This window comes from Heloderma suspectum, chromosome 13, assembly GCF_057233095.1.
Source record: "Heloderma suspectum isolate Gila_16-S chromosome 13, 16-S_ref, whole genome shotgun sequence".
NCBI classification, from domain to species: domain Eukaryota; kingdom Metazoa; phylum Chordata; class Lepidosauria; order Squamata; family Helodermatidae; genus Heloderma; species Heloderma suspectum.
Window position 1 is genome coordinate 8,612,358 of NC_139470.1, and position 71,756 is coordinate 8,684,113.

The 71,756-nt window shown below is 46.6% G+C and overlaps 1 protein-coding gene and 1 long non-coding RNA gene across 4 annotated transcripts; one reads left to right on the top strand and one right to left on the bottom strand.

Annotated features, from left to right (window-relative positions):
• Positions 1-1,953: 1,953 nt before the first annotated feature.
• On the bottom strand, positions 1,954-44,784 carry LOC146336042 (uncharacterized). 3 transcript variants are annotated; one of them, XM_084820352.1, is made up of 5 exons: positions 44,662-44,784; positions 32,843-32,951; positions 19,157-19,369; positions 8,516-8,611; positions 1,954-2,499 (listed from the first exon to the last, which is right to left on the bottom strand). In XM_084820352.1, the coding sequence occupies exons 2-5, from the start codon at positions 32,849-32,851 to the stop codon at positions 2,470-2,472; spliced, it is 348 nt and encodes a 115-aa protein (XP_084676478.1). In that variant the 5' UTR covers positions 32,852-32,951; positions 44,662-44,784; the 3' UTR covers positions 1,954-2,469. The 3 variants fall into 3 exon arrangements, 1 of the variants encoding a protein (XP_084676478.1); XR_014785798.1 differs by lacking the exons at positions 32,843-32,951; positions 44,662-44,784 and adding an exon at positions 20,429-20,568; XR_014785799.1 differs by lacking the exons at positions 19,157-19,369; positions 32,843-32,951; positions 44,662-44,784 and adding an exon at positions 9,609-10,001.
• Positions 20,695-46,362, top strand: LOC146336043 (uncharacterized). The gene is made up of 5 exons (XR_014785800.1): positions 20,695-20,829; positions 25,899-25,968; positions 27,482-27,611; positions 32,836-32,962; positions 44,946-46,362. It is a non-coding gene; the product is annotated as an uncharacterized LOC146336043 (long non-coding RNA).
• The last annotated feature ends 25,394 nt before the right edge of the window (positions 46,363-71,756 follow it).

The window sequence follows — 71,756 nt, forward strand, 5'->3', positions numbered from 1 at the left end:
ACCCCTACTTTTCAGTGCTAGCCAAACCACTTTTTATTCTCTCAGGCATTTTAACTTACACTGTTTGTGTGTTTGAATTTCTGTTTTAAGCTTTCTAATTGTCATCACAAACATCACACTGAGTTTCCTCCTCCTCCTCTGCATTTTATCAATACTTACATGTGCATCAGTAGTGTATGTGTGTGCGCGTGTGTAAAGGGGCACTCCTCATAGAATCATAGAAGAGTAGGGTTGGAAGGGGCATATAAGACCATCGAGTCCAACCCCCTGCTCAATGCAGGAATCCAACTCAAAGCATCCCTGACAAATGGCTGTCCAGCTTCATCTTGAATGCCTCCACTGTAGGAGGGCCCACCACCTCCCTAGGGAATGGGTTCCATTGTTGTATTGCTTTAACAGTCACAACATTTTTTCCTGATGTTCAGCTGAAATCTGGCTTCCTGTAAGTTGGGCCCATTATTCCATGTCCTGAACTCTGGGATGATCAAGAAGAGATCCTGGCCTTCCTCTCTGTGACAACCTTTCAAGTACTTGAAGAGCGCTCTCCTATCTTCTCTCAGTCTTCTCTTCTCAAGGCTAAACATGCCCTGTTCTTTCAGTCTCTCCTCATAGGACTTTGTTTCCAGTCCCCTGATCATCTTTGTTGCCCTCCTCTGAACCCTCTCCAGTTTGTCTGCATCCTTCTTAAAGTGTGGTGCCCAGAACTGGACACAGCACTCAAAACGAGGCCTAACCAGTGCTGAGTAGAGAGGAACTAGTACTTGATGTGATTTGGAAGCTAAACTTCTATTAATGCAGCCCCAAATAACATTTGCCTTTTTTGCAGCCACATCACATTGTTGGCTCATATTCAGCTTGTCATCTACCACAATTCCAAGATCCTTCTCGCTTGTAGAGGTCCTTCTCACCTGTTCTACTTGTGGGCTTCTGAGAAGCATTTGGTTAGACATTGTGTGAAAAGAATGCTGGACTAGATAGAGAGGTCTTTGGTCTGAGTCGGCAGGGTTCTTATGTTCTTAGGGAAACAATGAGACTGAAGGGTTCTGAAATCTATATCAGTGTGCATATATAGCACTGCCCTGTACATTTGGAAATAAAAACAGAATAGGGATGGCGGAGAATTTCTCCACAAAACTCGGGGAGGCCAAATGCCAACGCATTTGGCCCCCCGAAATTGTTGGTGAAATTCTCCGCCCCCCCGCCCCCCTGGATGGGGCTTACCTCCCTCGAATGTCCCTCTTGGCAGTGGGTCCCGGCGGGAGTTCGGCGGCGTTTCGTCGGGGGCGGGGGCGGCGGCCGGTCTTCTGACCGGCTGCCGCCGCTGCCGCCATTACAAAATAAAGTAAAAAAACCCACACACCTGTGATTTCCAGATTTCCAAAGTCAGCCGTGATAGGCTACATAAATCGTTACGTAGCCTATCATGGGTGACTTTGAAAAAAAAAAATTTACGTAGACTACGGTGAAAATAAGGGCGACGCAAATAGCATTGCCCTTATTTTCGCCGTAGTCTACGTAAATTTTTACTTAGACTACCGGGACCAAATAAGGAACGCAAATGGCGGCGCCCATGGGCGCCGCCATTTGCGTATGTGCTTTTTTCTTTTTCCCAAAGTCACCCGTGATAGGCTACGTAACGATTAACGTAGCCTATCATGGCTGACTTTGGAAATCTAGCCATGATAGGCTACGTTAATCGTTATGTAGCCTATCATGGGTGTGTGGTTTTTTTTTTTACTTTTGTATTTCGTGGCCGGGGAGACGGGGCGCTTCTCCCCGGCCTGAATTTCGGCTGGGCGAGGCGGGGCGCCTCTGCCCCCTGGCCTGAACTTCGGAGGGAGAACCGAAGCACCTGCCCCCCACCGCGAAGCAAGCTGCGGGACCAGGTACGTCCCTTTCATACATCCCTAAAACAGAATAACAGAATGTAATTTGTTATTGTTATTTATTTTTAAATGTTCTTATCTCATCTGTTAGGACAAGGCAGGCTACAACATAAGCATAACAAGAATACAATGGAGAATAAAACCAGACAGTTTTTGTAGGGATGTCCATCACTGGGGAATCCGGCCCTTTTTGGGCTTACCGGATTTCTGTAGTGCCTCTGAGTTGGCTTGCATTTGCAACCCAAGCTGCAGGTATTTCCTGAAATCAGGGAACTTTTTTTTTTAAATTGTGCAAATAGAAAGTTCTGCAAATTGCAAGTGCATACTTTGCACAAATTGTATCCAAAATGTGTGCAGCTTGCGCACATTGCAACTGCAATTTGTGCAACTTCCTATTTACACAGTTGTTTTTTTTAAAATCAGAAAATCCGTGAAGTGGCCCAACCCAAAGCAGATCAAATCGGGCCAGCAGGCAGGAAATGAGCTGAAGTCCTGGGGAGGGGGTGAGACCGGATGCAGACTTGGTGAGCTCCTCCCCCTGGATGGGTTCCTCCGACATCCCAAAGGTTTTGTGCTGCTCTGCTCATGAGAAGATAGGTGACTCATCCTGCTTCTTAAAAATAAAACACTAAGGTTACAAGCCTGTACACAATAACCTAGGAGTGCTGTGACATGTCTACTCAGAAGTAAACCCAGCTGAATTCAATAGGACTTACTCCCAGGTTTAGGATTGCAGCCCATGATGTTTAGTCTTCTTGAGTAAATTTACTTGCAGGTTGATGTGCCTGCCTGCTGCTTAATATGTCAGATTGGGGTGATCAGTGTTGAGGAGATGTGCTTGCTTGATAAACGTTATTCTCAATGGGTGGATCCAGTCTTAATCATGAATGGACTAGGTCCATTAAAAGCATTGGGACTTAAGTCAGCTAGGATCAACTTAAGTTCAATTGATTTCAGTGAGTCTGTTCTAAATATAACGAAGTCTGGATCCAGCTAGAATAGATTTTATAATTGTATCTTAGGATCACAGGTCAAAAATATGGCTTCCTTTATCTACAGTTCTGTCTTCTGGAGTGTTTCTTTGATTTATTATCCCAACATGTTATTAGAATAATGAATTGTGCATCGGTACATTACATTTTACACTGTATACACAGAGGCGAGTTGCATCTGCTAGCTATTAATCAAATACTCAGGAACAAAAGGTTGATTGACAGTGTTTTGCATATTTACAGCAAGGATGGAAAGTGTAATAAAGTGTCACAAAAGTTATAGGGAGATAAAATGTTGAGATGCATGTACAGACAAGTGCTGATGGGAGTGTGGGATAGACAGAACGGTAAGTAATGTTGGCTCATTGAGCAATATTTGCATATTGATAAAGACGAGACATTTATACATGGCTCTTGGCTATGAATCTGCATTTCTAACAAACTGCTTCCATATCTTCCTGTTAGAAGGAGCATAATGAAGGTCAGCCAAAATAACTCACTGTTTCTCTTGAATGTTTATAGCGGTGCTGAGAAGTATCTTCCCTTTCCAGTGAGTTTTTGGCCCTTAATGCAAAAATGCACACTCATTCATTTAAATGGCCTTCACTTGCCCTGAATTGCCCTCACTGAAGCCATCATGTAGCTAAATCTGATGGGATGTGCTTAACCAATATGTTGTCATTTATTGATGTTATTATATCAGAGGTATGAGACTGATATCATCATCTTGATATTATAATGCCATCATATCCTGATGATATGAGACAATATAATGCACCAGTATGCTGCACCCTTATAAAGCCAGCAGAGGTGGGGCTTCAGAAAGTTGATGCCCACTCCTTACCAGCTCAGTCTTTGTTTTCTCAGTCAGTACCCACTAGGGCTGTATGGACCCCCAACATCCAGTCTGGGGGGGGCACAGAGGGGAAATCTGGGCCACTTGGGGTCCCCTGGATCTCTCTGGAGCCTTGCCACATCAGTCAGATTTCATGGGGTGGCTCTCCTCCAATCTGAATGGCGTGATTGGCTAATAGTGGCCGCCATTAGCCAATCGCAGGAAAGATACAGCCAGGAATTGTGTAGTTCATGACATTTGTGGCCATAAAGCACTCCCTTCTCTGTAAATTGTGGCTGCCACTAGCCGGTTGTGCCATTTAGGATGGAGGAGAGCCACCCTACAGGAAATCTGACAGAGCCGGAGGTGAGCGGGGTCAGTCCTCCACTGACTTCACAGGTTGGATTCTCGAGAATCCAGCCTTATTTGAGTCCACAGTGGATTTCTCCACCATCCCTAGTAGCCACTTATGTACCCTGGGATGGGACACAAGCACAGGCTGTTTGCTTAGTGGACTAAGTAGGACTCTTTCAAATAACACCCAAATTGGCTCAAGTAGACCTGTGCGGGGTGGGGTCCCCACCTACTCTGTACCATTTATCACAAGCAAATTGCCATATAGTTGTTGTTGCTGTTGCTGAGTACCCAGAGGCATGAAGATTGTGAGAAGGGATTTCCAAGAATAGCCTCTCAGGCCTCTGGGACTTGTGGGCAAAGAAAAGAACCCATGTGGGTCTTGACTGGGCCATGTACCCAGAACTGTGGGGCTTGGGGGTTGTGACTCCAGGGCCTCCCCACTCAATACTGAAAAGATGTGGCCAGAGAGTATGAGGTGGTGCCCTGGGTTCAGATTCACCGAGTTGGAGACCCTGCCCATCCCCTGCACTGGCCAGTGCTTGGAGGGGAGACCACTTGGGAACCACATGTAGCCACCTTGAGTTCCACCATGGAAGAAAGGTGGGATATACAGTAAATGTAATAATAAACAAACAAACAAACATTCTTTTCCACCTGAGTAGAGTTGGATATTAAAATGAAACCAGCTCTACTGGTTATCTAACGACACCTTTGTAAAATGTTCTGTGGGTAATTACATCCTTATCAATCTTTCCAATATGGAACAGAGAGAGAGAGAAAGAGAGAGGAGAGGCAAAGATAAATTTTCAGGTTTAATCTGCAGTGAGTGGCTTGGTTTGCCCAAGAAAGCAATTTATAAATAAGAGTTTGCAATTAGGCTGACCTTCCGAAGTTCTGCAAACCTGGCTAAAGCATGCCTCTGCTCAAACATTTACACCAATGAACTGATGCTTTTCACCGGTGGAACACTTTGTGATACCAGCATGGAGAGTCCTAATTAGCTAAAGCAAGAAGGAAAAAAGAAAGAAAGAAAAAGAAATAGGTGGAACTCAAGACTGCCTGGAAGATGCTTCTTACAGAGGATATCAACAAACTGGAATATGTCCAGAAGAGTTTAACAAAGATGGTGAGGGAGATGGAGACCAAGTCTTCTGAAGGAAGGCTGAAGGAGTTGGGTATGTTTAGCCTGGAGAAGAGGCAATGAAGAGGTGATAGGATAGCTGTCCTCAAATATGTGAAGGTTGTCACATAGATGATGGAGAAATTTTGTTCTTTGGTGCTCCAGAGTAGTGCTGTGCCAAAAATTTCTCCCACATTGTTTACGACCCTTCTCATTCAATTTGATAGAAGAGAAATTGCTTCTGAACAGAAATTCAGTACTGAAGAAATTTCAGAGAAATTCTTAAGGGTTAGGTTTGGGTTTCTTGGTCTGATCTTACTTAGGAGGTGGCCGAGGAGTGAGCACAAGTGTCCTGTTTTTCATTGTACAATCACCTCTCTGTAGCCTCCTCAGCTGCCCACACTTCAACTGAAGCCCAGTCGAAGGCATCATGAGCTAACCTGCCCCCCTTCCTAGGACTTTTTCAGATCAGGAAGTGCAGGCAGCCTGGGAGGCTGGCTGGGATTAGGTGAGCTCAAAAACACCACCAAAATATATTCCACATAAATTATTGACTGTCCTGAGAATGAGGCAGAACAATGGAAGCCCTTTTCATGGGGGAAGAAAACTTTCTGGAAATTGGAGGACAGATTTTGGCAAAGTACATCTCCACCTCATCCCTGGAGCTAGACACAACACTGTCCCCCATGCCTGCATTGTGGTGGATGGAAAATAGGGGCCAGTCTGTCAATGCAGTTGATGCTGTGGCAGCACGAAAAACCACAAAAACCTTACCAAAAACTCAAGAAGCTGTGCTATAAGCCCTGACAATGGGGAGCCCTCCCTGGGAGAAACTGTTAAGAATTCCTCCTCCCCCTGGAGAAATTTGGTGAAATTGCCTCCCAAATTTCTCTGCCCACAAATAAAGTGGAGAATTTTGCGAGGCCTTCTGCGCACAGCTCTGCTCCAGAGGGCAGGACCCAAACTTGTGGGTTTACATAACAAGAAAGGAGGTTTTGACTGAGCATTAAGAAGACCTTCTTCATGATATTAGGAAAAATGCTTTCAAAAAGGTGTATATTAATATTAGGCAGCATTGTGTAGAAAGATGCATGTATTACATACACATTTTCATCGGAAGGTTTTTTTAAAAAACAAACAAACAAACAAAAATTCTCCAAGTTCAATATGAACTGAACTTAAGATTGGGAAAATGAGAAATTGACCAGTTTATCCATCACACACACACGGCCGAGCACACACACACACACACACACACACACTTTCTGAAATTTTCCAATAGGCAGGAAGGTTACTTGTAAGTAAGTGGAGAGAAAGTAGGGTTAATGGACTGAGAAAACTTCTTGCATTAGCAACCACTTTGCTTCTCTGAAGTTTTAGATTTGCTACAGCTTGCCCCTTCATTATTATTATTATTATTATTATTATTTAAAGCAAAGTGAGGTAGTCACTTTTATGGCTAAGCATATCAGCGGGGGTGGGGTGTAATATAATTTGAAAATTATAATTTAAAAAATAAGGCATTGACAGAAGTGGTGTCATTTCCATAGCAATCACATTTGAATTGGCTCAATTTCCCTTCATCCCCCCAATGTTCTCAAAGACTCATTTCAATTAGTGTGTATGTCCTTGTATGCACTGCATCACCAGATCTGTAGTTTTCAGGCAGCATGTGCAGCTCATCCTCGTTGTGTGTTTCTGTTTCACTGATGTGAACAGAAATGCCACCTTTAGTACCTTCTCACATGCCCTTCCTGCAATGGTCCTGCCATCAGCCTTGGACTCAGAACTTCAACAGTACTTCCAACTTGCCAACCTGACAAAAATCAATTGATATAAACTGAGGCTAAGGTTTTTTTTAGCACCCCTTCCCTCAGTCAGGTCCTTCAGGGAGGCAAGGCCAACTGTAACACAGGCCTTGTCAGCCTACATATGGTTTCAGTTGGCTTCAGTCCTCTGCTGAGACAACATCCCTCTATAGCTGCAGTAGGGAGGGAAGTTCCAGCCAGCAAGGCCCACTAGGAGCTGTCCATGGTCCTGACTTCCCTGCCTGCTGTTTAAGACAATTTGGAAAGGAAAGGTTCCTCCTGTGGAAGCACTGGGTCATTACTGACCCCTGGAGGCATTTTCTTGCCTCCAGGGGTCAGTAATGCTTGCGCTGGCATTTTCATGGCAGACTATAGCAGGGTGTTTTGCCATTGCCTTCCTGACTTGATCTGACAGATGTGGACTGACTTGACCTGACATGGGTGGACTTGACCTGATCTGACTGTACCTGACTTCTGTTTGACTTGGACTGCTCAGAAGAGTCATCCTTATTATGTCCACTTCTCCTGCAAACCTCAAGCCCCAATGGAACAGGATACTGTTGGTATGAGCTGTTCAACCATGGAATAGACTGTCTCAGAAGGTGGTGGACTCTTCATGTAAGAGGTTTTAAAGCAGAAGCTGGATGCTTCCTGCAACAGCAAGGTGTTAACCTACATGGCATTTGAAATCCCTTGCAAGTCTATGATTTTATGATTTACGGCAACTAAGCATTCTCCAGCATAATGGCAAGCAGGTATTTGGGAGTTTGCTTTGAGATATGAAGTAGGGATGGCGTAGCTGCCTGAATGGGTCCAGGAACCTGACAAATCCCACCTCACCTGCACCCCAGAACCCAGCTCAGCAAACCCCCCACCCCACCCCCTACCCAATATGCGAGGCTGGGACTCACCACAGCCACCTGGCATCCATGTGAGTGTCCATTTTTGCACAAGATGGGGCTCTGCATTTTCATGCATTTTCTACACAACGATGGCCATAAAGGTTCAGTTCAGCCATAGAAATGAACCTTCATGGCCACCGTTGTGTAGATCTACTGTGTAAACGGTAGATCTACAAAATACAGAGCTCCTTCTTGTGCAAAAATGGAGGCTCATTGAAAAAATGAGAGCTGCCCAGAGCCCCCCGGACAGCTCAGTGGCTCACCCCACACTGCTCATCGCGTCGGGTAAGTAGCAGGGGTTGAGCGAGCAGTGTGTGGGGTGAGCAGGGGAGGTTTCGTCCATCCCTAATATGAAGTCTGAGATGATACACTATTGCCCTTAAACTTCTATAGTAAAAGATTGGACTTACCAATATCTCAAATATTATTTTAAAGTGAATACGTGCATAGATGTTGGTTCCTTCCGGCTAATTCATGTACAAAATTGAATGCATCATACATGAAAATTACAGCAGTCTGGGGAGCTTTTAGAGGTGTCTCTGTCTTTATGTTGTTAAAGTAACTCACTCTGCATTCTCATCAGTGAATTACTAGCAGTAATCAGATCTTCCCTACCGTTACATTTGTTATCTTCCTTTCTGGATTATGCTCCTTAGAATATGCAGTGCAGCAAAGGTCTCGAAAATGTCTTGGAACAAACTGTAGCAGGTCCTGCCAGTAAACAAAATAAATTAGGGATGTTAGAGAATTCCGCCATGGATCCCAGGGAGGCCGAATTCTAGCAACCCGCCCCTAGGGATGGGGGAGAATTTCTCCCCGAAACTTCGGGGGGCTGAGCGCCAACGCATTCGGTCCTCCGAAGGTTGTTCGGGGAGAAATTCTCCGCCCCCCCACCCCCGCCCCCCCCGGGATGGGACTTACCTTTCACAAATGTCCCTCCCGGCGGCGGGTCCCGGCGGCGGTTCGGCAGGTCTTCGTCAGGGGCCGGGGCGGCAGCCGGTCTTTCGACCGGCTGCCGCCACCGCCATTACAAGCAAAGTAAAAAAAACCAAAAACACCCCTGTGATAGGCTACATAACGATTAACGTAGCCTATCACTGCTAGATTTGCAAAGTCAGCCATGATAGGCTACATTAATCGTCACGTAGCCTATCACAGGTGACTTTGAAAAAAAAAAGCACGTACGGCTAATGGCGGCCCCCATAGGGAGCTGCCATTCGCATTCCTTATTTGGTCCCTGTAGTCTACGTAAAGATTTACGTAGACTATGGCGAAAATAAGGACAACGCAAATAGTGTTGCGTACGCGCTTTTTTTTTTTTTTTCAAAGTCACCCATGATAGGCTACGTGACGATTAACGTAGCCTATCACGGCTGACTTTGCAGATCTAGCCGTGGTAGGCTACGTTAATCATTACGTAGCCTATCACAGGGGCGTTTTTTTGTGTTCTTTTTCTTTTGAAGTTTGCGGCCGGGGAGACGGGGCGCTTCTCCCCGGCCTGAATTTCGGCCGGGTGAGGCGGGAAGCCCCCCCCGGCCTGAATTTCGGCCGGGCGAGGAGGGAAGCCTCCCCCCCCGGCCTGAACTTCCGGGGGAGCAGTGAAGCGCCTCCCCCCCACCGCGAAGCAAGCTGCGAGACCAGGTAAGTGACTTTCATGCACCCCTACCCGCCCCACCACCCCGCGAAAGCCCCACAAAACGGAGCCTACCTGGCTGCGGCTCTGGAGGTGGCAGTTGCTCTGGTGGCTCTGGTGGTGGCGGCGGCAGCGGCGGCTGTGGTGGTAGTGGAACTTCTGGCAGCTCCAGCCACTGCTGGGCTGTGGCTGCAAATGGTGGTCGCTATGCCGGACACCATTTGCGTCCCTGGCAGGCCATGATAGGCTACGTAAGTATCTACATAGCCTATCATGGCTCAGGGCAGGGATGCAAATGGCATAGTCGCTGCCATTTGCATCCACGTCTTTAGCCGTGATACGCTACGTATATATTTACGTAGCCTATCACAGCAAAAGACAGGGGCGCAAATGGTGTAGCAGCCGCCATTTGCGCCCGTCTTTTGCTGTGATAGGCTACATAAATATATACGTAGTCTATCACGGCAATAGGAAGGAACACAAATGCCGGCCACCATAGCTGCCACCATTTATGTCCACGTCTTTAGCAGTGATTGGCTACGTATATATTTACGTAGCCTATCATGGCTAAAGACATGGACGCAAATGGCAGCAGCTACGGCGGCCACCATTTGCATCCCTGTGCAGCCCAGCGGCCAGATGTCTGGCTGCAGGTGGCCCTGGCCAATGGCTCCGCAGAGTCACCACGGAGCGGAGCCAGCTGGGGAGGATTCCGGGGGGAGGGACAGAGTGCCTCCCCCCCACCGTGGATTGCCCGGCACGGAGCCAGTTAAGTGTTTCATACATCCCTAAAATAAATAAAGATATTTCACCAGGAATAGGCTGGGAGGTATGGCCAAAGGTTGGAAGGAAAAAACAGTAAAGCACAAGCCACAGTTTGGGAGAGCTGCCCGTGACTTTGCCTGATCCACTGTGTGAACAGAAGAAGAATTACAACAGGGATATTTGGGCCATTGTGGCAAGATGTCTGTGAAGAAGCTGATACAATAGTTCCAAGGCTTTGGTAGGGATGAACAATTCTGTCAGTTTCAGTTTCTCCCTGTTTCTCATTTTTCCAGCCCTAAGTTTGGTTCATCCTGAACTTAGAGATAGTTTTTAAAGTTTGCATGAAAATGTGCATGCATTTTATACACATTTCTCCTAACAGATGCATTCTTGTGCACAATTGTGCTTAATATACATATTTTTGCAAGCAATGACCCTAATAAAATTCATTTTTAATCTTATTTTCATTAATATACACAGTTTGGTGTGCACCTTTCCCCAACATATGCAGAATTCTGTATGCATTTTTAATTGGCAAACTCCATTGCAAAATTCTGAGAAGTGAGAGTTTTCTATGATAACTGGATTTCAGTTTGCAAAGTGTGAAGTTCATTAAGTTTACATTAAAATGTGAACTGAACACATTTCTTTCCCATCCCTAGGCTTTCAGGAGGGACTGTAGTTCAGTGGTAGAGCTCTTTCTTTCTTTCTTTCTTTCTTTCTTTCTTTCTTTCTTTCTTTCTTTCTTTTTGCATTTAGAAGGCTCCACGTTCAATCTGCTGAACTATAAAGTCCAACAACATCCCTGGGTATTTTTGAATGGGTTGAAAATTGCCCCGGATGAATTTCATGACCTTCAGGGAATTGGCCACACACACGGTAGAATCCAATGTTAGTCCTATGTAGAGTAAGCCCATTGAAATGAATGTGACTTAAGTTAGTCGTCATATAGAGCAGGGGCTTATTGGAGAGATACCAGGTAGCAAAAGCTTTTCTACAACTTTAGGTTATGGTAAAGCGGCAATAAGGACCCCTTCAGTAAACACAATAAGTATCACTTTCCCCAGATTGCAGTAAAGCTACAGTAAGGACCACTTCAACTTGTGGGAGAGCTGCAATTAGTAGAAGCAGATTGACTGAATTTCTCCTCAAGATTGAGCCAATGTTATAACATAGTGTCATCCCCTGATGGTCACCCTCACTGTTCCGCTTCATACTGCACATATTTCCCCACAATAAAGGAGTGGCTTGTTTTAGTGTTTCAACCATCCAGTTTCCCGTTTGGTTTCTCGGGTTTCCACTGAAATGGTCTTGGGGACAGTTAAAGGTGGGCAAACATACCCTGAGTGAAGTTATGTAGTCAGAAAGGAACAGATTCGCTCATACTTCGGACCAGCTCCTCATCTCTAACAGCTAAATGTCAGACAGGCACAACATGATCCTCTCCATGCTTGGAATAGCTGTACTTATTGAATTTGATCCATACAGGTGGGCGAGAATTACATTTGGTTCGTATTTTGATAAGAACTTGCCAAATTCATGAATGTGTTCATAAATGGGATAGAAAGAACTTGAGATTTGAAACAATTAAGTGTGGGACAAAGCAACCCTGCCAGATGCATCTACTCCTAGGCCTCCCAGACCCCAGCTTTACTCATGTGCTTTAATTTACTCATGCACATACCTTTTGCATGTGATGTTTTCTCAGAGCATGCATGTGTAACCCACTGGTATATTTTTCTTTAAGAATTCTGAGTGGGAATATTCCTGCACATGCTCAGTGAAGGAGTGAGATAGGGATAGGGATGTCAGAGAATTTCTCCACGAATCTCGGGGAGGCCGAAATTGGTGGAGAAACGGTTTGCCCCCCCGCCCCCCCCAGGATGGGACTTACCTTGTGTGAATGTCCCTGGCGGTGGCAGCTCCGGAGGTGGTGTGGCGGCGGTGCGGCAGTGGTGGCTGCGGCAGCCGGTCTTCCAACCGGCTGCTGCCGCCGCCATTTCCAAATTTTTTTAAAAAAATGTGATAGGCTACGTAAAGATTTACGTAGCCTATCACGTCTAGATTTTTAAAGAACACCGTGATAGGCTACATAAATGTTTACGTAGCCTATCACGGCTGAGTGAACAACAACAAAAAATGCGTGTACGCAAATGGCGGCGCCCATGGGCGCCGCCATTTGCGTTCCTTATTTTGGCACGTGTAGTCTAGGGATGGCGGAGAATTTCTCCATGAATCTTCAGGAGGCCGAGTGCCGATACATTCGGCCCCCTGAAAGTGTTGGGGAAATTCTCCACCGGCCCCCCGCCCCCCCGCAGGATGGGACTTACCTTCAGCGAATGTCCCTCTCGGCGGCGGGTCCTGGCGGTGGTTCGGTGGCGTTTCATTGGGGGCGGGGGCAGCGGCTGGTCTCCCGACCGGCTGCCGCCGCCACCATTACAAAATAAAAAAGTAGAGTAAAAAAAAAAAACCACGCCCGTGATAGGCTACGTAAATCATCACATAGCCTATCACAGCTAGATTTTCAAATTCAGCCGTGATAGGCTACGTAAATTGTCACGTAGCCTATCACGGGTGACTTTGGAAAAAAAAAAGCACGTACGCAAATGGCGGCGCCCCATGGGAACGCTATTTGCGTTGCCCTTATTTTCGCCGTAGTCTATGTAAATCTTTACGTAGACTACCCCTGTCCAAATAAGGAATGCAAATCTTTACGTAGACTAGACGTGCCAAAATAAGGAACGCAAATGGCGGCGCCCATGGGGCGCCGCCATTTGCGTACGCACTTTTTTCCCCCCCCCAAAGTCACCCGTGATAGGCTACGTGACGATTTGCGTACGCACTTTCCCCCCCCCCCCAAAGTCACCCGTGATAGGCTACGTGACGATTTACGTAGCCTATCATGGGTGTGTGTGTGTGTTTTACTTTTTTTTCCCCGCGGCCGGGGAGACGGAGCGCTCCTCCCCGGCCTGAATTTCGCCGGCGAGGGATGGGGCGCCTCCCCCCCCGCTTGAAATTCGGGGGGAGAACCGAAGCGCCTCCCCCCCACCGCGAAGCAAGCTGCGGGACAAGGTAAGTCCCTTTCGTTCATCCCTAGTTTAGTCTACATAAACATTTACGTAGACTACGGCAAAAATAAGGGGAACGCAAATAACGTTCCCCTTATTTTCGCCGTAGTCTACGTAAATGTTTACGTAGACTACACGTGCTAAAATAAGGAATGCAAATGGCGGCACCCATGGGCGCCGCCATTTGAATACATGCGGTTTTTTTTTTTCACTCAGCCGTGATAGGCTACGTAAACATTTACGTAGCCTATCACGGCTGACTGCAGGGATGCAAATGGCGGCGGCTACGGCCGCCATCATTTGCGTCCCAACAGGACAGGATTAGTGGGGGGAGGGACAGGGCGCCTCCCCCCCGGCCAGAATTTCAGGGGGGAGGGACGGGGCACCTCCCCCCCACCGTGAATCAACTTTCGAGTTCAGGTAAGTGACTATTGTACATCCCTAGATAGGGAGTAGCCACCACTTTAGGCAGTTACCAAAAAATGCAGTGTGGAAGAAGCTTGTTTTCTCATCTCTGTCAGACCCTGAACCCTTGAGACAGGTTAGTAGGGAGGTTTCCTTTTGAATGTTTTTTTAAAGAGTCATGATTTTTTTCTTTTTTACAAACACTATGAGTTCCTTGTTGTTTATGTTATTTTATATTATACAAAGGCCTGTTTACAAAGTTGTTCCTGTGTTGCTGGATCCTGGTCCATTTTGAGAAGATTGCTGCAGAGCTGTAGTGAAGTGAATAGAGACTGTTTTCTTTCTTCAGCCAGCAGAAAAATCAATCTTCAGAGAGAAGGGTTTTTTTTTTTTTTTTGTGAACTCAAACTAAAAGATAGAACTTTGGGAGGGCTGTGCTCTGTTTTATCATTTTTGATAAGTGTATTGTTAGGCATGTGAAATTATTACATGTGCATTATTTTTGTTTTTAATTACAAAATTAAGGGAGCAATCCTATGGCCGCTAGTCAGCAGCTAGATGGCCATAGGATATGTGGTTTTCCGGGAACTGACCTCAGAGCCCACGCTCCAAGGTCGGTTCCCAGAGAACCGACCTTCCCCCACTTCCATGCTGCCTCACAGGCAGGGCAGAACTGCCCCAAGCTCTGCATTCAGAAGAGGAGTACAGAGCAGCCAAAACGGGCATTTGGGGGGGCATTCCGGGGTGGGGAGGCGGAAATGCCGGTATGACACATCCTATGTGTCATCCGGCAGCCTCCTCCCCCTCTCTGCCTTCCCTTGGCTAGCCAGCCGAAATCAGCTGGCTAGCCACAAATACAGGGCAGGAGAAGTGCAGAGGGAATTATTCCCTCTGTGTTTCTCCTGCCCTGCATTGGATAGGCAGTCGCCTCCAAGTTCGGAGGAGGCCGCCTATCCCCATAGGATTCCGCCCTAAACTGATATATGTTAATTGTCCCTGTCCAAGGCCTTTGCTGTGAGTCCCTTTAGAGACCCTGAAGAAAAGTGTTGCACATGCACGGTGAGAGAGGAGAAAAAGAGATGCATACGAACTGAAGGAATCAAAAGCTGGTGGAAACTGCATGGTCTAGTTCTCGAATGGTTTCAACTCAAGACCTCATGGAGATACGAATGAAAAAGAATGCAATGATGGCATGGGTAGAATCTGTGCCCACAGAGAACCAAGGTTTGTAGTGACTGCCCGTCCCCCACCCCCAAATGTCCAGGCTAATACTGTAGGGGCTGGAGGGGTGGAACAATTTTGTTGTTGTTGAAGGCTGCATTTCCTCAGGAATAATGTATGATATTGGTGGTGGATGGTTTCAGAGCCAAGAGTGGGTGGGACCACCACTTATCACTCTCCTTCTTTCTCCTCACCCAGCTGGCTGACAGGTGTGGTACAGATTGTTCACCAATGGTCTGAACTGATCATTTGCAGAGGGCTTTTGAAAGCAAGGTGAGGGCTGCATGAAATCAAGTTGCTTGCCCCTGCTTTAATGTTGCATTTATGTGTTTGTTTCTTCGTCCATTTGGTTTTAGGGCTGAGCAAAAGTGGCCTTCCAGAATTTTCACCCTATGTTTTGTTTGTGAAATTGAGAAAGCAGTGAATTTGCTGAATGTTATTATGGGGGAGGGGGTAATGTAGAACTCTCCAAGAGTCTGAAAAGGGGCATTTCTCAGGAAGTCATCTTAGCTCGGTGAGCACTGAATGAAACTATATTGTTCCATCATACTGGTGGATGAACAAAGCAGTGAGCTAAGACAGGAGGACTGGCAGGAATAGGAGACATTTCTTTCTTTAACAATATTAAAATATAATGGCTTGGATCTACTACTGCATTCAGCATTCTCCACCTTATTTCACCAAATGTTCTCAGAGTTGTGTCTGTTAAATTCTTTGAAGGTTGGTGGGAAGACCCAGAAAAAACAAACAAACAACCCCCCCACTCAATTCTTTTGTTTCAGCTCTTCATGCTACTTTTTTTTTTTAATATATGAGCAACACAAATAGCTTGAGTAGAGATTTCACTGCAAGATAGGATAAAGTTGAAGAGTAGTTCTTAACAAACCCTAGCATAATCTGTGGACAAGGATAAGAATCTACTTGGCTTTGTTGTATCTTCCCCTGATATGTCAAACCCCCCCCCCCAAGCCCTTCCCCAATCAGTACTCCAAAATGTGGCCTCCTCACACTTGCTCTGTGCAAGATACCTCTGTCGGGAAAGGCACGTGACTTCTGGATCAGCAATCAATATAATGTAGGATACATTAGAACTGAGAATTGCTTGTAGCAATCTCTTATGTGGTGGTTGATAGCTCACTCGAGAAGAAAAGACTTCCTGACAACTTTGAACATGCTCCCCTATTGTTGTAGCACAAAACAGAATAAATGCATATCCAATAAAACCTGCAGTTACACAAGACCTTGGTTATACATTAGCGTGTGAAAGATCAGTTCTTATTTTGAGCTTCAATAATAAGCTTTTCAGACCCATCTTTCCAGCTTTGTCAACAATGATTTATGCACAGAGAGTGAAGCAGGGAAGTCAGTCAGCCCAACTCCCTTTTGCCACTTAAGAATTACCTCCCAAGGAGCGGGGGGGAGAGGACCAAAGAGGGCCCATCGATTTACATAAAATTTGTATATGCTGATTTATATGCATAGATTAAAATCAGAGAGCTATGTGATGTATCTCATGCAGATATTCATATTTATTTTTCATTTCATCCTGCTCTCACTGAAGTCTAGAAATCCCTTAATTGTGTAGCTTCTTCCAGTTTTCTGCAACTGACTTTTTAAAAATAAAAATAAAAATGGAGGGATGCTGATTTAGAGATGGGGCCTGACCTAGCCAAACTGTAAGCAATCCTGGGGAAGACATCTGTTTGTAGTTGCTATCACTTTTGAAACAGTGACAAAGGTCTTGACCAGATGTACATTAGGGATGTCACGAGTGCAGTTCGGGTTTCGGCAATTCATCGAGCAACCCCCGCCCGCGACCCCTGAACTGTGCCCGCCGAGATGCTGTCCTTGTTTGCCCCCCACTTGTGCCGGTTCGCGCTCCAAAGTATTCACTGCGAACCTGTTCGGTGAGCGCCACCATTTTCGCGCCTTTGCTTTCTAGGAAAAACAGGAAGTTTTAAAATGCGCATATTCAAATATGCACAGTTTGGAGCTGGGAAAGCTAAATAAGCGCAATATTGCGCTTATTTAGCTTTCCCAGCTCCAAACTGTGCATATTTGAATATGCATTTTTTTTTACTTCCTGTTTTTCCTAGAAAGCAAAGGCGCGAAAATGGCCATGCTCACTGAACGGGTTTGCAGTGAGTGCTGGGGAATTCACCAAACTCTTGGATGGCTTGAGCACAGGTTCAGGGGGGAAGCGAGCAGGGATGCTGCTTTGGCGAGAGCCTGGAGAACCAAACTAGGGTGAGTTCTTACATCCTGATGTACATATAGAACTCTCTTCCATGACCTAGTGCCCTCTAAATGCTTTGAACTTCAATTTCTATCACATCCAGGGGAGGGGCGGGGAGGGGTGATTCAGCAAAACTTGAGCTCATTGAGGTTCTCTGATGTCCACCTAGAATGTCAAGGGCTCCTTGGAGGTCTCTCTCTGTCTAAACCAGTAGCCAAGTCCAGACACAGACAAAAGAATTCCTTTCAAAGCTTTATTCTTCTTTTACACCTTAACAGCTATACCGATTGCAACTAGATCTGAGCAGCACAGTACCTATGCCCTAAGTTGGAACAGTTGGTCCCCATTTGAAAGGGAATTACTGGCGGACCCCTGAACTTAAGGACTAGGGAGAGTCCCTCCCCTTTTCCCTTGGAGCATCTGGGCGCAGCCGTTGTTTGCACGCCAACCTGGCACTTCGCCTCCTTTCCACGCCCTCCATCTGGTGCCGCTCTCTGCGTCTGAGTCGCGCATCCACCAAGTCTGCTATCTGTGCTTGGTCACTCCCTGGACTGCTAACTAAACTAGGAATGCTGGTGGGAGGAATCTCCGTCAGCTGTTGGTCCTGGGAAAGAGGAGCGCGCTCCTCTCCCAGGAGCGACTGCTTTTCCTCAGAATCAGAACTACTCTGGGATTCTATGGGCTCAGTGTCCACCCTGACATAGAAGCTCCTTCCAAATTGTGTACATATTGGATTGTACATGAACTTGTGCATAGTTTTGTGCTCATTTGCCTGCCACATCTGAGTGAAGCTGCAGCTTCTGGCCCCCCTAGGCATGTTCCCTGCCATGGTGCAACCCTAGGGGTCTGCCTGATCTACTCCTCTGGGAGGTTGGTGCCCCACAGCAGTAGGAGGGGAAAACCTTTTAATTCTGTCCCCTGGCTTCAAACGGTATTGACCATTTGACTGCAAAGCTATGTGCTGGTTAAGGAAGCTTGTCACCTATTGACTGAAGATAGTACTGCAGGTTTCAAATGCATGAGCGCATTAATGAAAACAAATCAATTTTTTAAAAAATCAAATAGTCCTGTACGCTGGTAGGGCCCTCTTATTTCCGTGCCAAATTTCAGGAGTTCTGTGTTTATTTGTTTATTTACTATGTTTATATACTACTCCATATCCAGAACAGATTTCAGAGCAATGGACACAAGAAACAAAAGAATAAAAGAATAAAAAAAGCTGGTACAGAACACGGCAGCTCGCCTGATTACAGGCAGCCGCTGGCGAGACCACATCACTCCAGTGCTGAAGGAGTTGCACTGGTTACCGGTTGTTTTCCAGGCCAAATTCAAGGTGTTGGTTTTGACCTTTAAAACCCTATGCGGTTCTGGCCCAGCCTATATTAAGGAGTGCCTCCAGAAACACCAAACAGGCCGCTCAACAAGATCAGCTTCGGATGGCCTTCTCTCTGTCCCATCAGCCAGGACAGATAGGCTGGTGAGGATGAGGGAGAGGGCCTTCTCTGTGGTGGCCCCCACCCTGTGGAACTCCCTCCTTAGGGAACTCTGCCATGCCCCCTCTTTAATGAGCTTCCATGGCGGATTAAAAACGTGGTTGTTCAGGCAGGCATTTGGGGTGGGTTAGGGTATTTTTTATGATGTTTTTAATGTAGAATTTTATTGTTTTAACTGTTTTGTTGTTGTACATCACCCAGAGTGGCTGGGTGACCAGCCAGATGGGCGATTAATAAATTTAATAAATAAATAAATAAATAAATAAATAAATAAATAAATAGATTAAAATGCCACATTAAAATTATACTTGTTAAAAACAAACCAACAAGCAAAAAACAATGCCGATAAAAACCGTAACTGGTCAGCTAAGGAATGCCTCCTGGAACAGTGCTTTTTTTAGGAGACGCCAGAAATAACGCAATGTTGGTGCCTACCTGACCTCCAGAGGCAGGGAATTCCAAAGAAAAGGGGCCACCACGCTGAAGGCTCTTCTCCTGGTGGACTCCAGTCAGGCCATGGGTCCATGTGGAACTGCCAGGAGCAAGCCCTCCAATGACCTCAGTGACCGGGCAGGTTGAGAGGGGAGAGGGTGTTCTCTGTCTCAGGTATCCTGGTCCCAATAAGAGCAGAGTCAAGTTGACCAGAGCCTGAAGAAGGAGCAGGAAAAAAACAGTCTGGTGAAATCTAAATACAGCTAGGGTAAAGGAACTTGCATTTTGCAACTTTTATTTTCTCTCTATGCCTTTTGTATCACTCAGCTCTATCGTGTAAATACCTTTAGTTGTGACCTGCTTGCTTCAATTTGCCAGTAAACTGTTATGGATAAACCCTGTGTCTAGAGTGTCAGTCACCTCACACCTTCAGCCTAAACCTCGCTAGGGATGTATGAATTGTGTACCTTCCGTGCTGCTTGACTTCCGCAGTTTGAGGCCAGTGCTCCGTACTGTCATTCACAAGCCCCCGGAATTCTCCTCTTTTTTTTCCGCTCCAAGAATTACAAAGATAAATCCGTACCGACAGCTGTAATTCTGCATAACTTCCATAAGAAAGGCTATTTTTCATGGATATTTACATATTTTTCCCCCCTGCCCTGAGACGTGCAGTAAATTACTTTCAGCCAAAACACTTCCTCCTCCATGGGGCTTCCCAAAACAAGGCTGCCCTAGGTGTGCCTGAGCGATGCACTTTTTGTTTAAAGCAATGCTGTTTGAAAGAAAGAAAGAAAGAAAGAAAGAACCTTTTAAAATGACCATGCCGGTCTGGAGCCCTGCACGAGTATTGTTCCCCCTGCTAGGCTTTCTATTTCCACATCCAGTCTTGTTGAGGCTAAAATGGAGAGGAGAACCAACTCTGTGCATGTCTACTCAAAAGTAAGTCTTACTGAGTTCAATGCAACTTACTTCTACACATGTCAGCACCCCACTTGCCCCCAGCTCAGCTTTGTATTTCCACATCCATCTCATTAGCAAACCTCCTGTTAGTTATCTCACTGGGTGACTTTGGGCTGGACTCTAACCAGAAGTAGATCATACTTCTGTTTTACAGTCAGACGTGATAGGCTACGTAAAGATTTACGTAGCCTATCACGTCTTTTTTTTTTTTTTTACACTGGAAATGGCGGCGTTTGCCATAGCTTTCCTCCCAAGGAGCAAGCGTCTTTTAATTTCATGGCTACTGACAACTAGGGGTACAGGAAACCCACTTACCTGGTCTCGCAGCTTTTCGCGGTGGGGGAGAGGCGCTTCGCTGCTCTCCCCCCGAAGTTCAGGCCGGGGGAGGGGAGGCTTCCCGCCTCGCCCGGCCGAAATTCAGGCCGGGGAGGAGGCGCCTCGCCTCGCCCGGCCGCAAAATTAAAAGTTAAAAAAAAATGCCCCCGTGATAGGCTACGTGACGATTAACGTAGCCTATCACGGCTAGATCTGCAAAGTCAGCCGAGATAGGCTACGTAAATCGTCACGTAGCCTATCACGGGGGCGTTTTTTCTTTTTAATTTTATTGGAATGGCGGCGGCGGCAGCCGGTCGAAAGATCAGCTGCCGCCCCCACCCCTGACAAAGACCCGACGAACCGCCGCTGGGACCCGCCGCCGGGAGGGACATTCGGGAAAGGTAAGTCCCGTCCCGTCCCGGGGGGGGTGCGGGGTGCGAGGGGGTGCAGAGAATTTCTCCCCGAAACTTGTTCGGGGGGCCGAACGCGTTGGCGCTCGGCCCCCCGAAGTTTCGGGGAGAAATTCTCCGCCAACCCTACTGACAACCTCTGTGGTGATCTTGGAGCCCAAGAAAATAAAATCTGTCACTGCTTCCATTTCTTCCCCTTCTATATGCCAGGAAGTGATGGGGCCAGATGCCATGATCTTCGTTTTTTTTTTTTTATGTTGAGTTTCAAATCAGTTTTTGCACTCTCCTCTTTCACCCTCAACAAGAGGATCTTTAGATCCTCCTCACTTTCTGCCATTAGGGTGGTGTCGTCTGTGTATCTGAGGTTGTTGATAATTCTCCCGGCCATCTTAATTCTGACCTGTGATTCATCCAACCCGGCATTTCTCATGATGTACTCTGCATATAAGTTAAATAAGCAGGGCAACAATATGCAGCCTCGTCGTACTCCTTTCCCAATTTTGAACCAGTCGGTTATTCCATGTCTGGTACTTACTGTTGCTTCTTGACCCTCATACAGGTTTCTCAGGTGACAGGTAAGGTGGTCTGGTACCCCCATCTCTTTCAGAATTGCCACAGTTTGTTGTGATCCACACAATCAAAGGCTTTAGCGTAGTCAATGAAGCAGAAATATACATTTTTCTGGAATTCTCTTGCTTTCTCCATGATCCAGCGAATGTTGGTGATTTGATCTCTAGTCTCTCTGCCTCTTCAAAACCCAGCTTGTACTTTGGGTAGTTCTCGGTTCACATACTGCTGAAGCCTAGCTTGTAGGATTTTGAGCAGAACCTTGCTGGCATGTGAAATGAGCGCAATTGTACGGTAGTCTGAACACTCTTAGGCATTGCCCTTCTTTGGAACTGGAATGTAAACTGACCTGTTCCAGTCTTGTGGCCACTGTTGAGTGTTCCAAATAGGGCACTTAGTTAACTCTTACACTGAAGATCCTGTAAGTTAATTTAATAAAAGTGTGACCATGAGTTCAATCCATATTATGTGTCTTGGGGCAACTTTTTTTTTCTTCATGTCATTCAAATTGCTGTCAAGTATGTGGTGGGGTGGGGCTGGGACACCTTAATGCTCAGACCACTGAGTAAGTCTGAATGAGAAGATTTTATAGAGATCAGGGAGTATCACCTCACCAGCTCTCCCTATTGAAAGGTTCCCCAGTTGTTCTTCCTGCAGTTTCTTCCTTTGTCTAGTGTTGGCTGATGGCAGACAGATTGAATCCTGTAAATATCTGGTTCGGAAATAAACCTCTGGGCTTGAGACCCAATACTAGGGATTTGCGAAAGTCACTTACCTTTTTAACAGGGTGATTCGCGGTGGTGGTGGGGGAGGCGCTCCGCACCTCCCCATGAAATCCTGATCCGGCTGGTTCCACTCCATGGAGATCCCATGGACCTGCCAGCCGGGGCCGCCCGCAGCCAGACATCCGGCCGCTGGGCAGCTTTCCCCCCCCAAAAAGTGTGTGCAAATGGTGGTGGCTACGGCGGCCGCCATTTGTGTTCCCTTTTTTCACTGTTTTAGCCTACGTAAATATGTATGTAAGCTATTTTGGCAAAAAAAAGGGGAACGCAAATAGCGTAGTGGGTGCCATTTGCGTTCCTTTTTTCCGCCGTTTTAGCCTACGTTAATATTTACGTAAGCTATTACGGCAAAAAAAAAAGGAACGCAAATAGCATCCACTACGCTATTTGCGTTCCCCTTTTTTCGCTATAATAGCTTACATAAATATTTATGTAGGCTAAAACAGTGAAAAAAGGGAACGCAAATGGTGGCCGCTGTAGCCGCCGCCATTTGCATACTTTTTTTTTTGCTTGCCATGATAGGCTACATAAGTATTTACGTAGCCTATCACGGGAAAGGCAGCTACGCAAATGGGGGGGTGGGGGTGGGAGGCCATTCCGCCAAGGGTTTCGGGGGGCTGAATGCCAGTGCATTCGACCTCACTGAAATCCATGGCAGAATTCTCCGCCATCACTACCCATTACTGAATCTACATCATCAGGGGCCATCCAGGTCAGGCCCAGGAACAATTGGCTCTCTATGCAGTAGCCCCATGTGTTCAGTTATTAGAATTGCACCTTGGAACTTCTTCCAGGCAGGAAAATCTTTTCAGGCTCTGGACTGGCCCCTCCCACTCTGGCTGGTTATTGGACAGTCCTAGATAGGAAGGGCTATAAAAAGTTTCCTGCTTGGGCTGGGACTTTGCCTGAGAACAACAGACTTCTTGGCTGTAGCTTGCTTCTGTTCATCCTTCGGCTCTGACCCCTCGTCTCTGACCCGCTGGCATAACTCCTGGTTTCCAGCTCCTGGCTCCCCTCTGACAGCTGCCTGTGGCTCAGCCCTTACAATTATGCCTTTTGGAAATGGTAAGCGCAAACATTTCTATTGCAAAAACTTTGCTGAGGCCCAAGGCCCAATTTCACGCGGCCACTTACGCCCCATTTGTCATCATGTGAATCCATCTTCAGACTGTCTGCTTCACACTGTGGGTTCATGCCCAGTGCATACACTTTTGCATTGTGCCATATTTTCCGACAGAAACAAAACAAATATAACTTAGCTGGTTCTGCAACGGCAGTTTGCAAATGATGCCATGTGTCCAAAGACAGCAGCTGGGTCATCATGGAATGGCTTTTGAATTGGAAAAGGTCAGAGGACTCAACAGCTGCTGCCTCTTTGGGCATCCATCCGCTCTGAATGCAGATCATTCTAATTAATAATCTGCATGCAGATTAAAAATGATTAGGTTACAATCTATCTTGCATTACCAACAAAAGAGCAATGGCAAATTATGCCTCACTGCACACAAGAACTTATGTTTTCTCCCTCTTTGCACGCACACACGCGTGCACACACACACACAGATTCTGAATGCCATCTTCATGTCCTTCCGATAATAATTAAAACCTAGTCATTTCCCCACCCCTCCCTTTATGAAGTCCTGAGTTGTCCCATTGCTGATTAAAAGAATGGAACTGGAGGGTAGGAACTTCAGAATTAATTAACAGCTTTGTTGCTGCATCACAAACTCAGAGGCATCTTTAATCAGGCTGCCTCTGTGGGCGTCAGGCATGGACAATCAAGTGGCTTTGTTCGGATGTTTTGTGTGGCTGTCAAAATGTTGAATGTGACTATTCTGGCAGACTAGGGATGTGCGGACTCACCCCCGTTCAGGTTATCCGGACACCCGCCCAACCCCTGCCCCCACTCACCAGTCCCAGGACCGCACTTGAGCCCCTCCCACACCCTGTGAGCAGCTCGCACTCACCCCAGAGGCCTCGTCGAGCTCTGGGGTTGTCATTTAAAAATAAAATAAAATGGCGATCGCAAAAATGTGCATGTTTTTGTATCCGCAGAAATGCATATTTTTGCAAATGCGCTTATTCTCATGTGCAAAATGCACATTTTTGCAAAGGCACATGTTAATGTGTATGCGAAACTGTACATTTTTGGAAAATGTGCATTTTCAAACATACGTGAATATGCGCATTCACAAAAATGTGCATTTTTTGCATTTGCGAAAATATGCTAATTTTTGTGATTGCCGTTTTATTTCTCAGAAATGGCGACCATGAAGCTTGGTGAGGCTGCCGGGGTGAGTGCAGGCCATTCACTGAGCACAGGCAGGGGGAGAGCAGGGGCCTGGGATCGGCAAGTGGGGCTCGATGAGTGGGGCCTGGGGGTGCTGGCAGGAGCAGATTCCTGGACTGAATCAGGTGCCTGCACCATCCCTATGGCAAACGTGATGATAGGCTACGTGATAGGCTACGTGATGATTTACGTAGCCTATCACGGCTGACCTTGCAGATCTAGCCGTGATAGGCTACGTTAATCGTCATGTAGCCTATCAAGGGGGCATTTTTTTTAACTTTTAATTTCGCGGCCGGGCGAGGTGAGGTGCCTCCTCCCTGGCCTGAATTTTGGCCGGGCGAGGCGGGAAGCCTCCCCCCAAGCCTGAATTTTGGCCGGGCGAGGCGGGCGAGGCTATGTAAATACTTACATAGCCTATCACAGCAGGCTTAAAAAAAAACCCCGCGTGCTCAAATGGCAGCGGCCACGGAGGCTGCCATTTGCGTTCTGTATTTTTCGCCATTTTAGCCTACATAAATATTTACGTAGGCTATTACAGCCAAAAAAAGGGGGATGCAAATGGCACCCACTACGTTATTTGCATTCCCCTTTATTTAGCCATAATAGCCTACGTAAATATTTACGTGGGCTAAAATGGCGAAAAATACAGAACGCAAATGGCGGCTGCCGTAGCCGCCACCATTTGCGTACGCGTTTTTTTAAAGCCTGCCATGATAGGCTACGTAAATTCTTACGTAGCCTGTCATGGCTCACTACAGGGACGCAAGTGGCGGCAGCTACGGCCGCCGCCATTTGCATCCCTGCTCCCCAGAGGCCGGATGACCGGCCGCAGGCGGATCCAGCCGGTGGCTCCGTGGAATTGCCGCAGAGTGGAGCCGGCCATGCAGGGTTCTGGGGAGGGGCGACTGGAGTGCCTCCCCCCCCTATCAAGGATTCCGGGGGGAGGGACGGAGTGCCTCCCCCCCACCGCGAATGAATCTGCGAAACGGTAAGTGACTTTTGTACATCCCTAAAATTTTCATCCATCCCTAAAAGAAATCCAATTCTGTCAATGAGCAGACGATGGAATGAAAGACACCCAACAGTCCGTGAAGCACAGATGGAATGGATTTAACAAAATCTGTCCATCCCTAGCTGGAGAGTAGGTGGTCCTTCATATGCTGAAGAATGGGCAAAAGGAATCAGCAAAACAAAGTTGGGGAGAGGGTCAATCCAGAAACCCATTTCTCCTCAAATTACTGGATTGATTTACTGGATTAATTAATTTACTGGATTGATTTCAGAATGTTTCTGGTCAAATCACTGTTTCTCCCCAGCTCAATCATACATATTAAATGAACCAGCCAATCCAGGAAAAGCTCTCCAAAAATGTTTCCAAGCACTGGTGCTCCCCCCCCCCAAACATGTACTTTCCATTTCAGGAGGACTTCGCTTTCCATGAAGAAGATCTCCAAATTCAGTCCCTAACATCTCCACTTTGAAGGATCTCAGGTAGGTAAGCATATTGGAGAAAGATTTCTGTCTGTGGCCTTGTGGAATTCCTGCCAGTCAGCATCAATCTAGTGAGCAAGATAGACCACTGATTCGCTTTACGAGAAGTCACTTTCAGGTGTTCAGTCTTAGGGGTGCTCTTCCACTCCAGAAACTGCTTTCTATACAATTAAAAATCCCTCAGCCAGCTGCTCAGCCATGGAGACAGGATGAGTTTCCCTTTCCACATTTCCTTTCTGCATCAATGACACTTATACAATCCAATTTTCACCGGCAGAGATGAATCATGTCCCTCACCAGCAGTTTTGCTGTGCACAGAGGACAGCAATCACACATTTTTGATGTCCCCGCTCCTTCCTCACATTTCAAGTTTCTTTCAAGCTGAGGAGTGTCCAACTCTTCTGCTTCCCCTTTTCAGGTAGCTGGTATTGAGAGATGGTTAATCAGACAAAAACCCATTTGCTGTGCAAAGGGTATGGAAAGGGAAACGACCTGCAGCTTCATAACTGTTTCTTACAACATGGGATGTTACCCTTTATAGAGGACTTTGGGGAATTACAGATGGGATGTCAGTCCTTTAGGGCACTGTTATCAGGGGCTGAGGGATGCATGCAGGTTCATGACTGAAATACAAAATGGTGGTCTGCAGGTGTGGCCGGGCCATCCTAGATAGAATTTAGGTAGAATTCATCCTAGATAGAATTCCATAGAATCATATAATTTTGGCAGCATATGATAAGTTTTAATTGATCCTGGATAGGGATGTCAGGGAATTCTGTAGGGATGTACGAAAGTCACTTACCTTTTCGCAGCTTGGCTTCGCGGTGGGGGGGAGGCGCTTCGCTTTCCCCACTGAAGTTCAGGTGAGGGGGGGGAGGCGTCCCGCCTCGCCCGGCCGAAATTCAGGCCGGGGGGGAAGGCGCCCCGCCTCGCCCTGCCAAAATTCAGGCCGGGGAGAAGCACCCCGTCTCCCCGGCTGCGAAACAAAAAGTAAAAAAAAAACCAAAAAACCCCAACCCCGTGATAGGCTACGTAACAATTAACGTAGCCTATCACAGCTAGATTTCCAAAGTCAGCCGTGATAGGCTACGTTAATCGTTACGTAGCCTATCACGGGTGATTTTGAAAAAAAAAAAGCGCGTACACAAATGGCGGTGCCCTATGGGCGCCACCAGTTGCGTTCCTTATTTGGTCCTAGTAGTCTACGTAAAGATTTACGTAGACTACGACGAAAATAAGGGAACACTATTTGCGTTGCCCTTATTTTCGCCGTAGTCTACGTAAATCTTTACGTAGACTACCCGTGCCCAAATTAGGAACGCAAATGGCGGTACCTATGGGCGCCGCCATTTGCGTACGCGCTTCCCCCCCCCAAAGTCAGCTGTGATAGGCTACATAACGATTTACGTAGCCTATCGCGGCTGACTTTGAAAATCTAGCCATGATAGGCTAAGTAAATCGTTACGTAGCCTATCACATTTGGGTTTTTTTTACATTTTTCTTTCTTTCGCAGCTGGAGAGGCAAGACGCTCCCCCCCGGCCAGAATTTCAGCGGGGAGGGGCGGGGCGCCTCCCCCCCACCAAGAATTTTGGGGGGAGAACCGAAGCGCCTCCCCCCCCAACGAAAACAGCTGCGGGACCAGGTAAGGGACTTTTCGTCCATCCTTAGTGTGTGTTTTAGGTAAATTGCTTTTAATCTCTGTATACTGTATTTTTAATGTTTTTAATCTTTGTAAACGGCCCAGAGAGCTTTGGCTATTAATATTATAGTAGTAGTAGTAGTAGTAGTAATAATAATAATAATAATAATAATGATGATGATGATTATGATGATGATGATTTTAGAGTTGGAAAGGTCCTTTGGGGTTTTCTAGTCCAACCCCCAGCTCAGCATAGGGATCACGAAACTACAAATTCACTGGGAGATGGCTGTTCTGGCTCTACTTAAATATCTCCAGTGAAGGAGAACCCACCACCTCCCAAGGCATTCTGTTCCAATGTCGAACAGATCTCACCATTAGGAAGCCTCTTGAAATGTTTAGTTGAAATCTGCTTCCTCACAAGTTTCCCCTGTTGGTTCTTGCCCTGCCCTCTGGAGCAACAGAGAAAAAATAATCTGGCCATCTTCTGCAGGACATATTTGAAGACCACTACCTAGAGATGTCCCCTTCATGGATCACTGCCTTGTTATGGTGAAGGGGCTTGCATAACTCAGTGAAGCCATAAGCTATGCCGTGCAGGGCTACCCAAGATGGACAGGTCATGGTGGAGAGTTCTGACAAAATGTAGTCCACTGGAGAAGGAAATGGCAACCCACTCCAGTATTCTTGCCAAGAAAACCCCATGGAACGTAGCACAAGGCTAAAACATATGATGCCAGAAGATGAGCCCCTCAGGTCGGAAGGTGTCCAATATACTACTGGGGAAGAGCAGAGGCAATTTCCAAGTAGCGCCCAAAAGAGTGAAGCGGCTGGGCCAAAGCCAAAAGGATGCTCAGCTGTGGATGTGTCTGGTGGTGAAAAGAAAGTCCGATGCTGTAAAGAACAATATTGTTTAGGAACCTGGAATGTCAGATCAATGAATCAAGGTAAGCTGGAGGTGGTCAAACATGAGATGGCAAGATTGAACATCGACATCTTGGGAATCAGTGAACTAAAATGGACAAGCATGGGCAAATTTAATTCAGGTGACCATCATATCTACTACTGTGGGCAAGAATCCCTTAGAAGAAATGGAGTAGCACTCATTGTCAACAAAAGGGTGGGATGGGAAAAGCAGTACTGGGGTACAATCTCAAACATGATAGAATGATCTCAGTACGAATCCAAGGCAAGCCATTCAACATCACAGTAATCCAAGTCTATGCCCCAACCACTGAGGCCAAAGAAGCTGAGGTTGATTGGTTCTATGAAGACCTACGAAGCAAGACAAAGGCTAATAGAGTTTTGCCAAGAGAACAAACTGATCATAGCAAACATTCTTTTCCAACAGCACAAGAGGCGACTCTACACATGGACATCACCAGATGGTCAATATCGAAATCAGATTGATTATGTCCTTTGCAGCCAAAGATGGAGAAGCTCTATACAGTCAGTCAAAACAAGACCTGGAGCTGACTGTGGCTCAGATCATTAGCTGCTTGTTGCAAAATTTTGGCTTAAATTGAAGAAGATAGGGAAAACTAGGGATGTACGAAAGTCACTTACCTTTTCACAGCTTGGATTTGCAGTGGGGGGGAGGTGCTCCGTCGTTCCCCCCGGAATCCTCCCTGGGATGGCTCCACTCTGCAGCTCCTCCGCAGAGCTGCCAGCCAGGGCTGTCCGCAGCCGGAGTTCTGGCCGCGGATGGGCTGCTACGGACGCAAATGGCGGCTGCCGTAGCGGCCACCATTTGCGTCCTGCGAAGCTGCCATGATAGGCTACGTAAGTATTTACAAAGCCTATCACGGCAAGCCAAGGTAAAAAAAGGTAAAGGTGTCCCCAACCAGTCGTGTCCAACTCTAGGGTGCGGTGCTCATCCCCGTTTCTAAGCCGAAGAGCCAGCGCTGTCCGAAGACGCTTCTGTGGTCATGTGGCTGGCATGACTGAACACGGAGGTGCACGTAAATATTTATGTAAGCTATAACAGTGGAAAAAAAGGGGAATGCAAATAGCGTAGTGGGCGCTATTTGCATTCCTTTTTTTCCCCGCCGTGATAGCTTATGTAAATATTTATGTAGGCTAAAACAGCAAAAAAAAGGAATGCAAATGGCGGCCGCTGTAGCCGCCGCCATTTGCATATGCTGTTTTGTTTTGTTTTTCGTTTTTGGCTTGCCGTGATAGGCCATGTGAAGACTTATGTAGCACCGCTATTCGCAAGTCAGCGCAGACGGCAGCAGGTAAGTGCTCCATTTCATGCGCCTTTCGTGGGTTGGGGGGGCAGGGGCTTTGTTCCGCTATGGATTTCGGGGGGCTAAATGCACTGGCATTCAGCCTCACCGAGATCCGTGGTGGAATTCTCTGACATCCCTAGGGAAAACCACTAAACCATTCAGGTATGACCTAAATCATATCCCTTATGAATATACAGTGGAGGTGAGGAATAGATTTCAGGGATTAGACCTGATAGACAGAGTGCCTGAGGAACTATGGGTGGAGGCCCGTAACATTGTTCAGGAGGCAGCAACTCAATCCATCCCAAAGAAAAAGAAATAAAAGAAAGCCAAGTGGCTGTCTGATGAGGCTTTACAAGTAGCTGAGGAAAGAAGGGGAGTGAAAAGCAAGGGAGAAAGGGGAAGATATACCCAACTGAATGCAGAGTTCCAGAGAACAGCAAGGAGAGACAAGAAGGCCTCCTTGAATGAACAATGCAAAGAAATCGAGGAAAACAATAGAATGGGAAAGACTAGAGATCTCTTCAAGAAAAACGGAGATCTCAAGGGAACGTTTTGTTCAAAGACGGGCATGATAAAGGACAAAGAAGGCAGGGACCGAACAGAAGCAGATGAGATTAAGAAGAGGTGGAAAGAATACACAGAAGAACTATACAGGAAAGATCTGAATGTCCCTGATAGCCATGACAGTGTGGTCACTGAACTTGAGCTGGGCAACCTAGAGAATGAAGTCAAGTGGGCCTTAGGAAGCATTACTAACAACAAAGCTAGCAGAGATGACAGTATTCCAGCTGAGCTATTTAAGATCCTAAAAGATGATGCTGTTAAAGTGCTGCACTCAATACGCCAACAAATTTGGAACACTCAACAGTGGCCGCAAGACTGGAAAAGGTCAGTTTACATCCCAATTCCAAAGAAGGGCAATGCCTAAGAGTGTTCAGACTACCATACAATTGCGCTCATTTCACATGCCAGCAAGGTTCTGCTCAAAATCCTACAAGCTAGGCTTCAGCAGTATGCGAACCGAGAACTACTGGAAGTGCAAGCTGGGTTTCGAAGAGGCAGAGGAACTAGAGATCAAATTGCCAACTTTCGCTGGATCATGGAGAAAGCAAGAGAATTCCAGAAAAACGTCTATTTCTGCTTCACTGACTACGCGAAAGCCTTTGATTGTGTGGATCACAACAAACTGTGGCAAATTCTGAAAGTGATGGGGGTACCAGACCACCTTACCTGTCTCCTGAGAAACCTGTATGAGGGTCAAGAAGCAACAGTAAGAACCAGACGTGGAACAACCGATTGGTTCAAAATTGGGAAAGGAGTATGACAAGGCTGTTTATTGTTGCCCTGCTTATTTAACTTATATGCAGAGTACATCACGGGAAATGCCGGGTTGGATGAATCACAGGTCGGAATTAGGATTGCCGGGAGAATTATCAACAACCTCAGATACGCAGATGACACCATCCTAATGGCAGAAAGCGAAGAGGATCTCAAGAGCCTCTTGTTGAGGGTGAAAGAGGAGAGTGCAAAATCTGGTTTGAAACTCAACATTAAAAAAAACGAAGATCATGGCATCTGGCCCCATCACTTCCTGGCATATGGAAGGGGAAGAAATGGAAGCAGTGACAGATTTTATTTTCTTGGGCTCCAAGATCACCGCAGACGGTGACTGTAGCCATGAAATTAAAAGACGCTTGCTCTTTGGAAGGAAAGCTATGGCAAACCTAGAGAGCATAGTAAGAAGCAGAGACTTAACTTTGCCAACAAAGGTTCGTATAATCAAAGCTATGGTTTTCCCAGTAGCAACGTATGGTTGTGAGAGCTGGACTATAAGTAGGGATGTACGAAAGTCACTTACCGTTTTGCCGATCTGCTTTGTGGGGGGGGGAGGCGCTCCGTCCCTCCCCTTGGAAACCTCGATGGGGGGGAGGCGCTCTGTCCCTCCCCCTGGAGTCCTTCCTGGCCGGCTCCGCTCCGCAGGGATTCCGCGAAGCCGCCAGCCAGCTCCACCCACAGCCGGACATCTGGTCACTAGGCAGCAGGGACGCAAATGGCGGCGGCCATAGCCGCCGCCGTTTGTGTCCCTGTACTTAACCGTGATAGGCTACGTAAATATTTACATAGCCTATCACGGCAAAGTAAAAAAAACACACATATGCAAATGGCGGTGGCTAAGGCCGCCGCCATTTGCGTTCGCTATTTTTCACCGTTCTAGCCTATGTAAATATTTACGTAGGCTAGAATGGTAAAAAATAGGGAACGCAAATGGCGGCTGCCGTAGCCGCCGCCATTTGCGTATGCTGCGCCTGGCCAGGAGACCAGCCGCCGCACCCGCCACCGCCGCGCCTGCCGCCACCACCCCACCACCACCGCACCTGCCACCACCGCACCCACAGCCACCACACCTGCCGCACCCGGACCCGCCGCATCCGCCGCCACCACCCTGCCCCACCCGCTGTGTTTGAGAATATTTCTCAAACGGGGTTTGGGGAGGCAGTGATATTTCTACGTTGGTCTTGATGCACACTTTTTTTTGTTCTATTGCATATGCTTTTTCCTCTTTCATTCCCACGTTACTTTGTATACTACTGTGAAAAAGAAAAAAACATTGACCCAATCCAGGTCACTGAAAGGACCAGCTTTTCTCCCAGGACTAGGTATGGACAGCTGGTTTCTTAGAAGCATCAAGAAAAAAAAAGAAAAGAATTCTACTTGAGTCTGAGAGGGTGACAGAGTAGTAAGCCAGGAGCAAATAGATTTTCACTGCAGCAGCATGAAATGAAATTCATGAATGGCTATGGAGATTTGGCCCATAAAAATTGGGTGTGTGTACTTGTTGGCTTTGCCTAGTACAGCTACAGTGTTTAGTCAACAAATCTGTTACGTTTGTCTATTAAAATATTTTGACCATCTAAAAGGTGCTCCCTGATTAATCAGGGGGCAGATTTTTAAGTTTGTTTTTAAGTAAGAAGTCTGTTGTTTTTAAATACTAGAACTTACAAAAACCATGGGTGGCGAGAACCATCTTAGAAGAGTCACTCTTTCACATGAGAGGCAATGCCATGAGATGTTTCTTAAGATGGTATCTTCTGCAATACATTTACATCACCTACAAAGAAAGTAAGTATACCTTTCACCTTAAGAAGTTACTTTATACACAATTGTAAGTAGCTATATGATCAATCAATTAACTGTAATCAACCAACTAAAACTTACCTGTTCTTAATCAGGTGACAGTCTTGCAGAGGGAAGAGGAGGGGAGAGACAAAAGGAGGGAGGTATGGATGTGGGGAAATGCCATGAGATATTATGTTTGAGAATGGGGATATGCCAAAGGCCATGCAGTTAGTGTTGTCAGAGAATTTCTTCATGAATCTCGGGGAGGCCGAATGCCAATGCATTCGGCCCCCCGTAATTGGTGGAGAAACGGTCTGCCCCCCCCCCGGAATGGGACTTACCTTTGTCGAATGTCCCTCGCGCTGGTGGCTCCCGGTGGCGGTGCGGCGGCGGCCGGTCTTCCGACCAGCTGCCGCCGCCGCCATTTCCAAGTAAAACAACAACAACAACAACAAACGTGATAGGCTACGTAAAGATTTACGTAGCCTATCACGGCTAGATTTTCAAAAAACACCGTGATAGGCTACGTAAATCCTTATGTAGCCTATCATGGCTGACTTTGGGGGAAAAAAAAGCGCATATGCAAATGGTGGCGCCCATGGGCGTCGCCATTTGCATTCCTTATTTGGGCATGTGTAGTCTAAGTAAACATTTACGTAGACTACGGTGAAAATAAGGGCAACGTAGACTACACGTGCCCAAATAAGGAACGCAAATGGCAGCGCCCATGGGTGCTGCCATTTGCGTACGTGTTTTTTTTTTCCTCCAAAGTCAGCCATGATAGGCTACGTAAGGATTTACGTAGCCTATCACGGTGTTTTTTGAAAATCTAGCCGTGATAGGCTACGTAAATCTTTACGTAGCCTATCACGTTTGTTGTTGTTGTTGTTGTTTTACTTGGAAATGGCGGTGGCCATTTGCGTCCTGGCAGGAGACGAGATTCACCGCTAGAGGGATGGGCGACTCCCCCCCGGCCAGAATTTCAGTGGGGAGGGATGGGGCACCTCCCACCCAGCCCAGAATTTCGGGGGGAGGGACGGAGTGCCTCCCCCCAACCGTGAAGCAAGCTGTGGGATCAGGTAAGGGACTTTCGTCCATCCCTACATGCAGTAGGGATCTGTGGAACAGCCACCTGCTGTTCCAGGGGGGGTCCACGGGGGGGGAAGCAATCTGTCCCTTCCCCAGAATCCTCGCTGGCCGGCTCAGCTCTGTGGCGATTCTGAGGAGCCGCCGGCCAGCTCCGTAGTGCTAGCAAATCTAAGACCTTTATGGCCGCAAATGGCGTAGCGGATGCCATTTGTGTCTGGAGTCACTCAGCCTCAGCCAGTAGTACAACAATGGTGGCCGTATGGCTGGCGCTACGGAGCTGGCAGCGAGGAGGATCCAGCCAGGGAGGATTCCTCAGGGAGGTGGAAGTAAGTGCTCCATTCCTCCACAGACTCTGGAGGCCGGATTCTTTTGAATCTGGCCTCGCTGGGGTCCATGGAGGAATTCTCCACCATCCCTAGTTTTGAGGGGGGATTTGAAAGAAAGGAGAGAGGTGGCATCAGCTCCTGTGGCCTAGTTTCAAAAGCGGTTTGCAAGTGATCATCAGTTCAGAACTCTAGTAAGAGCAACCTGTCCCTTCCCCCAGCAGCATGCTGGGCAGGGAGGAAAAGGGGAAGAGGGGAGAAGAAAGAGAAGGGGTGTCAAAAGAAGAAGAGAGAGAGAGGGTTGTCATAAAGAGAGAGAGAATGGTGTAGCAGAATGAGAGAGAAAGAAAAAGGTGGCAAAAAGAGAGAAAGGGGTTGTAAGAAAGAGAGAGAAGGAGGTGGCAGAACGAGAGAGAGAGAGAGAGAAAGGGGATGTCTCAACCCACTTTGACTCTGACCCTGCACATCACCAGCATGTTGACCCTGTCAGAGGGAATGCATCCCTCCACAGAAAAAAGAAAAAAAAAGAGGTTCCCTGTCCCTGACTTAGGCTTTCTGGGAGGGAGTTTCCCTTGCAGGAGGCAGCAAGAGATAACTAGCAGGGCAGGAGAGCTTTGCCTAGCACAGGGTGGTAGAGCTGATAAAGGAGACTGATTGAATGAATGAGACATGCACCAAAAAATAGGGCAGGCCAAGAGCAAGATTAGGTCATCCAATCAAATTCCTTCCTCCCTTCCTTCAGTTTCTGTACCATCCAATAGCCAAAGCTTTCTGGGCAGTGTACAAAGACCTTAACACCTTAAAAATACAATATTGCACAAAATATATTTTTTGAAACCCATTAACATAAAAACATATAAAGAGACAGTACACCCACAAACATGCACACACACACACACACACACACACACCCCTGCACATGCATATACACATACATCTGAACTGTTTAAAATAATCAATAGTTAGTATCCCCAGGACCCAATTAAAAGCCTTATCATTAGCTCCCAAATGGCTAAGAGTAGAGGAAGGTCTTAACCTGATGCCAAAAAGATAACCATGTTGGTGTCAAGTGGGCCTCATTGCAGAGGTCATTCCACATTCAGGGGGCCACCACTGAGAAGACTCTCTCCCTTATTGGCACCTTCTGAGCTTCCATTGGAGGAGACACCCGGGGGATGGCCTTAGATGATGAGCATAGCATATGGGCATTCCCCTAGGGCACTTCCCCTAACTATGCATTGATTGATTGATTGATTCATTCATTCATTCATTCATTATGTTTCATTTAATACACCCCAGCCATGCTCCTCCTATCTGGACAGGGTTAGCTTGGCTTCAGTAGTCTATGCTCTGGTAACCTCCAAGTTAGACTACTGCAATGCATACTGTATAGGGCTGCCTTTGAAGATGGTTTGGAAGGTGCAGCTTATGCAAAATGCGGTGGACAGATGGATAGCAGGGATCAGAAGATCTGAATTAGGGATGCTGGAGAAATTTGAGATGGAATAAATGAGTTTGGGTTTCTCAGAGTCTGAACTACACAATCCACTACCGTCCCCTTCAGGCTGCCCAGAGTCCGTGGACTTCTGGATCTATTTCTTTCCCTTGTTTTTTAACTTTCCCGAAATGTACACAGATTTATTTGCAGGAAAATATACCGACTGGTATATGTGGGGAAAAGTTAAATGGAATGGGGGACAATACGCTAAATATTACATAGTAATGTAAATTACATAAATTGTTGCGAACCCACTTACAGAATTGTTTGCGTACTTTTCTACATAACAGAAAATAAATTAATAAATAAATTCCATCTGCAAATGATACCAGAATGAATGACAATTCCTGCACAATGCATGAAACACACATGGGATGGATTTCACAAAATCCAGACATCCCTACTCTGAATGCATAACAACAATTCTGGCTCATTTGCATGGGCTGCCTATATGTTTCTGAGGCCAAATCAAGGTGCTGGTTTTGACCTATAAATCCTTACATGGCTTGTGACTACAATACCTGATGGAGCACCTCTCCTGGTATGAACATACTCATATACACTACAGACATTATCTGAGGCCTTCCTCCAAGCTCCTCCTCTGAGGGAGGCTTAGGGGATGTCAATAAGAGACAGAGCCTTGTCGGTGGTGGCCCCCTAATTATGGAATTCTCCCCCCAGTAAGGCCTGCCTGGCACCAACATTATCATCCTTTTGTTCAGTTGTTCAGTCGTGTCCAACTCTTCGTGACCCCGTGGACCATAGCACGCCAGGCCTTCCTGTCCTGCGCTCTCTCCCGGAGCGTGCTCAAGTTCATATTCATTGCATCCGTGATGCTATCTAGCCATCTCATCCTCTGCCGTCCCCTTCTCCTTTTGCCTTCAGTCTTTCCCAGCATCAGGGTCTTTTCCAGGGAGTTTTCTCTTCGCATTAGGTGGCCAAAATATTGGAGCTTCAGCTTCATTATCTGTCCTTCCAATGAGCACTCAGGGTTGATTTCCTTTAGGATGGACTGATTTGACCTCCTTGCAGTCCAGGGGACTCGTAAGAGTCTTCTCCAGCACCACAGTTGGAAAGCATCAATTCTTCGGCGCTCAGCCTTCCTTATAGTCCAGCTCTCACAGCCATACATTACTACTGGGAAAACCATAGCTTTGATTAGATGGACCTTTGTCGGCAAGGTGATGTCTCTGCTTCTTACTATGCTGTCTAGGTTGGCCATAGCTTTCCTCCCCAGGAGCAAGCGTCTTTTAATTTCATGGCTACGGTCACCGTCTGCGGTGATCTTGGAGCCCAAAAAAGTAAAATCTGCACTGCTTCCATTTCTTCCCCTTCTATATGCCAGGAAGAGATGGGGCCAGATGCCATGATCTTAGTTTTTTTAATGTTGAGTTTCAAACCAGCTTTTGCACTCTCCTCTTTCACCCTCAACAAGAGGCTCTTGAGATCCTCTTCGCTTTCTGCCATTAGGGTGGTATCGTCTGCATATCGGAGGTTGTTGATAATTCTCCCAGCAATCTTAATTCCGACCTCTGATTCATCCAACCCGGCATTTCTCATGATGTACTCTGCATATAAGTTAAATAAGCAGGGTGACAATATGCAGCCTTGTCATACTCCTTTCCCAATTTTGAACCAATCGGTTGTTCCATCTCTGGTTCTGACTGTTGCTTCTTGACCCTCGTACAGGTTTCTCAGGAGACAGGTAAGGTGGTCTGGTACTCCCATCACTTTCAGAATTTGCCACAGTTTGTTGTGATCCACACAATCAAAGGCTTTAGCGTAGTCAATGAAGCAGAAATAGATGTTTTTCTGGAATTCTCTTGCTTTCTCCATGATGCAGCGAATGTTGGCGATTTGATCTCTAGTTCCTCTGCCTCTTCTAAACCCAGCTTGTACTTCCGGTAGTTCTCGGTTCGCATACTGCTGAAGCCTATCTTGTAGGATTTTGAGCATCACCTTGCTGGCATGTGAAATGAGTGCAATTGTGCGGTAGTTTGAACACTCTTTGGCGTTGCCCTTCTTTGGAATTGGAATGTAAACTGACCTTTTCCAGTCTTGTGGCCACTGTTGAGTGTTCCAGATTTGTTGACATATTGAATGCAGCACTTTAACAGCATCATCTTTTAGGATTTTAAATAGCTCGGCTGGAATACTGTCATCTCCACTAGCTTTGTTGTTACTAATGCTTCCTAAGGCCCACTTGACTTCATTCTCTAGGTTGCCCAGCTCAAGTTCAGTGACCACACTATCATGGCTATCAGGGACATTCAGATCTTTCCTGTATAGTTCTTCTGTGTATTCTTGCCACCTCTTCTTAATCTCATCTGCTTCTGTTAGGTCCCTGCCTTCTTTGTCCTTTATCATGCCCGTCTTTGCACAAAACGTTCGCTTGAGATCTCCGTTTTTCTTGAAGAGATCTCTAGTCTTTCCCATTCTGTTGTTTTCCTCGATTTCTTTGCATTGTTCATTTAAGAAGGCCTTCTTGTCTCTCCTTGCTATTCTCTGGAACTCTGCATTCAGTTGGGTATATCTTCCCCTTTCTCCCTTGCTTTTCGCTTCCCTTCTTTCGTGAGCTACTTGTAAAGCCTCATCAGACAGCCACTTTGCTTTCTTGCATTTCTTTTTCTTTGGGATGGATTTCGTTGCTGCCTCCTGAACAATGTTACGAACCTCCGTCCATAGTTCCTCAGGCACTCTGTCTATCAGGTCTAATCCCTGAAATCTATTCCTCACCTCCACTGTATATTCATCAGGGATATGATTTTGGTCATACCTGAACGGTTTAGTGGTTTTCCCGATGTTCTTCAATTTAAGCCAAAATTTTGCAAGAAGCAGCTCATGATCTGAGCCACAGTCAGCTCCAGGTCTTGTTTTTACTGACTGTATGGAGCTTCTCCATCTTTGGCTGCAAAGGACATAATCAATCTGATTTCGATATTGACCATCTGGTGACGTCCATGTGTAGAGTCGCCTCTTGTGCTGTTGGAAAAGAGTGTTTGCTATGATCAGCATGTTCTCTTGGCAAAACTCTATTAGCTTTTGTCCTGCTTCATTTTGTACACCTAGGCCATGCCTGCCTGTTATCCCGGTGATTTCTTGACTTCCTACTTTAGCATTCCAATCCCCGATGATGAAGAGGACATCTTTTTTTGGTGTTAGTTCTAGAAGGTGTTGTTGATCGGTTCTATGAAGACCTACCTCAGCTTCTTCGGCATCAGTGGTTGGGGCATAGACTTGAATTACTGTGATGTTGAATGGTTTGCCTTGGATTCGTACTGAGATCATTCTATCATTTTTAAGATTGTGCCCCAGTACTGCTTTTCCCACCCTTTTGTTGACTATGAGTGCTACTCCATTTCTTCTAAGGGATTCTTGCCCACAATAGTAGATATGATGGTCACCTGAATTAAATTCGCCCATGCCTGTCCATTTGAGTTCGCTGATTCCCAAGATGTCGATGTTCAATCTTGCCATCTCATGTTTGACCACCTCCAGCTTACCTTGATTCATTGATCTGACATTCCAGGTTCCTAAACAATATTGTTCTTTACAGCATCGGATTTTCTTTTCACCGCCAGACACATCCACAGCTGAGTGTCCTTTCGGGTTTGGCCCAGCCGCTTCACTCTTTCTGGCGCTACTTGGAAATACCCTCTGCTCTTCCCCAGTAGCATATTGGACACCTTCCGACCTGCGGGTCCCATCTTCCGGTGTCATATCTTTTAGCCTTGTGATACGTTCCATGGGGTTTTCTTGGCAAGAATACTGGAGTGGGTTGCCATTTCCTTCTCCAGTGGACCACATTTTGTCAGAACTCTCTGCCATGACCTGTCCGTCTTGGGTGGCCGTGCACGGCATAGCTTATGGCTTCACTGAGTTACGCAAGCCCCTTCGCCACAACAAGGCAGTGATCCATGAAGGGGATTGTCATCCTTACAGCACCAGATTAAGACTTTCTTCTACTCCCAGGCATTTGGTTTTAATGGTTCCTTGGATTTATTGCCGATTGTTTAAAATGGTTATCTTTTGATATGCAACTAGTTTTATATTATGTTATTATCTTATAGTTTCAGAGTTTAAATCTTTGTAAACTACCCAGAGTGTTTTGGCTATTGGGCAGTACAAAAATATAATGAATGCCTGAACGAACAAATGATTGAGTACTTATTTATTTTTTACCTTTATATCCCGCCTTTTTTCCCTCTTGCAAGGAACCCAAGGCAGCTTACATGATCCTCCCCCTCTCCATTTTATCCTCACAACAACAACCCTGTGAGGTAGGCTGGGCTGAGAGTCTGTGACTGGCCCAAAGTCACCCAGTGAGCTTCCATAGCTGAGTGGGGACTAGAACCCGGATCTCCCAACCCCCAGTCCAACACTCTTGCCAAGAAGTACTGACACTCTGTTTCGCAGTTTAGAGGGACTGGACGGGGCAAAACAAGCTGCAACTGAATCCGCACAAGATGGAAGTACTGTTGGCTGGTGAATTACGTTACCTGGGATTAGGTGTGCTACAAAAATATAGTGAATGCATGAATGAAGAAATGAATTATTTATTATTTATTAAATTTAAATGCTGCCTTTTTTCCTCTTGCAAGGGACCCAAGGTGGCTTGCATGAGCCTCCTCCTCCTCTCCATTTTATCCTAACAGCCCTGTGAGGTAGGCTGGGTTGAGAGTCAGTGACTGGCCCAAAGTCCCCCAGTGAGCTTCATGGCCTGGTGGGGACAAGAACCTGGTAGGGATGTATGAAATGACTTACCTGTTTTGTTTTGTACATCCGTGGTGTGGGGGGAGGCACTCCGTACCTCCTCCTGAAATCCTCGATGGCTGGCTCCACTCTGTGGCGACTCCATGGTGCCACTGGTCGGGGCAGCCCGCAGTGACATCTGGCCACTGCTGGGCTGCGCAGGGACGCAAATGGCAGCTGCTGTAGCCGCCGCCATTTGTGTCCCTTTTTTTTGCAGCACGAACGGCAGCAGGTGAGTGCTCCGTTTCGTGCGCCTTTCGTGGGGCGGGGGGGCTTCATTCTGCCTCGGGTTTCAGGCGGCCGAATGCACTGGCATTTGGCCTCACCGAGATCCGTGGCGGAATTCTCCGCCATCCCTAGAACCTGGATCTCCCAAGTCTCAGTCCAACACTCTCACCATTCCACCACGCTGGCTCTCTGGAATGAATGAAGACCTGAAAGACAGGGCAGGGCAAAAGCAAGATTACTCAGTTCAATCGAGGGGAGAAGGTTGCTGGTCTGCCTTCATCCTATTCTGTGCAATGGGTCTCCTCGCTATGTGAACATTCTCTCTTATCAACCTTAAGATCCACATGTCCATCCTGCCTTCAGCAGGGGCTTGGACTCGACGGTCTTGTAGGCCCCTTCCAACCGTACCATTCTATGATTCTATGTGCGCTTTTCAAGATGCCAATGGGCTTCCCTCCCCTCCATGTCACTGGACATGATCCAGTCCTCACACAATGCTAGGTAATTTTTCTTAGGACACATTGCTGTTTACCCCACATTCCTGACATCCTTCCCAGCTGTAAATTTTATCCCATTGTGTACTCTCAAGCTGGGCAAGTTGCCCCAGCACTGACATTGCACTTGCCTCTTCAACACCCTGATGAGCAGATACATATGATTAAATCTCTTTTCATCAGGCTAGGAAAGCGAACCATGCTTACCATGCAAACAACGAAAAGATAATCATTTGGGGTTTGGGTAAGCACTACTATAAGTCTGCATTCCGAGTGACGATCCGGCCATCAGTGAAAAGACTAGAGAAGGCATTGGAATAGCAGTTTGGGTCTGACAGGACCGACAACAGCAGTGAGGAGACACTTTTGTGATTCAAATCTAGTGAGGCTCCAGGATTTGTTCCATTTACATTTTTAAGTAAACCAACCTGATTTATGTTCCCCAGGCTAATACAAAGATCAGAACATCGTTATCTTTTAGATTACCCGCTTCCCCCTTATTTTTCACTATATTTCCATCACCACCACCCAAGGAGCTAAAAATGCGTAGAAAAGGCTGTATTTTAAGATTAAATGCCCAGTTGTGTATTTTAGGCATTTAACTGTGGATTTTTAATTTAAAGATGCAGATCGATGGGGAAATCGGACACAGCAGAATGAGTTTGGTTTGTCCCTCTCTGTTCAAATCCATGTTCAAGTTATTTATGTGTGAACCACTAAACCATTCTGCTGTGACCTAAATCATATCCCTTACAAATATACAGTGGAGGTGAGGAATAGATTTAAGGGATTAGACCTGATAGACAGAGTGCCTGAGGAACTACGGACGGAGGTCCGTAACATTGTTCAGGAGGCAGCAACGAAATCCATCCCAAAGAAAAAGAAATGCAAGAAAGCCAAGTGGCTGTCTGATAAGACTTTACAAGTAGCTGAGGAAAGAAGGGAAGCGAAAAGCAAGGGAGAAAGGGGAAGATATATCCAACTGAATGCAGAGTTCCAGAGAATAGCAGGAGAGACAAGAAGGCCTTCTTAAATGAACAATGCAAAGAAATCGAGAAAAACAATAGAATGGGAAAGACTAGAGATCTTTTCAAGAAAAACGGAGATCTCAAGGGAACATTTTGTGCAAAGATGGGCATGATAAAGGACAAAGAAGGCAGGGACCGAACAGAAGCAGATGAGATTAAGAAGAGGTGGCAAGAATACACAGAAGAACTATACAGGAAAGATCTGAATGTCCCTGATAGCCATGATAGTGCGGTCACTGAACTTGAGCTGGACATCCTAGAGAGTGAAGTCAAGTTGGCCTTAGGAAGCATTACTAACAAACAAAGCTTTTATTTTCTTGGGCTCCAAGATCACCGCAGACGGTGACTGTAGCCATGAAATTAAAAGATGCTTGCTCCTTGGGAGGAAAGCTATGGCAAACCTAGACAGCATATTAAGAAGCAGAGACTTAACTTTGCCGACAAAGGTCCATCTAATCAAAGCTATGGTTTTCCCAGTAGTAACGTATGGCTGTGAGAGCTGGACTATAAGGAAGGCTGAGTGCCGAAGAATTGATGCTTTCGAACTGTGGTGCTGAAGAAGACCCTTACGAGTCCCCTGGACTGCAAGGAGGTCAAATCAGTCCATCCTAAAGGAAATCAACCCTGAGTGCTCATTGGAAGGACAGATACTGAAGCTGAAGCTCAACTATTTTGGCCACCTAACGCGAAGAGAAAACTCTCTGGAAAAGACCCTGATGCTGGGAAAGACTGAAGGCAAAAGGAGAAGGGGACGGCAGAGGATGAGGTGGCTAGATAGCATCACTGATGCAATGAATATGGACTTGAGCATGCTGCGGGAGAGAGCGGAGGACAGGAAGGCCTGGCGTGCTATGGTCCATGGGGTCACGAAGAGTCGGACACGACTGAACGACAACTAGATTTTGATCCCATTCACTCCTGGAAGTTCTGGATGGGTTTTAAGGAATATAAACAACTACTACAATGAAAAAGACAACAGAAAGTATCTAAGGTTAATCCTATGTAGAGTAGGCCCATTGAAATAACTGGGATGTAGGTTAGTTGTGACTAACTTAAGTCCCATTCATTTCAATGGGTCTATTCTATATAGGCCTAACAATGGATACTACTGAATATTTACATCACCACCATTTCCCATTCCATTTAATCCCAGCCACTCCAGATCCCACACATCTCAGCCTAAGAGCCCACTTTCTGTTCCACATTACCCAGATAGAAATTAACACCTAGGAATGTGTGAATCAGCAAAACCTGAGCTCACTGAGGTTACCTGCATTGACCAGGGGGTTGGACCTGATGGCCTTGTAGGCCCCTTCCAACTCTACTATGCTATGATTCTATGATTCTGTGATCTGAATTCCACCTTGAAGCTTGTTCCTACTCCTGTCCACATCAGGTTGAGCTTTGGAATTTTTTTTTCCTCTCTTTTTGTATGAAAATTTTGCACCCAATATTTTTGTACAGATTTCCCTAAATATATGCCTCAGCTGTACACATTTTGAAATGTACACATTTCCCCCATTGAACAAAGTGTATTTGTGCAGATTCCCCCCCCCCAAAAGTACACATTTTTCATGCCCATTTTTCAAATGGACACATTTTTTGAACCTGATATTTGTTTTTGTTCCACAAATTGCATTGCAAGCTTGGAAATATATGGGCTTCAACTGAAGATTACGTTTGGCTCTCCGTTTGGTTCCAGGCTGGTGTGTGTGTGTGTGTGTGTGTGCGTGCACGCGGGGGGAGAGAATTCATCATTCCCAGGTTGACCCATCATTCATTTATAGAATTTGCTCCCACAGGGTATGAAAAGGGATACTAGCTCAGATGCTGTGGGGAGGGGGGGATGCACTATTTTACAGGGTTGGGGGAGGAAATACTGATAGAGTCTGGGGACACTTCATTTGTCATGAGTTAATGTGAGGAGACCTCAGGGGCTGCTGTACAGCCCCCTAGGTATTCTTGGTCACCAAGCAGCAATAGACAACCACAGTTAGGGCTGGCTAAACAGAAGAAAAGGGAATCAGGACAGGGGATCTTTAAATGGGTCCAGGACTCTGAGGGAGGAGGAAGAGGTGGACCAGAAGCACAGGATAAAAGCTTGAGGGCTAGAAGCTCAGGGGAGGAGGAAAGAGGCTTAGGAGGAGTGGCTGAATGGAGTCAGCAGACGTAACAAAGACTGGAGGTAAAGAAGGGGAGAAGGGCAAGGGGAGAAGACCAGTTGGTCTTCCTTGAAGGCCAGGGGCCTATAGCAGAGAAGGGTCTGCTAACAAATGCAAAAAAGACCTACCTGTTCAGTCAGAAGCCTACAGGACTGGGTGGATGAGAAAAGACTGGCTTAATTCCCCAGCAAACTCAGGAACAGGTCCTCCTGGGTTCTGCAACTACTCATCATCCTCAAGCAGCACCGTGTGAGCAATCCCCCAGATTCTACTGCTCCGGGGTGATGCACTCCACCCCACAGCTACCTGTATGGTAGACCTCAGCCTGCTCCAGCATACCCCCCAGTATTGCCCTGAGAGCACCCACCCAACTCCTGCAACTACTTATATCATGCTGTGACTTGCTTTCCAGGAGCCGGCAGATACTTCCTGTTATGGACTGAGAGACTCTGTGCCGTATTCTGGAACTACTTACTGCGGGTACCAAAAAGAGATCCCGATGCTGCAGCTACTGATTTGACTGATCCTGTGCTGTAACAGGAATTTGAAAAGTCTATAATTTCTGCATTTTTGTGGTCCCCATAGTTATCTGGGGATGGAAAGAGGACAGAGGAACCTGTTCCCTCGGCAGAGGGGGCACACGGTGTGACAGTTATGCAATGAAATATTGAGAGATCAAGCCATATATACACGGCTAAGAGCCAGCCTGGCATACCCTGAAGTTTCTTGAACAATGCCTTTGGCTAGATGACTTGGTCGTCTCCTTTTTTTTTTTTTTAAAAGAAAGAAACTTGCCCTGAGTCTCTGGAGTAGGAGAAGTTAAAAGTGCAGATGGATAAATGCAGATTTGCACAGGGTGTACTGATTGTACTGCCAGTCCCTTTTCTGAGTTGCCAGCCGCCTTTTGTCTTTTCTCTTAGCTGGATCGCTGTATGCCTTCCACATCAAGGCCAGCTTGGGGGGGGGGGGTTGGGTCCTCCCCTTTTATCTCTGCCTCATTTATTTTGCAGCTGCTGCTGTCTCAGGCCCAAGCTATTTAGCAGTGTGTCTCGTGGAAATGATTTTGTTGTGTACGCTCAAAGAAAAGAACACAAACTAATTCACTTGACTTATTTACACCAAATGCTGGGACAACCACTTGAAACATTCCCCCCACACACACACACACAATTGCTTTCCCAACTTTATCTCCCCCACTGCCTAACCATGGCATGACTTGAACAGAACTCCGAGAAAGAAATCAAAACCCTTCATCCTGCACTAAATCCCAACCAGGACTCAGGCCCAGACCTTTCTTTTCTGACACTGGCTGTCCAACTCACACTAATAAAATAGAAAGCTGCATTATACAGCGTAGGGCAGTGCTGTCTCCCATGACTAGGGATGGATGGATCTGTCAATTTCGATATCTTTCAGTTCCTCATCCCCCTCCCCCCACAATCTTTATTTTGGTATTGTCTCGAACTTTTTTTTTTTAACATTCACATGAAAACTCAAATGCATTTTTGTGTGTGGTTTTCCTACTGCATGCATTTTGTGGCCTGATATACACTTTTGTTTTTGCTTTATAATATAAGCAATTGTCCTAATACGATGCATTTTTGAGTATTATTTTCACTAATGTGTGCACTTCTGTGTCCGCTTCCTGCTACATTTTTTGGTTTGCATCGTTGATTGGAAAACTTCACTGTGGAATTTGGAGAAGTGTGAATATCAAAGGATAACTGAGTTCTGATTCATGTATAGGTTCCAAAGTGTGAAATTGGACAGGTTTCTATTAAAATTAGGTATGTTTGCATTAAAAAAAGAGAAAGAATTGGAGTGAGCTGAATCAAGCTTCAAAGTGATTTTTGGAGAATTCAGGTCAGCTTATGGAATCATAGAACAGTAGGGTTGGAAGGGGCCTACAAGGCCATCGAGTCCAACCCCCTGCTCAATGCAGGAATCCAAGTCAGCTTAAACATTGCTGATTCTCTCATCCCTAGAAAGTTGGTTGCTCTGATTTATTTTTACTCATAAGGAAGTGATGGGAGGTATAATCAAGCAAATCTGGTGGTGCCTATGAACCAACTAATGTTGGGCATGTGAATCAGCAAAACATGAACTTGCCAACTTTTTAAATCTCTATCTCTCTATCTACACACACACACACACACACACACACGAATGTGTGCAAATTGCACAGTGCAATTTGCATGACTGATGAAAATTTCAGTCACAATTTGTGCAATTTCTGCAAATTACAGCTGCGATTTGCATAAAGCATGCAATCTGTGGCCCAAATTTGCATAAATTACTCAAATTGCACATTGCAATTTGTGCACATTTCTATTTCTATATTTGAAAAGAAAAAAGAAAAAAAAAGCCCCCCTCCCCCAGCTCAGCCCACAAATGTGAGCCAGGTCAGATGCTTTCTGGGAGTCCATCTGTCACATTCCTCCATCCTCTTCCTTCACGACCAACACACTCCAGGAAACAAAAGTTCCAGGCTAACACTACTTTATTGGTTAATGACTAGCTTCATTAGAAATGCAAATTCTAGAAACTCTCAGACTGCAGTGAGACAGCTAATCCACACATCTACGGATATTAATACAGGATACGAAGTGGAAGTTAGGAAAGTTGCCAGCAGCCTAGGCAAGAACTTCACAGCCAGACTAGCTTCACAGGGATGCCCCTCCCTTAGGGTGGCTCCCTCCTACTTTGACCATGAGTGGCCGACCTGGCGGAGCATCTGAGCCCTGCCCCTCGCTTCTCCCACTTCGCTCTGCGATGGACTCTAGAGTCCCTCAAGTCATGCCCCTCTCCCTCCTCCTCCCCTGAAACTTGTCCTCATGGTGGAGAAATGGGGGAGCCATTCAGGCTGGGCTATCTGTGTGTCAAGGTCCTGGGAAGAAAGTGTCTCCATAACTGTGCTCACTGGGGAGGCTGCCTCCTCCTGTTCTGGATGTTCCCATTCCATATCTGAGCTGCCAGACATCTCCACATATTCAGATTCATTCTTGACACCACCAACCCCCAAGAGATCTGGATTCCACAGTGACGGGCATTCCTAGGCCAAATTAAAAGTTCTCCTAAACATACATAGTCTACCTCTGCCTGATAGTTTTCCTTAGTCTTATTTAAGCATGCAAGCCCCAATTCAGATCTGATTAGCAGGTACATTTGGCCTTAAGCAAGCATTAGGAGATGCATTTCGACCTTTTTAGAACAGGGAGAAAATTATACAAAAGTCAGGAAACCACCAAATGAGTGGTGGTCAGGGGAAAGGGGCGGGATCAGGGCAAGGGGGCGTGGCCTTCTGGGGAATGCCAGAGACCTGGGTTTGGGCCCTGGGAAATCACCAAACTTCACTAGTCAGAGGAGAAAGTTGGAACTTGGGGGAAGGGGGGGTGAGATAACTTTTATGGGCTTTTTTTGTTGTTTAAGAGCTACAAGAAAGAGTTTCCAAAGACATGGCTGTGTTGTTCAATTTTTGCAGATTAGTTTTGATTACATATAGGGGTGGATCTTTCAACCTTGCTGATAATCTCCCCTGAAATATGAAACACACAAGGGAGAGCTGACACCAGATATCCCAGTGCTGTTATGTCAACTTCATCTTCCTTTGGCTGTTAGAGGGACATCTGGAGGCAATTAGTGAGTCCAGGCAATTGTTTAACAGCAATGAGAAAAAATATCTTTTTTTCTTTGAAGTCTGAAATGAGGCACAAGAAATTCAATAATTTCCATTTGTAAGAGATTCAGGCCCAATAATACAAGGATGGATGACAGGATTCTCTCTCTGTGCCATCAAAACCAGCTTTTACAGGCAGATAGTATCTATCTTTAACTCCATCTTGTCCTTTCGCTCAGGAAGCCTGGATTATAATATTCATGTTGGTTCTTCTGGACCTCTCAGTGGCTTTTGATACCATTGACCATGGTATCCTTCTGGATTGTTTATCTGGACTGAGCTTGGGAGGCACACTTTTAAAGTGGTTCCGGTCCTTTCTGGAGGAGCGGTCTCAGAAGGTGGTTCTGGAGGACTTCGGTTCCACCCTGTGGCCATTAGCCTGTGAGGTGCCACAAGGTTCTGTCTTGTCCCCCATGCTTTTTAACATCGACATCAAAACACTGGGGGAAGTCATCAGGAGGTCTGGACTGAAATGTCATCAATATGCAGATGATACCCAGCTCTACCTCTCGTTTCCATCTGCACATCCCAGGGAGGCTGTGGAACTCTTGAACCAGTGTTTGGAGGCTGTTTGGGGATGGATGAGGGTGAACAAGCCGAAATTTAATCCAGGCAATATGGAAGGACTGTGGGTTGGGAAACCAACTACTTCAGATGGAGCTTTACAAGTGGCCTTAGATGGGGTTGCACTCCCCCAGAAAGACCAAGTATGCAGTCTGGGAGTCCACTTGAACTCTGAGCTAATTGGGGAAGCTCTGGTGGCTGCAGTGTCCAGGGGTGCTTTTTACCAGCTTAGGCTGGCATGCCAACTGCAACTCTATCTGGAGAGGATGGACCTTGCCTCAGTTATCCACACACGAATCATGTCCAGGCTTGACTCCTATAATGCAATATATGTGGAGCTGCTTTTGAAGATGGTTCAGAAACTCCAGCTTGTGCAGAATGTGGCTGTCCAAGTATTTGTGGGGGCAAAGTGATTCCATCATATAATGCCTATACTGCACCAGCTGCACAGGTTACCAGTGCATTTCTGAGCCCAATTCAAAGTGTTGGTTTTAACCTTTAAAGTCTTAAACGGTTTGGGACCAAGTTACTTGAAGGACCACCTTCACCCATATCAGCCTACCCTCACTTTAAGTTCAGAAAGAGAGGCCCTTCTCATTTGCCCACCCATGAGAGCAGTCAGGTGGGTGACCACATGTGAGAGGGCCTTCTCTGCAGTGGCCCCACACCTTTGGAAAAAGCTGCCACGCTCCATCATTGCAGGCTTTTAAGAAGGCCTTGAAAACATATTATTTTACTGTGGCCTTCTCTGAATATGACTGCTATTGTTGCTATTACTGCTGTTAACATCATTGGTGGTTTTATTGTTGGCTTTTATTGTTTCTTTTATTGTTTTTATGTTTTTATCACTTTTAATATTTTAACTGTTCTTTTTTTAAATGTATTTAATTGTTGTAAGCTGCCTTGGGAGGGCTTCTGCCCTGAAAGGTGGCCAAGAAATGTCCTAAATAAATAAATAAATAAATATTTTTCATTATGCAAAGCTGGGGGACAGCTAAAACCCTAAAAGAGCAGCAAAAGCTGTGTTTCTATGGTTATGGAGCAGCCTTCCCAAGCTCTTGCCCTCCAGATGATTTAGATGACAACCCCCAGGATTCTTGTCCATTGGCCAGGCTGTCTGGGCCTGATGGGAGTTGGTGTCCAAAACATCTGGAGAGCACCAGATTTGGGAAGACTGTTATAGAGGAGATGACATTGATCTTCATGCCCCCTGCACGGCTGACCCTACCTAGTGATGTCCATCGCGGGGAAATTCGGTTCTTTTTTTGCTCGACTGAGCTCTGCAGCATGCATGACTCACTTTGTGTCTGCAAGCCAAGCTGCGGGCTGTTCCCTGAACTCTGGGAACTTTTTTGTGCCTTTTGCGGGAGGAAGGTTCCTCAATTTGTACAGATTTCTCTGCAATTTCTGCAAATTACAGCCAAATTTGTGCAAATGATGGCTGGATTTGCACAACTCACTCAGATTTGGCCACAATTTGTGTAATTTGCACATATTCAGGTGTTATACATGCAAATTGTGCAGACATTTGTGCCAATTGCAGACCCCCCCATATGCAAAATTCCTAGACAATCCATGAACTGTCTTGACTTGCTGCAGATTGAGTCGGGTGCTGCAGTGGGAAATAAAACCAAGTCCAGGGGGAGAAGCATAGGAAAACATGTCAAACTTCACCACCAAAAAAAAGATTTCTCTGATATCCCTGAACTGAGCAGCATCTACAATATTGTCAGGGGATGGGAAAACATTTTTTCCCATGTGTGCAAAGGCAAAAAATAAAGGGGGGGGCACAGCAATAGGGAGGGAGGGAAGACATCTGTTGCATGAATGAATAAACCAGGTATTAGTGGAGTTCAACAACTGTTCATTTTTTCTTGCTCAGAGAGGCAAAGCAAGGGAATAAACGAATAAAGCACCATCTCTGGAGAATTTATGGCACCTTTGGGTATTTGAGCACTCTGTTCTCCTGCTATAATCTCAGGCAGCCAAGCTAACTGGGGAGGGAAAACCACCTTCTTTATTGAAGACTAATATGATACAATTCCCTTAGAAGGTGTGGCATGGGGAAAGACAAAACATAGACTGATCCACATTGAAACAATTGATTCTCAGATCAGGTGCTGTCTTAGTTCAACACTGTCCAGAGAGCCTTCTCCATATTTGCAACAGGTTTCAAAAGGTTGGAGACAAAACCAGACAGGGTGCAGAAAACAAATGTATGGTTTGAACATTTCTTCTCTGGACCAAAACAGGAATGACATTATGTTCTGAGCAGACAAAATTGAGCTTTTTCTCTCTTTCCTCTTTGTACACTATTTCATTCCAGAGAGATAGAGAGATAGATATGAAAATATTCCTCTGCCAAATTTACCACCCCACTCACAGGCAGTGATTTTTATTTTCTGGGTGTGGTGGTGGAAGTAATGTTGGCATTTTTCAGGGGCAATTCATTCAATGGTTCATCAATACCTCTGTTTTCACCAAGGCGGCATTTTTGTGTTTCAGCTTTTACTGCCCTCTCCCTGTTATTTCCTGCCCATCGAGCTCCTCTCAGCGGTCACCAGTGACAATTGTCATTCCCCCACCCCCAGAATGCCCTGGATCATAAGAACCTAAGACGAGCCCTGCTAGATCAGACTGAGGTCCATCTAGTCCTGTAGTCCAGCATTCTGTTCACACAGTGGCCAAACAGCTGCCTACAGGAAGCTGACAAGCAGCACATGAGTGCAACAGCTAGGGATGTATGAAAGTCACTTACCTTTTCGACGAGGCAATTCGCGGTGGGGGGGAGGCGCTCCGCACCTCCCCCCAAATCCTTCTCTGGCTGGCTTCGCTCCATGGAGATTCCGCGGAGCCGCCGGCCGGGGCCGCCCGCAGCCGGAAATCCGGCCGCTGGGCAGCCTTCCTTCTGGAAGAAAAAACAAACAAACCATGTACTCAAATGGCGGTGGCTACGGCGGCCTCCATTTGTGTTCCCTTTTTCCTACCATTTTAGCCTATGTAAATATTTACGTAAGCTATTATGGTGAAAGGAAAAGGAACGTAAATAGCTCCCACTGCGCTGTTTGCATTGCCCTTTTTTTCACCGTAATGGCTTACGTAAATATTTACGTAGGCTAAAACTGCAAAAAAAAAGAGAATGAAAATGGTGGCCGCCATAGCCACCGCCATTTGCGTATGCGTTTTTTTTTTCTTGGCTTGCCTTGATAGGCTATGTAAATACTTACGTAGCCTATCACGGCAAAGGGCAGATGGCAAAGGCAGCCGCGGCAGCCGGTTGAAAGACCAGCCGCCGCTGCTGAAGCCACCACCGCTGGAACATCCGCACCAGGTAAGCTTCGTCCCGGGGGGGAATCCGTGGGGGGGGGGCAGGGGGGCAGGCCGTTCCGCCACGGATTTTGGGGGGCCGAAAGCCAGTGCATTTGGCCACCCTGAAATCCGTGGCGGAATTCTCTGCCAACCCTAGCAACAGCACTCTCCGTGGCATGGCCAGGACAGACTGACTCTGTAGGAGGGAGTTTTCTATGTTCCTATGTGCACCCGTAAGCCTGAGATCCCCCATTCCTCCCTGCTGCTGGAGCTCGTCTGGTAATGCATCTGGACATTATGAGCAGGACAAGTGTTCATTCCAAGACAAGGAATTGCAAACTTCTGTGATGTCAGTAATGCTGACTCTGAACCATAACTCATTCTCCTTTGGTCATCCAAAGCAACCCATTCTGCAGTGGCTTCCTACTCTTTGGGAATGGGAAGAGAGAGGGAGAGACAGAGAGGGAGAGAAAAAAAGAGCATAACAATTGGCTCATACAACCTTGACTCTGATGCAGCCTTAATCACCTCCCCTCAAAAATCAAAAACAGAATTATAAAGGAATGTGTGTGGGGTGTGTGTGTGTGTGTGAATGCCACTAATTAATGTCCATTTCTCTGCACACTGTTTGAAGGGGTGGGGTGGGGAAATGACATGAAAGCTGGGACGGGCAAGGGTTCCTTGAGGAGATAAATTAATCAACCTGATGATAAACCACTGTGGCTAAGGTTTTTTTTTTTTTAATGCATAAATGGAAATAGCAGAAATATTGAAGTTTAAGTCTCTCTCCATAGCACTGAATGCTGTTACAAACATCAGAGGGCACTTTAATTATTATTTCAAGGGTATCAAAACCTACTTCAAAATCCATCTATTAATCATTTGGTTTCCCCTTTTCTATGCTGATGGCTGCATTCCCCCAGAAGTAATGTGTAAGAGGCTATATGTTGGGGGGGGGGTAGGGCTGAAGCCAACAGTGGGTGGGGCCAGAGCCAAAAGTAGTGGGAAGGGCTACTTCCTTTTCTCTTGTCCCCCCTCTCTCTATTTCTGACAACCCTTTTCTCTTGTTTTCTATTTCTGACATCCCTTCTCTCTCTTTCTTTCCATTTCTGACTCTCTCTCTCTCTCTCTCTCTGAAACACCATTTCTTCCTCTCTTTCTCTTTCTTGCTCTCTCTTGCTCTCTTTCTTTCTTGCTCTTCCTTCCCTCCCTCCCTCCCTCCCCTCCCAGTGGGCAGCTGGGGGAAGGAGAAATCATTCTTGCCTCAAGTCTGAATTGAGTGCTTGCAGAGGCTTTTTGAAATTGGGCTGCAAGAAATACAGCTGAGGCTTTCATGGGGTCCTGGGGCTGTAGGTTTGCCACCCCTCTTCTAAAGAGTGGATGGTCTTCTGTGTGCACACGAGAAGGACTACCTCAGGATTGGAACCCAGACGTTGATGATTCCACAACAGATGGATCAAGGAATGTGCAGCTTGCACTAATGGACATCTGGGCCAATTGTAAGGAAGCAGTTCTGGAACCCTGCCAGCAGGTTCTGGGCCCATTCCAGAAATATATTGCTGGTGGGATCAACACGACCCAGGGGTGTACATACCTCATTGATGCCCACCTGCCATTTCTGGAAGTCTCTAGCTCCCCAAGGGCTAGCAATAGTTATTCTGCTCTGTTAAATCCATTATGTTCCACCAAGACCCTGGAGTGTATTCTGGCATTTGCAACACACCCAGGAAGCTACTACAGTAATGCGCATCTCCGTTAGGGATGTCGGAGAAATCCTTCTGGTGTGTGAAGCTTGCCAAGTTTTCACTAGCTCGGTCCCTTGGCTTTGACTCACTTCCCATGAGCTGGCTCGATTTCATCTGCATCAAATCCGCCCAGCACCTGGATTTTCCTCTTCCTCTTTGGGGGTAAAAGACATTTGCACAAAATGTGGCATTCGCTCAAAATATGCAACTTATGGCTGGAATTTGGGCAAGTTACACAATTTGCTCCCACAATTTGTGCAAATTTCTTTTTACCCTAACCCCCCAAAACCCATGTTCCTGGATTCTGGGAAAAGCCAATCCAAGTTGAGCTGGGAGGGTAACAGGGATCCACTGGGCTCCGAAAGGGCTGGCTCTTCTAGCAATGGGTATCCCTAATCTCTATACATCCTCCAAGGCCCCCAGCATGAATACTGCTACTTAGCAGTTTACAATACTTACGAATGTTCTACATTTGTCATATACTTCAGGTATGACCAGATTCAGCTCCCAAAAAGCAAGTTTGCCTGGTGTTTGGCAGCGTTTTGCATGAGTAACGTTTACAACAGCCCCATGTGATTGGCTGGCAGTAGTATGTCCTGAAAGTGGCTTGCCTAAGGCTAGGGATGGCGTAAGAGCCCGACTGTGGCCAGGAATCTGGCAGAACCCCCCTGCCCGCACCCCCCAGCCCCACCTGCCAAGCCCCTGCCTCACTCGTCCCCTGCCTGTGCTCGGTGAGTGACCTGCACTCACCCTGGCAGCCTCGGCGAGCTCCGCGGTCGCCATATTTTGAAAAAATAAAGTGGTGATCGCAAAAATGTACATATTAAAGTGTGCGCAAAAATGCGCATTTTTGTAAAAATGTGCATTTCTGAGCATACGCAAATATGCACATTTTTGTGATTGCCATTTTATTTTTCAAAAAATGGCGACCACAGAGCTCATTGAGGCTGCCAAGGGGAGTGCGGGCTGCTCACCATGCACTGGAGGGGTTGAGCATGGTCCAGGGACTGGTGGGCAGAGGAAGGGGCTGGGCAGGCTCCTGCAGGACCCGGACAGGGGTGGGTTCACACATCCCTACCTAAGACCACTGCAGGAACTCATGGTGGAAGCAAGATTTATCCTGTCACATTCTGGTTTGGAACTGTCCTTGAAATTTATGTAGAGGATGGGAACATGTTCTCTCGCATGAACCAGATCCAGCCGTAAGATCAGCATCTGCATGCCATCACCATTAGAGACACAGTGCACAGTCATACGATGCATGGCCTTTTTCACAGTGGCACCTAAATTGCAGAACACCAGCCAGGCTCCTTCTCTTCTGAAGTTTAGGCAGGGACTACTCAGATGAGTTCTGATGGTTGCTGCATTGGATCTTTTAATAGATTTATTGTAATCCAGTAAGTACAGTGATTTTTGCATGGGAAGGACTATGCTGTACCTGCCTGCCAATGTAGCTATTAATGATGAGAAGCCTGTCAAGAAAAAAAGAGGTGACAACCAGGGATGTACGGACTGCGTCAAATCTGTTCCATCTGTGTTTTGTGGATTGTGAGGCAACTTCCGTTCTGTCATCCACCCATTGACAGAATTTGATTTTTTTAGTTTCTAAATTTGCACAACTTTGCACATGCGTAAACAAGCAAATCCCCCTCCCTGCACAAAATCCTCCAACATGTGCATTTTCATGCTTTAGCCTATGGAGAAATGTACATTTTTAGCCTTTTTTATTTTTTGCATATTTTTCAGCAATGATATATGCATAAAACCTGGGAAGTTAGAAACACGGTCTGCAAATCGATGGAATCTGCCTGATAGGGGAAAACCCAGTCCGCTGCAGAATCTATCAGTCATATTCATCAAAATCCAAATGCATGTGGTTCCATTGTGGATTTCTCTGACATCTGTAGTGGCAGCCCTAATTCAGCACAGCAAGCATGTTTGAATACGCAGGGATTCAAATCCAGTCTTTTAAGATCTGAGTATGCAAAGCCCTCTGCCTAGATGGACAGTTTCTGCCTAGATGGACAGTTTCACTTTCTCTCACATTTGATTCTTTTACATCTCAAATTATTTCCATCCTGTTCATGAAGAAATGTGTGGATTTTTAAAGCATATATATATATATATATATATATATATATATATTATATATATGACGGAAGTGAATGAACTTCTCATCCTTCCCTAAGGAGATCTTGTGGGAATTAACATTGCGGGAATCATTACAGAGCTCAGACATCATTCAAGATCTCTGAAACTGAGGAAACGTTAATGGGTTGGATCTATACTAAGTTACTTGCAAATAGGTCCCACTAAACCCACTGGGAACAAAGTGCAACTAACTTAGTATGGATCCAGTCCAGTGTCTTCTTATCTTTAGGGAAGTGTGCAAAATTTGTTTCAGTTCATTTTTGATTGGGGTTTAGCCAGTTCATATTTTCTGGACTGAGCATGGACTCGGACACAATCTGAAGCCAAAGTGTGTACATTTCTGAGCTTGCAATGTGATTCACGCGCACACAAAAATGTGTCCAACAGCAGGTGTACACTTGAGAAATGCAGGGTAAAAAGTGCGCACTTCTGAAAAATGTGCACCTGTGTTTTATTCAATGGACAAAGAATACATACATTTCAAAGATGCACACGACTGATGCATACGTTTGGAAAAAGAAATATGCATGAAAATATGTGTGGATTTTTACACGGGAAGAAAAAGAAATGAAGCCGCAGCCTGATACGCACTTGAGTTGCGACAAGCTTCAAGATGGCATTTGGAGAACTTTGGCTGATTCGCACGTCCCCATTTATCTTAACTGCTGCATCAACATCACCTAAATGTTGCGTCACTCAATTAGCATGTCCACCCTTTGCACCATTCCCCTCCATCCTGTTTATGAAGGAATTTGCAAATGTTCCTAAGTTCTTATCAAAACATGAATGAAACAAAATAGCTGCCCATCCCTACCCATGCCTACTTGTGCCTTCCCAGTCCTCCAGGACTCTAGCCAAAAGACCTCCTGCTACCAACTGTCACTGCTGAGGCCACCAGAGGGAGAGGAAGCATCAGTCAGGCACCCTCTGTCATGCTCGCTGAGAGTCTGCCAGGACTGCCACCGCTGGGGACATCAGGGGAAGATGCATCAGCAGCACATCCAAAATGTTTCTCTCTAGTGCTGTGCCCAAAATTTCTCCCACATATTTTTTGACCCTTCTCATTCGATTTGATAGAAAAGAAATTGCTTCCAAAAAGAAATTCAAAGGAGGAGAAATTTTGGAGAAATTCTCATGGGTTGAGTTTGGGGTTCTTGTGCTTACCTTACTTACGAGGTGGCTGAGGAGTGTGCAGGAGTGACCTGTCTGTCATAGAATCCCAGAATCATAGCATAGTAGGGTTGGAAGGGGTCTATGAGACCATCAAGTCCACCCCCTGCTCAATGCAGGAATCCAAGTCAAAGCATCCCTGACAGATCCCTGTCATCATACAGTAATCTCTGTGGCAGCCTGTAGCCTGTAACTTCCCACACTTCAATTAAAGCAACCATGAGGCAGACAATTAAAGTGATCATGAGGCAATTCCTCCGATGGGGCTTTTTTCAGTTCAGGAAGGGCAGGTGGCCTGGGAGACTGCAGAGCAATGGGAAGATGTGTAATAGAGAGAGGGAAAACAACACACACAGAACCCTTGGCCAGCTCGCAGGGATTATGTAAGCTCAAAAATACCACCAAAAGAAATTCAAAATTCTGCCTCGGAAAAGTGGAAGCCTCAACCCAGTTGATGTTGTTGTTGCCCCCTACAGAAGCAGTACAATATCAAAAACACTTAGGAAAAAAGAAAGAAACTGTGCTACAACCCCTGCCAATAGTGAGCCCTATCTGTGAGAAACTGTTGGAGAACGTCTCCTCCCTTAGGAGAAATTTGGTGAAATTGTTCCCCCAATTTCTCTGCCCACAAATAGGCTGGAGAATTTTGAGAGGCCATTTGTGCACAGCTCTATTTATATCCACCTCTGTGACCTGCTGCATATCACAACAAGGAATATAGTGCCTGAATTAGCTTCTTTCCTCTTCCCTCCCAATTCCCTTTCTTTTTGTGCTGTGTCTTTTTAGATTGTAGGCCTGCAGTCTTAGTTTTGGTCTTTGTATACTGTTCTGGGAGCCATTTTGGATGAAGGGTGGATAAAAGGACTGTACAGAAATGAACATGCTGTCTCTCTCTTGTGCCCATCTACTGAGTTTTCAGCAATTGCTACATATCAGTATATCTTTCTTTGGAACATTATCTTCCTCTCCAGGCCTGGCATAACAAAATCTAACAGCTTGCTGTCAAAAATCCATACTTGTCAGCAGCATCCCGTAACCGTACGTTTGCTTATTCTCCAGTTCAGTGGCAGGAATAAGTGTATCAAAGCCAGGTAGGACAAGATGGATTACATCCTGACAAGATGTAAGTTTTGGTACCGAAATACATGTTGCTTTCCAACTCCACACCCAGCTTGCCTCTTTGCAATCTCCCCTCCCTCCCATTCCTTCTCTCCTCTCACTGAGAGCGGGGGCTTTTGTTTATGCACAAAATCAACGGTTGTGGAAAGTGTTCAAGGTCAGGGCAAAGAAAATAAGAAAAATAGCAAGTGAGACCAAGTCTGACACTGGCTGATAAGTCGCCTTTTGCATGTGCTGCGTCTCTCATCAATCATGTTTTGAGGTTACAGCATAGGAGATTTGTCCCAACAACTGAAATTCATAAATTAGAAGATGCAGCGGGAATACAATAAGCTGGGTCGCATGAGAATATACTCCTCCTTATGACCTGGATTAAAGGCGATGTATGAAGAGAGAGGGAGAGCATTGCACAGCTATAGAGAGTCTAATTTAAGAAACAGCACTGAGAAATGAGTTTTGATAAATGGAAGAGCTCCCTTCCCCTTGCCTAACGCAAAAGCGGGCATGAGGAGTTTGCACACACTTATACAGTCCGATCATTGGAGAACTGGAGCTTCAGAAAACAAAGCATTCATGCAGTTGACTCTACCATCCTTAGAGCTGCCAAGAGGAATATACATCAGTTGCAGAAGGTTGTGAGAAGATGCACAGGCCTTCACCTTTTCTATGGAGCAGAGAGCATTTGGTATGGCTGTGCTTTGTCATAGAACCATAGAGTTGGAAGGGGATCTTGTAGGACATCTAGTCTGACCATCTACTTAATTTCCGTTCCTAGTTCTCCTGATGATTATATGTGTATTTTTTAAGGGGGCGAGCAATGCTTTTCTGCCCCCAAAAACTCATCTGGAAGGATGGCACATGTCATGATGTAGTATCCTTCAGCACAGGCATTGCTGGGCAAAATGGTCCCAGGTCAAGGATGCCGGACTGGCAACTTTAACTTTTTCCAGTGGTGGCAAAAACTGGTGTGTGTGTGTGTGCGCGTGTGCGCGCGCATGTGCATGCATGTGTGTGTTAAAGAAGAAACAAAAGGAGGGAGGAAAGAACAAAAAATGACTTTTGCTGCTAGTTCTTACAAAAGTAAGTCCGCCACCCCGGAATGTTTTAAGGATTTTGCCAACCAATGGAGGGGTGTGTGTGCTCCTGTTTGACCCCCCCCCCAGGTGCTGACAAAATCCTTGCTGGGTGTTTCAACACAGCATTAATGTCATTAATATGTTCTGGGTCCTGCAGAACTCTAAAGGGGCTGTCTAACACTCTTTGCCACTCCCATCGCATGCACAAACGAACACTGAACTCTCTGGAAAGAACTCTCAAGATCAACAGGAATGGGATTATGCAAGTGGGAGGAGAAATAACTGATTAAGAGACCTCTCCAGCGGAACAAGAAATCATTGGGAATGTTGCAGTCTAAGCCCAGATGTCGATAACTGCTGCATACTTTTGAAAAAATGTGCTCAAATGCGCTTCAGTCCATGGGAGAAGAAGGTGCACATTTCAACGATGCACACAATTGATGCATACATTTGGAAAATGCGCACAAAAGTATGGACAGATTTTCATGCAAAAAGAAAATAAACAAACCAACCCCGCAATCTGATGGAGACTCGAGTTGGAATGAGCTTTGAGATGGAATGAGCTTCAAGACGGAATTTAGATAATTTCAGCGAGCTCATGTTTTGCTGATTCGCACATCCCTACACAATCTACAGCAGTCTCTCTCTCTCTCTCTCTCTCTCTCTCCCACCCTCTCTCTCTCACACACACACACTGTTTGAGCATGCACCGAATGGGCAGATAGGCATCAGCTACAAAACATTTCAATATCTATTTGTCAGTAGTTGTGATCCATTGTCATTCAGGAAGAAATTGCGAATGCAGAAGATGACAATGAGTCTGGAAAATGTAAATGTAACAATAGAAATGTAGAAGTGTAGAACAGAGCCAGGGCCCAAAGAGAACTATTAATTAAATGAACATTACAAGATTAGATCCATGGGGTTGGACTGCTGCAAGATGGAGGAGGAGGGAGGAGGAGGAGGAGAATCCTTGTTGGCCGTAGAATCCCTGTCCAAATGTCTGGAGACGGTGAGTGGCTGGATGGGGAGGAATAGGCTGAAGCTGAACCCTGACAAGACCGAGGTACTTTTGGTGGGAGACAAGAGGAGGCTGGGGGATGTTGACCTGGTGTTGAATGGGGTACGGCTACCCTTGAAAGACCAGGTCCGCAGCCTGGGGGTCATTTTGGACTCCCAGCTGTCCATGGAGGCTCAGGTGTCAGCTGTGAGCCGGACAGCGCTGTACCAACTCCATCTGATACGGCGGCTGCGCCCCTTCCTTCCCGACCATCTGCTCCCATCGGTAGTACATGCCCTAGTCTCCTCTCGTTTAGACTACTGTAATGCGCTCTACGTGGGGTTACCCTTGAAGACGGTTTGGAAGCTGCAGCTGGTACAGAACGCGGCGGCTCGCCTGATTAAAGGCAGCTGCCGGCGAGATCACATCACTCCAGTGCTGAAGGAGTTGCACTGCTTACCAGTTTTTATTTATTTATTTTATTTTATTATTAAATTTATTAATCGCCCATCTGGCTGGTCACCCAGCCACTCTGGGCGATGTACAACATACCATAAAACAATTTAAAACAATAAAATTCTACCATAATTTTTTTTTTAAAATACCCTAACCCACCCCAAATGCCTGCCTGAACAACCACGTTTTTAATGCATGACGGAAGCTCATTAAAGACGGGGCATGATGGAGTTCCCTAGGGAGGGAGTTCCACAGAGTGGGGGCCACCACAGAAAAGGCCCTCTCCCTCGTCCCCACCAGTCTAGCTGTCCTGGCTGATGGGACAGAGAGAAGGCCATCCGAGGCTGATCTTGTTAAGCGACCTGTCTGGTGTTGCTGGAGGCGCTCCTTAAGATAGGCTGGGCTGGAACCATATAGGGTTTTAAAGGTCAAAACCAACACCTTGAATTTGGCCCGGAAAACAACTGGTAACCAGTGCAACTCCTTCAGCACTGGAGTGATGTGATCTCGCTGGCAGCTGCCTTTAATCAGGCGAACCGCCGCGTTCTGTACCAGCTGCAGTTTCCAAACCGTCTTCAAGGGTAACCCCACGTAGAGCACATTACAGTAGTCTAAACGAGAGGAGACTAGGGCATGTACTACCGATGGGAGCAGATGGTCGGGAAGGAAGGGGCGCAGCCGCCGTATCAGATGGAGTTGATACAGCGCTGTCCGGCTCACAGCTGACACCTGAGCCTCCATGGACAGCTGGGAGTCCAAAATGACCCCCAGGCTGCGGACCTGGTCTTTCAAGGGTAGCCGTACCCCATTCAACACCAGGTCAACATCCCCCAGCCTCCTCTTGTCTCCCACCAAAAGTACCTCGGTCTTGTCAGGGTTCAGCTTCAGCCTATTCCTCCCCATCCAGCCACTCACCGTCTCCAGACATTTGGACAGGGATTCTATGGCCAACCTTGGTGAAGATTTGAATGAGAGGTAGAGCTCTCATTTTTGTTTTCTGGGTCAAATTCAAGGTGTTGGTTTTGACCTTTAAAACCCTATATGGTTCCGGCCCAGCCTATCTTAAGGAGCACCTCCAGCAGCACCAGATAGGCTGCTTAACAAGATCAGCCTCAGATAGGGATGGCAGAGAATTCCGCCACAGATCTCGGGGAGGCCGAATGCCAGTGCATTCAGCCCCCCGAAATCTGTGGCGGAACGGCCTGCCCCCCGCCCCCCCGCGGATCCCCCCGGAACGAGACTTACCTGGGGTGGATCTTCTGGGTGGCAGCGGCTCCGGCGGCGGCGGCGGCGGCTGGTCTTCCAACCAGCTGCCGCCGCCGCCATTTGCAGGTTTGTTTGTTTGTTTTTACACCCACATGATAGGCTACGTAAGTTTTTACGTAGCCTAAAATGTCTGGGTAAAAAAAAAAAAGCATATGCAAATGGCGGCGGCTATGGCCGCCGCCATTTGCGTTCCTTATTTTGGACTGTCTTAGTCTATGTAAATAATTACGTAGACTAAGACGGCGAAAATAAGGGGAACGCAAATAGCGTCCAGTACGCTATTTGCGTTCCCCTTATTTTTGCCATCTTAGTCTACGTAAATATTTACGTAGATTAAGATGTCAAAAATAAGGAACGCAAATGGCGTACACATTTTTTTTTTCCCCAGAGCTTTCCGCGGCTGGAAATCTGGCTGCAGACGGCTCTGGCCTGGCTGGGCGTGGCTGGCTGCTGAGCCAGCCAAGGAGGATTCTGGGGGGGGGGGAGGAACGGAGCGCCTCCCCCCCATCCAGGTTTCCAGGGGGAGGGACGGAGCGCCTCCCCCCCCACACCATCAGCATAATCTGCGAACAGGTAAGTGGTTTTCGTACATCTCTAGCCTCAGATGGCCTTCCCTCTGTTCCATCAGCCAGGACAGCTAGACTGGTGGGGACGAGGGAGAGGGCCTTTTCTGTGGTGGCCTCCACTCTGTGTAGCTCCCTCCTTAGGGAACTCCACCATGCCCCCTCTTTAATGAGCTTTCGTCGTGCATTAAAAACGTGGTTGTTCAGGCAGGCATTTGGGGTGGGTTAGAGTATTTTAGAAAATGTTTTTAGTTTTTCTGTTTTTACTGTAGAATTTTATTGTTTTAAACTGTTTTATTGTATGCTGTACATCGCCCAGAGTGGCTGGGTGACCAGCCAGATGGGCGATTAATAAATTTAATAATAAATAAATAAGGAGAAGGAGAGGTTAGCAAAGTTCAATAGAGACAGGGTGTGAGTGGTGAGTGGACTAGAGGACAGACAAATATAATAGAGAGAAACTGTGGGTAAACCCAGGGAGTTTCTGCGCCCCCGTAGGGGCCAGTGAATGCATATTTCTTGTATCTAAGACATTTAAATGCACACCAGAAAAAAGGAGGTCTCTGTCCACCACAGAGAACATTTGGTGGCAAACCTGGATTTATCTTTGTGCAGTCTGCAAACTAATCCTGTGCTAACGGTGTGTGCCAAAAAAAAAAAGAAAACAGTGTGTTGTACTGGCCAGAGCATTTGACTCCAGTTGAGCAGATCTGGGTTCAAATCATTGGATGACCTCACAGCAATTACTGTGTCTCAGTTTAGCCCACCTCATGGGGGTTGTTTTGAAGATAAGGGCGGTGGGGACCCTGTATGCAACCCTGAGGAGTTTGGAAGAAAGTTGAGGTAGAAATCGGATCACAAGATTTCAAAATTCTCCCTCTTACTTCTTTACCTTCTGCAGCACTGCTACTTTTCTAAACCTCCTAGACTCTTTTATCACCATTAACCTTTTGGCGGGGAAAGCTCATTGCTCTTCATTTTGTAATCCACAAGCGACTTCGGATAATTTTCCAAACACTTCTTATCTTCATTAGTGAACTCCGTCTGGTCTCCACTAGCTATTTAGTGTTTCCCAATGGGTTCAAGAAAGCAAATTGTGAATTCACAACCTCGGGCTGCTCCGTTTTCTCCCCCCACCCCCACCCCCACCCTGGTGATGCCACTTACATACATTATGAATGCTTAATGCCTGCTGGGACGTCTTGTTGAAAGTATGGATCACAGCAATCAAGAGATGCTTTTGGCATCGCAATGGTGCAGCTATTTGGGGCAAAATGATGGTAGCCCATGAAAAGCTCACGACTTCTCCTTCATCTCTGGTGAGGATCTCCAAATATCCCTAAGGTATTGGGGAGGGATGGGGGGTCTTATGGAGGGCTATTTTTCTAGGTCCAGCCAATTCCCTTTCAAAGCATAGGGTTGGAGAGGTCTTGTAGGCTGGGGTTGCAAAACTTCAGGCCCAGGGGCAAAATCCAGGCCCCCCACCTGGAGTCTCAATCTGGCTCTATCAGGGTTCCCTCCATCAGAGTTCCCCAGGATATTGTAGGTTTTCTGTTCCTTCCCCTGTTGTCTTCAGCCTGATCCCACCACTGGAATGTGGCCCCTGGGTCAAGGACTAGGCCAATGGTCAGGGATGATGGGTGTTGTAGTCCAGAGGGCACCTGGTAGAGGAAGGCTAATCTAAGGTCTCTAGGAACTGGGACATGGAGGGTGATCATCTTAGCCTACCTTACAGGGAGGTTGGGAGAGTTACAGAGGTAACAGGTACAGAATAATTTCAGCACACCAAAACATAATAAAAGTGGGTGGGGGGAACCCTCTCTGGGTGATTGCTATATTAGTATTTGGAAGCATGTGGGCAATATACCATAGCATTCCTGCAGTGCGATGCAGGATAAACCCCGTCTGCTTTAGAGAATTCCAGTAAAAGGAAGTTGTAACGAAAACCGCCCATGTCCACATCTCCACAACCAAAGCGTGGCTTTGAAAGTTGAACTCTACAAGCTGTCAAAAAAGCAAAAGCAAAAAAGAAAAGCCATGTTTATGTATAATAAATAATGCAAAGCCATCCAATGTGGAGCTCCTGTCCTGACGCAAAACCCAGCAAAACATGCATTTCAACGAATATGACTCGGGAGATCAGTGAGAAATCAATAAATGCAATCAGCTTGGATCCTGATGCCATCTAGGAAGCTGGGATGTGGAAAATGAGGGAGGCTGCAAGGTGAGAAGGTGAACTTAAAAGACAAAGGCAAACAAATATCCCCCGAGCCAGTCTTCTCTCCTGCTGTGAGGTCTCAGGACTGTTTTAGACATTAAGCAGTATGATGGCATGAACATTCTGTTTTGATTTAGTTTGTCTGAGAACTACAGGCATGGATCTTTTCCCCCTTTAGAAGAAACCTCCCCACACCTGGAAATCTAGCATGTCAAGAAGAAAAAGAACTCAGCTCACACTCCCCCCCCCCCATGTTCAGGGCGTTTAGACCATGGAGGGAGCAATCTTATGGCTGCTAGTCAGTGGCTAGATGGCCACAGGATATGTAGTTTTCCAGGAACTGACCTCAGAGCCCGTGCTTCTCGGAGAACCGACTTCCCCCCCCTTCCGCGCTGCCTCACAGTCAGCACAGAACAGCCCGTGCTCCAAGCTTGGAAGAGGAGTGCAGAGCAGCTAAAACAGGGTGTTCCAGGGGCATTCTGGGGCGGGGAAGGCGGAAATGCCGGTATGACACATCCTATGCGTCATCCGGCAGCCACCTCCCCCACTGCAAGTTCATAAGCGGCCGCCTATCCCCATAGGATTGTGCCCTTAATCAGACCAATTATGCCTGCAATTTTGCACAAATCGCTCTGTTTACAGCCACCATTTTGCGCAAAATGGCAATTTCCATAAAAGGCTTACCTGCGATATGGTGCAAAATGGCCACTTGCAAACAAACAGGATATTGCGAGATCTTGCCAGGCGCCCACACACGATCCAGCGGCTCACCCCGCACGCATGCCAGGGTTGGACAAGCGTGGGAGTCTGGCAAGTGGCTCACAGGCTGGCACACAGGGAAACTCACTCCTCCCTACGTTGACAGTAAATACACTGCTATGATTGTGTTTGCAAGTAGTGGGTTCATGTAATTTATTTGCAAACTTGACTGAGGAAAAAATTATTCTGGATTAATCTATATTTTTCTCACTTTAATGGCCTGCAAGGGAATGAGGAGAATCTCCTGGAGCTATTCATCTGGTAATTGGATATATATATATATATATATATATATGAATGAAACATGGAAGGACATGTGGAAATTGTAAATTATTGCAATTAAAATTCCTTTTTTCTCACAAATTTTTGAGATAAGATGTGATCCTCAAAAACTACTTAATGTAACACAAGCACACACACAGAACATGTAGAAATGAGCTTGGCCTCCCTCCCTCCCTCCCTCCCTCCCTCCCTCCCTCCCTCCCTCCCTCTCTTTCTTTCTTTCTTTCTTTCTTTCTTGTTATCATGATACATTTACACAAAGGGGAACACAATCCTGTAGAATTCAGCACATTTGACTTCAGTGGGAAAGTTAAACACATGCTTATCTCTTTCCCATTAAAATCAATGTGACTTCCAAGTGCTTACCTTTGGCTGGATTGCGCCCAAAGGTATTCTAATAATGCCTAGGGAAATGTACTGCATGGGGCATTTAATGAATTATGAGTTAATAAAAGTTGGGACTGTTTACCCAACTGCAAATGGTGGCAGTGACAGCCGGTTGGAAGACCAGCTGCTGCCGCTGCCGCCAAAGCCGCCGCCGTCCGGAACATCCGCCCCAGGTAAGTCTCGTCCCAGGGCAGATCCACGGGGGGTGGGGCAGTGGCAGGCCGTTCCGCCATGGATTTCGGGGGGCCGAATGCACTGGCATTCGGCCTCACCGAGATCCGTGGCTGAATTCTCTGACATCCCTACCGTTCTGTTTCTTCATTCCAGGCTGTGGGGGGATGCAATGTGTGTTTGCCATTAAACATGTAAAGAAGGTGATATTTCACCCACTGGTATGGTGCACATTTTCCTAAACATAATGTGTAGGGATGTCAGAGGAATCTGTCGGGGGTGGGGGAGGGTGAAATTTGCCAAAGTTTCATCAGCTTGGGCCCCCAGACTTTGACTTCCTTACCTGTGTGCTGCTGGCCCAACCCAATTGAGTAAGACCAAGTCGCAGATTTATTTTTTTCCTTCAAGCAACATTTACAAGAATTGAGAGAAGAATTCCCAGATTCTGGGGAAAAGCCCGCAGTTTGGCTTGCAAAGGCAAGCCAAGCTGGGGGCTTCTGGGAAATCTGGTGATGGCCATCCCTATTATTGCAAAACTTTATTTCCTCAAAAAGTCTTAGGGCTCAATCCTATGCGTATTTAGACAGAGAAAAGACCTACAACTGCCAGCATGGAGGAGGAGAAGCGAGGAAGCAGGCAAAGGGACCATCAGGGCCTGCTCCAGTTGGACTCCCCCCGCCCTCACAGGGCTAACTGACATCCATGGGCATGGCCCTGTGGGGAAGAAGAAGGATCAAGGGAGCAGGCAAAGGGAACATCAGGGCCTGCTCCAGTTGGACTGCCCCTCCTTTGGGAGATGAGAGGGGGGAACAGGTCCATCTCACCAGCCCTGCTGTCAGTATACCTAATTCTTTTTCTCCCCTCCCCATTGCCTTTTCCTTGTGTGTCGTGTCTTTTTTGGATTGTAAGCCTGCGGGCAGGGACTATCTTGTTTGCTCATTGATTGTAAGCTGCTCTGGGAGCCTTTTTTGACTGAGGAGTGGGATACAAATACAATAAATAAATAAATACCAGGCCGTGCTTCAGATTTCACTGGAGGCAGAACTGTAGCAAATCCACCTGATCTCAGAGAAGGTATGTCTGGAGTGATGCCTCGAATACAGGGGCAGGTCCTCTGAGGGTACATAAAATCTGACTCGTACATACTTTCAAACTAAATCTTGGCGGGGCAGGGGGTTGAAATCATAATATGCCTCTCAATGTAACTCTACAATATATTTCAGTTCTCAAATGCCTGGGCAATGCCTGCCTACCCTTTCTCGCTTCTGCTCTTCAAGTATTTAGGAACATTCTCGTCTGGATATTGCCAGGTTGTGATGAGTCGGGATTTGACAGCTCCGTGATCCCCAATCCTATTTCGTGAACAAACAAACTGGAGGGGAATCAATATACAAAGTGACAGCTATCTTAGCCAAGCCCGTAATCCATTCATAGCAGGAGAGCAATAAACTAGCGTAACTTGATGACCTTTGTTAAGGAGGTAGACAGGGGAAAATATGTTCCTTCTCTTGCAGATATGAACTAAGCACAGTGTTATTTCAAAAGTGATAAAGATCAGGCCAAACAGAAGGCATGAAAGATGAAATCTGACTCCTCAGCTTGTACTATCCCATTGATTCGCTCTTTTACCACAGACAGTCCATTGGGAATGCTTTACATTTCCAGCCAGGGGAGACCTTCAGATTGTCCTCATCCAGGCAAGGTAACTGACATGAGCAAGAACGTTGCCACTGATGATCACCTGATTCTTGAGATGACTGGGTTGTGGGATGACCTGAACTTACATCTTCTCTTTCCATAAGAACACAAAAAGAGCCCTGATGGAAGTCAGTAAAAATTTCCGGCTTCTCCTGGGACTGAAGAAGGGGAAGGACAATTTGGCCTCTGCCACATTCCAAAGAGCCGCTGGGAGGTTGAATCCACTCTCCCCAGGAAGAATGCCATAGCAAAGGGAAAAAAAAAATAGCCCCAGACTGGCTGGAGAGGCTGCAGCTTCTTTCCCTGCTACACCCCTGCCAGAAAGAACTATCAAGGGCAACTTGACCTGAGGGTTGTATGTCACCTGGCTGCCTATTCACTACTGGGCCATGTTTAAAGTATTAATACTAGTGTACAAAGCCCAAAAACAACTTGGGACCAGGATACCTGAGAAAATGCCTTCTTCTTTACTAACCAGCCTGGTCACTGAGGCCATCAGAGGGCATGTCCCTGGTGGTTCCACATGAACCTATGGCCTGGTTGGAGTCCACCAGGAAAAGAGCCTTCAGTGTGGTGGCCTCCTTCCTGTTCAGGTGCCATTTTGTGTCTTCATCTATCACCCCACCACCAGCAGCCATGTTACCCCCTGATGTAGGGCTAGCATTAGGGATGTACAAAACACTTACCTGGTTTCATCCAGGGACATCTGTGGTCGGGGGGAGGCGCTCTGTCCCTCCCCCTGAAATTCTCCCTGGCTGGCTCTGCTCCGCAGCGACTCTGTGGAGCTGCCGGCCGGGGCTGCCCGCAGGGACGCATCCGGCTGCTGGGCTGCGCAGGGACACAAATGGAGGCTGCTGTAGCTGCCACCATTTGCGCCCCTGTCTTTCGCCGTGATAGGCTATGTAAATATTTACGTAGCCTATCATGGCAAAAAAAAGGGAATGCAAAAGGTGGCGGCTACGGCGGCCGCCATTTGCGTTCCTTTTTTGCTGTGATAGGCTACATAAATATTTACGTAGCCTATCATGGCCTCCGCAGGGACGCAAATGACGTCCCTGCATTAGCCGTGATAGGCTACGTAAGTATTTACGTAGCCTATCACGGCAATAATGAAGAAGTGAATGGCGGCTACAGATGCGGCCGCCATTTGCAAAGCAGCACAAACAGCACCAGGTAGGTGCTCCGTTTTGCATGCCTTTTGTGGGGTGGTGGGGCGGGGGGCTTCGTTCCGCCACAGATTTTGAGGGGCCGAATGCACTGGCATTCGGCCTCACTGAGATCCATGGTGGAATTCTCCAACATCCCTAGCTAGCATTGGCTTGCTCTTTTTAATGTTTGACATGCTGTAAGCCAGGCATACAGAACTGAGGCCCCCAGGGCCAACTCTTGCCCTCCAGAGGTCTCCATCCAGGTTTTCCTTTTCCTCAGCCACCCCTCATTTGGTGGTTTCCTGGCTTTTGTGCAGTTCTTGTCCCCTCCAAGGGCGCAGTCCTGTGGGATCCAGTCTGGGTACACACAAGCCTCTGAACTCAGGGGCTTACATGTATCCAGTGCAGAGCGGGGGGCACCTTCAAGCAAAATGGGTGATTTTAGCTAGACGGGCCCATCCAACAGAGGCTTTGGGGAGGGGGATGGAAGGCATCTGGGGCAGCCGTCATAAGGCACATTTAATGTAGATGGGCAATTTGAGCTAGACGGACCCATCTAGTGGTTTTTAGCTAGATGGGCCTGTCTAGTGGAGGCTTTGGGGAGGGGGAGAGGAGGCGTCCGGGGTGGCAGCTATAGGATTTCTCTTATGGCTGCCACCCCAGTCTCCTCCCCTCCCCACCCGAGGGAACGCCCCCTTCTCCCCATCTCTGCACTCCATTTTCCAAGCTCAAAGAGGTTGCTGACACCATTCTCTCCATGTCAGTGATGAGGGGGAAGGGAAGGGGATGCTGTTTCCTGGCTCCAAGGTCAGATCCCTGGATCTGACCTTGGATCTAGGGAAACGAACTATCCTATGTCCCCCAGAGTTTGTCTAGGGGACATCGGATTGCTCCCTAAAATGTTGAAATGCTCTCCTAAGGCTTACTTCCTGGCTGTATGAGCTTTGAGCTAAAATATGCTGGCATTTGGGCCATTATGCTGAAACCAACCTATGCAATATAGCCCATGCAAAACTGCTTCTTCTACCTATTTTATTTAGTCTGCAGACCTAAATTTAGTTGCAGACCTAATTGGTGTGTGTGCGTTCTTTTCTCTTGCACTAAATATTCATTGTAGAGCACATAAGCTAATATGATGGTTTTTAAATGCTATTTTTTGCAGGCTGCCATCACTGACACATGTTTTAATTGCAGGATTTTTTTCATATTACTTACATGCATGCTTAATTCTGAGTGAGGGGTCGGGTGGGGGAGTTCTATTCCATTGTACAGAACTGATTTTCCTGTTCAAAAATGTTCAGTTGTGCAATGCAGTTATTAGCGGGAGAAAAAAGACAAGAATTATTTTTACAGCTTCAAAAGAGTAGGGAGCCGGGGGTGGGGGAATGTTCTTAAAATGCCAGTACCTAATCATCAAAGATAATAGAAGAGGGCAAAGTAAGACCTTTTGGTCTGAAAATACCTGCCTTTGAAAGGTAGCTAATTGCATTCTTCTCAACTAGCAATTTTCCCAAGCTTCAGCTAAATATTTTGAATTGATGGAAACTCAACGGCCATCTATGCAGTGACCCATTGATTGTTAGAGAACAATGTCTTGCAGATTTGAAGCACTGGAGGAAGAGAGAGAGAGGGAGAGAGAGAGAACAGCAGCACCTCGGTGATAAGAGCGCCTGAGTTAGGAAGGGACTGATAAATTGCATGTCTTTTAATAACTTCATTGGCTTGGACAGAGCACCATCATTGAAGCCAAACCAGGCAAAAAGAGTATCAGATTCAATTTGGACAACCAAACTGGTACCTTCAATAAATGGATTGTGTAGTTCTCTGGGTTTGATGTTCAGGGCCAAGAACATATGTCCAGTCACAGAGGCAGGCAGAAGATCACCCTTTGGTGGCCTGCAGGGATTTGTTTATTTATTTATTACATCTACATCCTGCCTTCTTTCCTCTTGCAAGGAGCCCAAGATAGTTTACATGCCCCCCCTCCTCTCCATTTTATCCTCACAACAACCCTAACAAGCGTCAGCTGAGAGCCAGGGATAGGGATGGCAGAGAATTCCGCCATAGATCTCGGTGAGGCCGAATGCCAGTGCATTCGGCCCCCCGAACTCCGTGGCGGAACGGCCTGCCCCCCCGCCCCCCCTGATCCCCCCGGGACGATACTTACCTGGGGCAGATCTTCTGGGCGGCAGTGGCTCTGGCGGCGGCTTCGGTGGCGGTGGTGGCGGTGGCTGGTCTTCCGACAGGCTGCCGCCACCGCCATTTCCAGTCTTCTTAAAAAAGAAAGAAAGAAAAAAGACGTGATAGGCTACATAAAGATTTACGTAGCCTATCATGGCTGGGTTAAAAAAAAAATGACGTGATAGGCTACGTAAATCTTTACGTAGCCTATCATGGCTGGGTGGGTTTAAAAAAACAAAACAAAATGCCGCCGCCATTTGCGTTCCTTATTTTTGCCCTCTTAG

What these genes read in the sequence shown, in the direction of transcription:
- LOC146336042 (XM_084820352.1), bottom strand. An exon ending in TCCCTGCCTCTGGAGGTCAG is followed by an intron (nt 8,612 to 19,156) that starts GTAGGCACCAAC and finishes GTTTACTGGCAG; the next exon opens with GACCTGCTACAGTTTGTTCC. An exon ending in GGAAGATAACAAATGTAACG is followed by an intron (nt 2,500 to 8,515) that starts GTAGGGAAGATC and finishes TTTATTTTTAAG; the next exon opens with AAGCAGGATGAGTCACCTAT.